Source organism: Tachyglossus aculeatus, chromosome 6 (assembly GCF_015852505.1).
Source record: "Tachyglossus aculeatus isolate mTacAcu1 chromosome 6, mTacAcu1.pri, whole genome shotgun sequence".
Lineage (NCBI taxonomy): Eukaryota > Metazoa > Chordata > Mammalia > Monotremata > Tachyglossidae > Tachyglossus > Tachyglossus aculeatus.
In genome coordinates this window covers 61,390,591-61,461,630 of record NC_052071.1, presented here as the reverse complement: position 1 = coordinate 61,461,630, position 71,040 = coordinate 61,390,591, and the positions used below count along the sequence as shown (strand labels likewise).

Here is a 71,040-nt window from a genome sequence, read left to right as displayed (position 1 = left end):
GGGGCCGCCCAGCAGGCCCAGCAGGCTGAACTCGGCCACTGGCTCCGTGCCGTTCATGGGGCCAGGGTGCGCAGCTGCGGGAGGAAGGGCCGTGGCTGATGGTCGCCCCCTCCCTCCATCGAGCTACGTGATCAGGTATAGGATCGCCCCCGGCACCCTTCTCCTCTTCTGCAGTCTCTCATCCCCTCCCGCCTACACAACAGCTCTACCTGGAGGCCCCGCCGGCACCTCAAGCTCAACATGTCCGAAACCGGTCTCCTCATCTTCCCTCCCAAACCTCCTCCTCCTCCTCCCCCATCACAGGTGAACACACCACCTTCTTGTCTAACCCAGAAGCTGCCCACCTTGGCCACCTTGGAGTTATCCTCATTGTCTTTCAACTCTCGCCCTGAGACCATCACCAAATCCTGTCCATTCTTCCAGTCCCGCGGGTCTGGAATCCGCCCCTTCCCCTCGAGCCAAAGGGTCCCTTAGCAGGCCCAGGCACTCTTCACATGCAACTCGCCTCCCGTACTTCACTCTGCCCCTGGATCGTTGTCTCAAAGTGTCGCTCTGTGCCCATTCTCCACTCCCTAATACCTCCATTGGCTGCCCTTTCCTCTTTTGATCATGCAGAAACTCCTGACCACTGGTCGTAAGGTACTCCATCTCTCCTTGAGCTAACTATCCTCACTCACTATACCCCAGCTCAAACTTTTCACTCTGGACTGTAAGCTGGTTAATGGGAAGGAAACATGCCTGCTAATTCTGTGGCACTGTATTCTCCCAAGCACGTAGTACAGTGCTCTGCACATAGTAAGTGCTCAATAAATGTGATTGATTCATTGATTGCTCCCAAGCCAGTCTTCTCACAGTGCCTGTTTCTCATCTCTCCCTCATCCACCCCCTCATCCCTGCTAGTCTGCCAGCTTGGAACTCCCTCCCCTGCCAAGCCTCAGCTCTCCCAAAACCTTGCATTTTCAAGTCCAGTTTTTCTTTTTTTAAAGGCATTTATCAATCAATCAATCAATCAATCAATCACATTTATTGAGCGCTTACTGTGTGCAGAGCACTGTACTAAGCGCTTGGGAAGTACAAGTTGGCAACATATAGAGACAGTACCTACCTAACAGTGGGCTCACAGTCTAGAGGGGGGAGACGGAGAACAAAACCAAACATATTAACAAAATCAAATAAATAGAATAGATATGTACAAGTAAAATAAATAAGTAGAGTAATAAATCCGTACAAACATATCAATCAATCGCATTTATTGAGCGCTTACTGTGTGCAGAGCACTGTACTAAGCGCTTGGGAAGTACAAGTTGGCAACATATAGAGACGGTCCCTACCCAACAGTGGGCTCACAGTCTAGAGGGGGGAGACAGAGAACAAAACCAAACATATTAACAAAATCAAATAAATAGAATAGATATGTACAAGTAAAATAAATAAGTAGAGTAATAAATACGTACAAACATATCAATCAATCGTATTTATTGAGCGCTTACTGTGTGCAGAGCACTGTACTAAGCGCTTGGGAAGTACAAGTTGGCAACATATAGAGACAGCCCCTACCCAACAGCAGGCTCACAGTCTAGAAGGGGGAGACAGACAACAAAACCAAACATATTAACAAAATCAAATAAATAGAATGCTTACTATGTGGAAAACACTGTTCTAAGTGCTGGGAAGGTTACAAGGTGATCAGGTTGCCCCACGGGGAGCTCACAGTCTTAATCCCCATTTTACAGATGAGGTAACAATCAATCCATCAATCAATCGTATTTATTGGGTGCTTACTGTGTGCAGAGCACTGTACTAAGTGCTTGGGAAGTACAAGTCCAAGTTGGCAACATATAGAGACAGTCCCTACCCAACAGTGGGCTCACAGTCTAAGTTAAGTGACTTGCCCAAAGTCACACAGCTGACAATTGGCAGAGTCAGGATTTGAACCCATGACCTCTGACTCCAAAGCCCGTGCTCGTTCCACCGGGCCCCAGCTGTGGCCCCAGCTCACATCTTTCCAGCTACCCCTTCAGTGCACAAAACCACATGAAGCACTTGAGAACAAAGTGACTTCTATTCTATGTAAACACTATTTCACAAATCCATCCTTCTTGTCTTCTCTCTCTCCTTTCTGGAACGTATTCTAATCTGTTTCTCCTTTAGAGTGTAAGCCCCTTTTCTCCTATTGTACTCTCCCAAACCCTGAGTCAGTACTCTGCACACAGTAAGCACTCAGTCACTGTCACCGATTGACCGGCTGACTGATTGGCTGGACTGTGAGCCCACTGTTGGGTAGGGACTGTCTCTATATGTTGCCAACTGGTACTTCCCAAGCGCTTAGTACAGTGCTCTGCACACAGTAAGCGCTCAATAAATATGATTGATTGATTGATGGAGGCCAGTGGGAACTCCCCGCTGAGCTCCTCTGGACGGTAGGCAGCAGGACACAGATGACTGGTGGCCAACCTCTGCTCCGCTCGGAAGTTGTGACCCCCTCGAGGCCTCCTCTAGTTCACTGACTCTCCTTCCCCCTCCCAGCCCCCCGGTTGATAGGAGCCATTTCGGGAAGCCCCTGGTACAGCCCCGTGGCTGCTGCTCCCAGCTCTGGCCCTGTGCCCAGGGCAGGGGGCATGAGTTAGGAGCTAGCCGTTCCCTGGATGAGTTGGCTGGATTAGTGGTCGGAGGGAAGGGGCGAGGGATGGCGGGGCCCGGGGCTAGGGGCGTGGAGGGCTGACCGTGTCTAACAGGGGGGAATTGGGCAGGGGTTCTCCATGCCTGGGGTTGGTCAGAGGAGGGTGGCATTCAGGGCAAAAGTGGGCAGCACCTGGGGTGGCAGGCATTAAGCCAGGGGCTGACTGTGTCCGAGATAGGGTAGATAGTCAAGGGTTAGCCATGCCCGGGCCAGGGGTGGTGGCCAGGGGATGGTCCTGTCCAGGGAGGGGCACTCACCTGAATTTCCTTGCCGGTGCCCCAAGCTGTGGGCTGGAGCCGTCAGCCCAGAGAAGGGCAGCCCATCCACCTCCATCTCAGGGCAGAGAGGTTTTTGGTGGAGGAGGAGGCTACAGGTATCTGGGGAGAAACTGCAAAGCTAGGGGAGTCACAGCACCCCCTACCCCTCTCTCCCCGAACCTGGGGTCTCTGGATCCCTGCTCCCCAGGAGGGGAACACTGCCCCAGATCTGACCTCCTCCTACAACACAAAACACTCTCCCCTTCCGTTTCTCCTTATCTGACTGCCATCTTCAACAGTTCACTCTCCAATGACTTCTTCCCCACTTCTTTTGAACATTCTCATGTCTCCCTTATCCTAAAAAAACCCCTCCCTTGACCCTGACAACTCCCTCCAGTTATCACCCCATCTCCTTCCTACCATCACTCCAAGCTCCTTGAGTGAGTTGTCTTCACCCACCGCCTCAACTTCCTCTCCTCCACTTCTCTCCTTGACCCCTACTAATCTGGCTTCTGCTCCTTTTCACTCCATGGAAACTACTCTCTCAAAGGTCACCAATGATCTCCTTCTTGCCAAATCCAATGGTCTCTACTCCATCCTAAACCTTCTCCACCTCTCAGCTGCCTCCGATACAGCTGACCACCTCCTTCTCCCATAAACATTATCCAACCTTGGGTTCACTGATGCTATCCTCTCCTGGTTCCCCTCCTATCTCTCTGGTTGCTCATTCTCAGTCTCTTTCGCGGGCTCCTCCTCTGCCTCCCACCCCGTAACTGTGGAAGTCCCTCAAAACTCAGTTCCGGATCTCCTTCTATTCTCCAACTACACTCAATCTATCAGAGAATTCATTTACTTGGGTGATACCCCAACTACCTCTCCAGCCCTGACCTTTCTCCTCTGAAGTTTCACATTTCCTCCTGCCTTCAGGACATCTTTATTTGGATAAGCTACTGACACCTCAAACTTATCTTGTCCAAAACAGAATTCCTCATCTTCCCACCCAAACTCTTCCCCCGTCATTCTCATCACCGTAGACAACACCTTATCACTCCTGTCTCATAAGACCTTAACCTTGGCATTATCCTTGATCCATCGCTTTCCAGCGTGGCTCAGTGGAAAGTGCCCAGGCTTGGGAGTCAGAGGTCATAGGTTCAAATCCCAGCTCTACCAACTGCCAGCTGTGTGACTTTGGGCAAGTCACTTCACTTCTCTGTGCCGCAGTGACCTCATCTGTAAAATGGGGATTAAAACTGTGAGCCCCTCGTGGGACAACCTGCTCACCTTGTAATCTCCCCAGCACTTAGAACAGTGCTTTGCACAGAGTTAAGCACTTAACAAATACCATTATTAGTATTATTATTATTATTCAGCCTTTTAGCTAAATCCATTAACAAAAACGGTCGGTTCTACCTTCACAGCATCTCAAAAATCCTCCAATTCCTCTTCATCCAAACTGCTACTAGGCTGACCAAAGCACCCTGCCTTGATTAATGCATCAGAATCCTCACTGATCTCCTTACCTTCTGTCTTTCCTCCCTTCAGTCAATCAATCGATGAATTGAGCATTTATGGTGCAGAACAATGTACTGAGCACTTAGGAGAATACAATATAATAGAGTTGGTAGACACATTCCCTGCCCACAAGCTTACTGTCTATAGTGGAACAGTGAAGTCCTTCCTTCACTCTGCTGCCCGGAACATTTCTCTAAAGAATCCATTCAGTCTACATCTCCCTACTCTCTAAATTCTCAGTGAGTACCACTGACTGATTGTTCCAGGATCGGCAGGCTGGCCAAAGGAGCCAGAAGCCTTGATGCCTGGAGTTTGATCAGAAACTAACTCCACTGCTGCACATGCTGTGCCTCAGTTACCTCATCTATTAAATGGGGATTAAGACGGTGAGCCCCATGCGGAACAGGGACTGTGTCTAACGCAATTTACTTGCATCCACCCCAGTGCTTAGTACAGTGCCTGGCACATATTAAGTGCTTAACGAATACCACAATTATTATTATTATTACCCCTGACTTTCCCCTCTCCATTCCTGACTCACCCCCAGTGACCTAGCACGGACTATCCCTCACCGCTGGCTTTCCCTTCACCATCACTGACTCTTCCCCCGTGACCCAGCATGGACCATCCATCACCCCAACTTTCCCCTAGTGACCCAGAGAATAGAGCACAGACCTGGGAGTCGGAAGGACCTGGCTTCTGGTCCCAGCTCCACCACTTGTCTGCTGTGTGATCTTGGGAGTGTCACCTAGCTTCTCCGTGCCTCAGTTACCTCATCTGTAAAATGAGGATTAAGACTGTGAGCCCCATGTGGGACAGGGGCTGTGTCGAACCTGATTCACTCATCTCTCTCTACCCCATCGTTTAGAATAGTTCCTGGCACATAGTAAGTGCTTAACAAATATCATAAGAAAGGTTCAGCATGGACCATACATTACTCCTGACTCTCCCCTTCTCAACCCTGACTCTCCCCCAATGATCCAGAGCAGAACATCCAACACCATTGACTCGCCCCTTTCCATCCCTGATTCTCTCCCAATGACTTATTCCGATCTACCTGTTACCTCTGATTCTTCCCTCGCTTTGCAGTGTGGGATTTGAGCAACAGCAATTCCATGTTGGTCCTGCCCACCCCTCCCCTGGTCTACAAACTCCAGCCCCGCTCCCTCTCAGCTTATGACCACTTAGACCACAGTCTTATGTCCCTCTCCTGGAAGCTGTTGCGCCCCTCCGACTGTGCCAGTGGCCCTGCTTTGAACCTGCCCGTGGGTCTGTTGGTCCCAGGCTGTGGACTCTGACCTGCTGCCGGGTCTTGGAGTAGGTTCCCTGGGAGCCAGCCTGGACCCTGGCTTAGGCCTGCTGGGCAGCCCAAGAGCCACCGCTCCAGTTCCTCGCTCACCTCAAAACTCTGAAAGATTGTGTTGTCTCCCCGCCATCCCCAGAACACTGCTCGCTCATGGCTACTGGACTTTCTCCTCCTCCCGTTCCCCTTGCCCTGCCCACCCTGCCCTGGGTTTGCGGCTCCTTTATGGCTCAGAGCCTTGGGGTGAGGCCCAGCTCCCAGGGGACCCATTGCTTTCCTCTTCCCCACTCCTCCAGGGTCCCTCCCCCTGCGGGCCACAGACACACCAAGTTCCTGACAAACACCAGACCCTGGGGATGCAAGCAATGCTGCGTCGTGTCCACGGCGGCCGGAGGGGAGACATGGGGGGGTGGAGGGCAGGGAGTAGCCTGGTTCAGGAGGGATGGGGAAGTGGGCAGCCGGCTCAATGGGGAAAGGGGAAGTTGCAGAGCCAGAGGGGCCTGCCTGACCACTGACCTGAGCAAAATCCTTGAATGAGTTGTTCATACCTGCTGTCTCCCCTGGCTCTCCTCTGGCTTTCTCCTCAACCCCAGCAATCTGGCTTCTGCCTCACTGAAACTGCTCTCGCCAAAGACACCAATGACATCGTCCTCACCAAATGCAATGCTCTCTACTCCATCCTAATCCTCCTCGACCTCTCAGCTGCCTTTGACACTGTCAACCACCCCCTTCACTTGGAAACATCATCCAACCTCGGCCTCACTGGCACTGTCCTTCCATGGTTCTTTTCCTTTCTCAATCTCTTTCATGGGCTCCTCCTCTGCCTCCCACCATCTAAGTGTAGGAAGTTCCTCAAAGCTCAGTTCTGGGTCCCCTTCGATTCTCCATCTTCGCTCACCCTCCTGGAGAACTCAGCCACAAACGTGTCTTCGACAACAACTCTACATTCATTCATTCCATCGTATTTATTGAGCGCTTACTGTGTGCAGAGCACTGTACTAAGCGCTTGGGAAGTACAAGTTGGCAACATATAGAGATGGTCCCTACCCAACAGTGGGCTCACAGGCTAGAAGACTCTATATGGTATGGAGGTAGTCCTGCCTTTTGCCAGCACTCATGTTATTATTGTTCTTCCTGGTGCTTGGGTCACGAAGACCCAAACGGCAAGACTCAAATCTGGGGTTCATGACATGAAGCCATTCCCCCCGTTTTGCCGGCACCCCTATTTTTATTGTTGTCCCCCGTGCCTGGGCCATGAAGACCCAAAGGGGAAGACTCAAATCTGAGGTTTGTGGCATGAAGGCAGTCCCGTCTTTATTGTTGCCCCCCGTGCTTGGGCCATCAAGACCCAAAAGGGAAGACTCAAATCTGGGGTTTGTGGCATAAAGCCAGTATTCCCTTTCGCCAGCATCCCTATCTTTACTGTAGTTCCAAGTGCCTGGGCCATGGAGACCCAAATGGGAAGATTAAAATCTGGGGCTCGTGGCATGAAGCCCCTACCCCATTCATGAGTTCTGCAAGAGATTTGGTGAAGATGGAAAATGAAGATGGAGATGAAGATGAACCCTGCTAGATTGTAAACTCCTTGAGGGTAGGGATCATGTGTACCTACACTATTGTTTACTTGTCCAAGTACTCAGTATCGTGATCTACATGCAGGAAATACTCAATGAATATCACTTATTTTTTAATGTATTCGTGTGTGAGCCCCTTGAGGGCCAAGGAATGTGTCTAATACTCACCCACGGATTCTTTCCCAGGGATTAGTACAACAGTTTGCGTTCATTCAGTAACAACTACATAAATACTATCACGCCTCTACAGGGTTGACTTCCAAATCTCTCTTGTTGACTACAGTGATGATCAAGTCGTGGGGAGGAGAGGGCAGGAGACGAAGGCAGGAGAGGGTTCATGAGGGAAGATGAGGAGTTTGGACATACTGAGCTTGAGGTGATGGCAGGTCATCCAGCCCCGACCTCTCTCCTCCTCTGCAATCTCACATTTTTTCCTGCCTTCAGGACAACTCTACTTGCCATCATCTCAAACTCACACGTCCAAACTCATCTTCCCTCATGAACCCTCTCCTGCCTTCGTCTTAATCATCACTGTAGACAATACACCACAATCCTCCCTGAATCACAAGCCTGTGACTTTAGCATCATCCTCTATTCATTTTTCTCCTTCAAGCCACATATTCAAGCAACAGATCCTGTCAATACTGTCTCCAGAATCTTCCCTTTCCTCTCTGTCTGAACTGCCACCCTGCTAGTCCAAGCACTTATCCTATCCCGTATCAATAACTGCATCAGCTTCCTCAATAACCTCCCTAATTTCAGCCTCTCCCCTCTAGAGGCCATTCTTCATTGTGGTGTCCAGACAGTTTTTTCTAAAAAATTATTTTTTCTAAAAAAAGAGGAAAGGAGGGCTTATTGGGGGAAGCCTCTTGGAGGAGATGTGCCTTCAATAAGGTTTTCAAATGGGGAAAAGACTAATTGTCAGTCAGATATGAAGAGGGAGGACGTTCCAGGCCAGAGACAGGATGTGGGTGAGATATTGGTAGCAGGATAGATGAGATCGAGGCACAGAGAGGTTGGCAGTAGAGGAGTGAAGTGTGTGGGCTGGGGTTGTAGCAGAAGAGCAGCAAGGTGAGGTAGCAGGAGATAAGGTAATTGAGTGCTTTAAAGCCGATGGTAGGTAAGGAGTTTCTTTTGATGACAAGTAGATGGCCAACCACTGGAGGACTGGGAAAACATGGCTTAAACGTTTTTGTAGAAAAATGATCTGGGCACCAGAGTGAAGTGTGGCCCCGAGAGGGGAGAGACCGGAGGCAGAGAGGTCAGCAAGGAGGCTGATAGGATACAGTACTCAAGGCAGGAAAGGGTAAGTGCTTGGATTAACGTGGTAGCAGTTCGGTTGGAGAGAAAAGGGTGGATTTCAGCGATGTTGTGAAGGTTGAACCAACGGGATTTAGAAATGGATTGAATTTCATTCATTCATTCATTCAATCGTATTTATTGAGCGCTTACTGTGCGCAGAGCAATGTACTAAGTGCTTGGGAAGTACAAGTTGGCAACATATAGAGACGGTCCCTATCCAACAGTGGGCTCACAGTCTAGAAGGGGGAGACAGACAACAAAACAAAACATATTAACAAAACAAAATAAATAGAATAAACATGTACAAATAGAGCAATAATGAAATAGAGTAATAACAAATAAATAGAGTAATAATAAATAAATAGAGTAATAAATAAATAGATTGAATGAAAGACAGGAGTCAAGGATAATGCCAAGGATATGGGCTTGTGAGACAGGAAGGATGGTGGTGTCATCTACAGCGATGGGAAGGCAACTGGCACTTGAGCACTTCAGCATTACCTAAGCACTCATCATCAATCATCAATCGTATTTATTGAGCGCTTACTGTGTGCAGAGCACTGTACTAAGTGCTTGGGAAGTACAAATTGGCAACATATAGAGACAGTCCCTACCCAACAGTGGGCTCACAGTCTAAAAGGGGGAGACAAAACCAAACATACTACAAAATAAAATAGAGTAGATATGTACAAGTAAAATGAATAGAGTAATAAATATGTACAAACATATATACAGGTGCTGTGGGGAAGGGAAGGAGGTAAGATGGGGAGGATGGAGAGGGGGACAAGGGGGAGAGGAAGGAAGGGGCTCAGTCTGGGAAGGCCTCCTGGAGGAGGTGAGCTCTCAGCAGGACCTTGAAGGGAGGAAGAGAGCTAGCTTGGCGGGTGGGCAGAGGGAGGGCACTCCAGGCCAGGGGGATGACGTGGGCCGGGGGGGTCGATGGCGGGACAGGCGAGAACGAGGTACGGGGAGGAGATTAGCGGCGGCAGAGGAGCGGAGGGTGCGGGCTGGGCTGGAGAAGGAGAGAAGGGAGGTGAGGTAGGAGGGGGCGAGGGGATGGATGGACAGCCTTGAAGCCCAGGGTGAGGAGTTTCTGCCTGATGCGCAGATTGATTGGTAGCCACTGGAGATTTTTGAGGAGGGGAGTAATATGCCCAGAGCATTTCTGGACAAAGACAATCCGGGCAGCAGCATGAAGTATGGATTGAAGTGGGGAGAGACACGAGGATGGGAGATCAGAGAGAAGGCTGATGCAGTAGTCCAGACGGGATAGGATGAGAGCTTGAACGAGCAGGATAGCGGTATGGATGGAGAGGAAAGGGAGGATCTTGGCAATGTTGCGGAGCTGAGACCGGCAGGTTTTGGTGACGGCTTGGATGTGAGGGGTGAATGAGAGAGCCGAGTCGAGGATGACACCAAGGTTGCGGGCTTGTTAGACGGGAAGGATGGTAGTGCCGTCAACAGAGATGGGAAAGTCAGGGAGAGGGCAGGGTTTGGGAGGGAAGACAAGGAGTTCAGTCTTCGACATGTTGAGCTTTAGGTGGTGGGCAGACATCCAGATGGAGATGTCCTGAAGGCAGGAGGAGATGCGAGCCTGGAGAGAGGGGGAGAGAGCAGGGGCAGAGATGTAGATCTGGGTGTCATCAGCGTAGAGATGATAGTTGAAGCCGTGGGAGCGAATGAGGTCACCAAGGGAGTGCGTGTAGATCGAGAACAGAAGGGGACCAAGCACTGAACCTTGGGGAACCCCCACAGTAAGGGGATGGGATGGGGAGGAGGAGCCTGAAAAAGACACTGAGAATGAAAAACCGGAGAGATAAGAAGAGAACCAGGAGAGGACGGAGTCTGTGAAGCCAAGGTCAGATAGCGTGTTGAGGAGAAGGGGGTGGTCCACAGTGTCAAAGGCAGCTGAGAAGTCGAGGGGCCTTGCAGTCTCCCTAACCACCGAAACACCAGTGTACAGATCCTTATACTCAGATGCTTCCTTCTCACTGAAAATGATTTTAATGCCTGTCTCCCCCAATTGTTTGTAAGCTCCTCGAGGGCAGGGATCATGTCTACTAACTCTACTGCCCTCTTCCCACTCTTGCTACAATGCCCTGCACAGAGTAAGAACTCAGTAAATACTACTGATGATTGATTCATGAACCCAGCAGGAATGTAAAGGATGTGGATTGATGCCCCTGGCGCAGCCCCACTGCCCGTCTGGCCCAGGACTGACCCGACAGTGGAGGAGTCATGCGCTGGTTGCCCACCTGGATGTCCACCATCATGGTTAGAGATGAACCATCCAACACCCTTAGCTCTCCTCCAGTGATGGAGCACGGACCATCTGACCCCCCGACTCTCCCCCGGTGACCCAACATGGACTACCTGAGCTCCCTGACTCTACTCTCTCCATCCCAAACTCTCCCTCCAGTGACCGAGCACAGACCAACCAGCACACCTGACTCTCTTTTCTATTTCTAGTTAAAACATAAGACTTGGGAGCTAGAAATCAGCTCAGCAACAACATCCCAACTTGATGACTGTAGTAGCCTCCTCACAGGCCTCTCTGCCTCCTGCCTCTCCCCTCTCCAGTCGAATCTTCACTCTGCTGCCTGGATTCTGCTCACATCTCCCCACTCTTCAAACTTGCCCCAAACTGAACTCATCTTCCTGTCGAAACCTCCTGTCTTCCCCTTGATTTTCCCATCCCCGTAGACAATACCACTATCTTCTCTCTCACAAGTCCATAACCTTGGCTTATCTTTGACTCACCTCTCTCATTCAACCCACATAGCCCATCTGCCACCAGATTCTGTTGGTTCAACCTTCAAACCATCGCTAAAAATCTCACTTAGCACTTACTGAATGCAGAGCACCCGTCCTAAGCGCTCGGGAGAGTATAACAGACTTGATAGACACATTCCTTGCCCACAACGAACTTACAGTCTAGAAGGGGAGAGGGATGTTAATATAAATACATTAAATTATGGATATGTACTCAAGTGCTGTGAGGCTGAGGGGGTTGGTGAATAAAGGTTGCAAATTCAAGTGCTAGCGTGACACAGAAGGGAGTGTGAGAAAAGGACATGAGAGCTTAGTCGAGGAAGATCCTCAAAACCCTCTTGGGCTTCCACAACTCCTTACTCTCTTTGTTCCTTCCAAACCAACTTTTTAACTGGACCTTGCTGTCCACTCCCATCGCTGGGTATGGAACTCCTTCCCCTCTCTCCAATCTGACAGACCCCCCGCCATCCCCAAAGTCCTCCAAAAATCCCTACCTCCTCCTATAGGCCTTCTCTGATCAACTCTCAGCATTTTTTAAAAATGGTATTTGTCAAAGCATTTACTGTGCCAGACACTGTACTAAGCACTAGGGTAGATACAAGTTAATTAGGTTGAACACAGTCTATGTCCCATATGGGGCCCACAGTCTTGATCCTCATTTTACTGATGAGCAAAGTGAGGCATATAGAAGTGAAGTGACTTACCCAAGGTCACACAGCAGACAAGTGGTGGAGCTGGGACTAGAACCCATGTCCTTCTTACTCCCAGGCCCGTGCTCTATCCACTAGACCACGCTGCTTCTCTGCTGCTGCTTCTAAGACACAGTAAACCCCAAAGCCATCTCTAGCATTTATGTCTTTGCTCACACTCATCTTCAGTCCTTGTGTGTATTAGACCTTTATTTAATTGTACATTCAATGATTTATTTGGCTCTCTTGGTACAAATTTTTCTGTAGCTCCCCATTAGATCATAGACTTCTTGAGGACAGGGAATGAGTTGCTTCTTTGTCTTGGCCTTCCCAGGTACTTAATACAGTGTGTGCTACAGCACCTGTATATATATTTGTACAGATTTATTACTCTATTTATTACTTGTACATATTTACTATTTATTGTTAGTGATGCGCATATAGCTTTAACTCTATTTGTTCTGACGATTCTGACACCTGTCCACATGTTTGGTTTTGTTGTCTGTCTCCCCCTTCTAGACTGTGAGCCCATTGTTGGGTAGGGACCGTCTCTATGTGTTGCCGACTTGTACTTCCCAAGCGCTTAGTACGGTGCTCTGCACACAGTAAGCGCTCAATAAATACCATTGAATGAATGAATGTGCTTAATAAAAGCCGTGGCTACCTCTACTCTGATTCCCATGCCCGTAGCGGGGGCCCAGTAGAGTCCCTACTGATGATCGATGGGGCGGTGGCAGCCAGTTTAGACTGGGCCCGCTGGAGGCTGTCCTGGGCATGGGGACAGTAACCCGTGAGGACCCAGGGTGGGCCCCACACCCACAGGACATGCTAGGGACGGCACAGGAGGCTGCAGCCTGGGGGCTTTGGGTCTACACAGGCAGCATGGCCTGGGGGAGCCATCTAGCACAGATTGAAAGCCCAGAGGCTCCGGGGACACCTCGTTTGGCTCAGCGACCCCCTCCCATAGATGACTCCCTGCGGCCCCACCCCAGACAGGCCCACTCCCACCCCTGGCTCACTGCCATACTGCCCCTGTACCTGCTGCGTGTTCCCATCGTACCCTGGCCCCACACGGCCCAGAAGCCCAACTCCCGGCTCATGTGTTGCCTTTTGGCTGACCCAGGTCGGTGGGCATTTAGTGTGGTGGCTCCAACCAGGTCCCTCTCAGGGCTGCTTGCACTGGGGACACTGCGCCCCAGCAACTTGCATCCAGTTGGGCCCCACCAGCCATCCCCCTTTTAGACTGTAGCCCACTGTTGGGTAGGGACCGTCTCTATATGTTGCCAATTTGTACTTCCCAAGCACTTAGTACAGTGCTCTGCACATAGTAAGCGCTCAAGAAATACGATTGATGATGATGATCCCAGGCTCCCGGCTCTGAGCGCTGGGCAAATGTTCCCAACAAAACCATGGAGGAAAGATGGACAGAATAACAGTCAGAGGACAGAAAGGCAGTCCCAGGTGCTGCCTACAGACCATTTCTTCAGGTCAGCCCCGGAATCTGGCCCCTCTCCGCGGGGCAAAGCTCAACATCAAACCTACTGCCTCTCCTCGCCTGTGGCTGAGGTCAGGGGCCTCCAGTGGTTTTCCAGGCCCGGGCTGTCATGGAAAGGGTCGGCTCGGCTGCCTCCGCGTATCCTCTGCTTGTCGCTTCTGGGACCGGAGCTGGGTGAACCGCAGGCTGGTGGCCTGGAACCGCACTCCGCCGCGACCCCCGGGGATTTGGCAAGGAGGAGACCGTCGGTGACCCTTGAGAGGGTAGTTTCTGTGGACTGTACACTGCAAGCTCCTGGTAAGGCAAGGGACGGTGCCTACCAACTCTGTTGTATTGTACTTTTCCAAGCGCTTAGTACAGTGCTGTGAACAAAGTAAGTGCTCGATAAATACCATTGATTGAGTGAAGGGGGTGAAAGTCGGATTGGAAGAGGTCAAGGAGGGAATTGAAGGAGAGGAAGTGAAGGCAGCAGGTGTAGACAACTTGCTCAAGGAGTTTGGAGAAGAATGGCAGGAGGAAGTGATAACTAGAGCTGTGGGGTCAAGGGAGGGATAGTTTTGGATAGGGAAGACGTGATTGCGTTTGAAAGTAGCGGGGAAGAGGCCATTGGTTGAAGATGGCTGTCAGGGAAGGGAAGAAGATAGGGAGCACGCACTTTGATAAGGTGTGGAGGGATGGGGTCAGAGGCACAAGTGAAAGAAGTGGACTCTGAAGGGATCTTGAGATACTGCTGGGAAGGATGGGAGAATCTTAAGAAGGGCAGAAGGGAGGGAAGGACCTGAAGTAGGGGAAGATTTAGGGAGGTCACGCTTGATAGTTTCGATTTTCTCAAAGTATACGACCAGGTCATTAGGGGAAAGAGATGGGAGGGAGGGGGTGTGACGAGGGAGTTAAATGTCTGAAACAGCTGGGATGGGCAACAGGCACGCTGATCAATAAAGGGTAGAGAAATAAAGTTGCCGAGTGGGGAAGGCACAATTAAAGCCCACACCAACCCACGTCACTGCCCCTCTTGCCTTCAGTGTATCATCCCATGTAGAAACAGCGGACTGGCACAGGCCCAAAACTGCTTCCCCGCTGCCACCCCCTTCACCTCTACACCCTCCCTCCCACCACCGAAAGTCCCCGCCGCCCTCTCCCACCGTGGCCATCCTGCCCCTCCATCCCCTGCTATGCTCCCGGCCACTCGGCTCCCTCTCCTCCCAGTAGCCACTTGTCCCAGGAGGCCCAAGGAGACGGCCGGCCACCGGAACGGGCTGACGGGGCTCGGTGCTGACCGGCCTGCTGGGTCTTGGGCGGCGGCCGGAAGGGAAGGAAGAGAAAGAAGACTATTCGGCACAATGTCTGGTAAGGACACATTGTTATTTTCCGAAACGTTTCCCAACCGTCGGTAGCAGCCTGTGGGTGGGCGGGCGGGCCGGCCCAGGCGTGACGTCATTGGTACAGGAGGTCAGTATTTACAGACACGGTCAAATTCAACAGCTCACACCAGAACAGCTACACTGGTTTTCAACTACGCCTTAAAAAAAATATGTAAACAGTTCTTTGTACATTGTTGTAGAAAATAAGAATCATTGCTAATGCAGCGTAGGGTCTGAGGGGGAGCTGAGCCTGAGCCCGCGGACAAGGAATGAAAGAGAATTCTTCACTTAAGAGACACTGTGCTCCAATAGACAAACAAAACTCTGTGTGCGTGAGCGCGCACCCAGGCCCACACGAACCCCCGTCAGCCTCCCCCTGCCCTTGCCACACATACACAGAAAAGAATCTAAAATCCACAACAACTGGGACGAAAAATCATCTCTGTCCGCAAATCGCTCAATGGATAAAAACGTTCCTCCGTGGCTAACGACAGGCTTCCACCAAAGAAAAACCAAACCCATCCAAGGCTTGCCGATGAGCTTCGAGGCAACAGAAGTTGGAGCTCGGTGAGCAGGGAAGCAGAAACCCGCAGCCCCAGGCCAGTGCCCGGTTGTGGTTTCCCAACCCGCCCGTGGGACGGCACTGGGGCCGGGGGGCGTGTGGAATCAGGGGGCACAGGAGTGGTTAATAGAGAAACATCTCTGCGTGCAGGTTCACAATGGTGAGCGTGAACAGACAGACAGTCGGACGGACAGACGTACAACACAAACCCAGCGTGGGACGGCGGGGCCCTGGGTCACGGCACCAGGACACATCCCGACCAGCCGGGGGTCCCCGGTCCCGTGACCTCCCTCCCGTGACCTCCCTCCGGCCCCCCGAAGGGCCAGCCCAGCGGGCCCGCGCCGCCAGCAACGCTCCCGCACCCTTGGGTCAGCCTGTGCCCGTGGCAGCGTCGGGCCCCGGGGTGGCGGGCGAGGCCGCGGTTCACTCTCAAGACACGGTTTTCTTGCGATTGACGAAGACCTTGATGGCCCCGGTGAAGTCAGCTGAAAGGAGGACTTCCGTGTGGTCCGTCTTCAGGGCACCTGGGGGAAAACCAGGGGTCATAGGGAAGCCTGGAACCGGCTACGGTGGGCCAGCCGTCGCCCCCAGCGCCCCTCCACAGACTCTCCCCCTGGATCCCCGCCGGCCAGGAGCTCTGGGGGAGTTGGGAGAGGCCGAGCCCTCTCTCCGCTCCTCTGGACCTCTTGTACCCTCACTGGGCAGCACCTACAGCCCACCACTGGGTCCTTCCTGGCTGGGGGCTGGACGCAGCAGGCCTGGGGTGGGAGAGGGGCAATGCGCATCCTGCAGTCGGGTCATCAGCTCCAGGGTCCGGTCCCCTCCCCTCCTGTGGAGGAGCCGGCCGGCACGGGGGAACCGGGGTCGGAGACGGCCCAGCACCCCCCGAACCACCCTCCTGGCCCCACCACAGTGGCTGAGTCCCGTCCATCAGGTACTTCTGTCCGTCTCCCAAACTTCAGCCTGAGCTGCACACAAGGTGGCCTCCCTGCAGGACACCACAACTGGCTTCCAGAAAATGCTGTCTATCACTCTGGCCAAAGGAGACACTGAAGACTCTTTTCCCAAGTCGGCAAGAGGGAATGTTCTCCCTTGTACGGCCTAGTGAACAGAGCACGGGCTGGGAGTCGGAAGCATCTGGGTTCTGATACCGGCTCTGCCGCTTGTCTGCTGTGTGACCATGGGCAAGCCACTACGCTTCCCTGTCCTTCATTACCTCATCTGAAAAACAGGGACTGTGCCCAACCAGATTAGCTTTTATCTACCACACTGGCACATAGTATGTGCTTAATAGCATTTTTTTTTTTAAATGACTTGCTCAAGGTCACACAGTTGTCACCCCCCCAGCTGATCCCGGCATTTACCAGAAGGTATTGGCTCTGGTTCTGCCAAATCCTCCCCTTGCTCGTCAGGATCCTGCTTCTCGGGGTGCATTTCCAAGGTTACCATCAAGCTTGGGTTTGGAGCGAAGATGGCTGAAGTCACCACGGCATTGTGTGCTGGAGGCGGTGGAGATGGAAACAAAGAGAGAAGAAGCAGCGTGGCTCAGTGAAAAGGGCACAGGCTTTGGAGTCAGAAGTCACGGGTTCGAATTCCGGCTCTGCCAATTGTCAGCTGTGACTTTGGGCAAGTCACTTAACTTCTCTGGGCCTCAGTTACCTCATCTGTAAAATGGGGATTAAGACTGTGAGCCCCAGGTGGGACAACCTGATCACCTTGTAACCTCCCCAGCACTTAGAATAGTGCTTTGCACATAGTAAGTACTTAATAAATGCCATTATTATTATTATTAAACGAAGTCCATTTCTGAAGAGCTGCCTCACTTGCACCCATCAGTTGATCGCTATGCCAGCACCAGGACGAGTTTTGCTATATCAATCAATCAATCAATCGTATTTATTGAGCGCTTACTATGTGCAGAGCACTGTACTAAGCGCTTGGGAAGTACAAACTGGCATCATTGCTATAACCTCCAACCCATGAGGCTCACCCGGGAGACAACAGGGATGTTGGGGAGAGTGCACCCGTGGGGAGCATGGATCCACAGAAATCACGAATCCGCAGGATCAGGCCTGCTCTCCCAAACTACCTCAAGGAGCCCTGGACTGCCAGGTGAGCGCCGACTCGAGGCAGAGTCCACATGTCAACTCCGTCAGCCTCCAGGGCCAGCTGCCCGCTCTCCCGTCCATCCCGTGGGCTGCTCCCGTTTCCCAAGCCGCAACCCGGAGTCATCGATCAAGATCGCTGCGACCGATTGCTGGCTCTCTCCAGCCTGACGGCACGCCTTACCTTTGATCCCTTCCCAGAAGTCGTTCCGGTCTCTCCGCACCGAAGTAAACTTGCTCAGGTCGTGGTACGTGCTCCAAATGTAAACATATTTATCCTCCGAGCCGCTGACCAGGAACGTGAAATCATGGCTGGAATATACCCGACCAACCCGGATCAGAGCCCGAGGCTGCGGGTGACCTGGATCAGAGCCCTGGAGGCTGGGCCATGGACGGGGAGTTTCTACGGCCACGAAACGCTCAAAAAGAGCACTGTGCTAAGCGCCTAGGGGACCCCCAGACCAGGTGGAGGCCCGATCCCTGCCCTCCATTAACTTCCAGTAGGGTGGGCTGGGGAGATGTGGCTGAGGACACCTACCACCCCGTGACTCCGGCGGGCACGAGGTGTGGGGGGGCTTGGCCCAGATCAAATTCTTTCGGGGAGAGATGACAATCAAATCAGCAAATGTTTGATGCTTCTTCGGTCCCTCCGGGATTGAGCTCGGTGACGCCAGCCTTCCCACGCGCTCTTCTCGCCCCGCGCTCTTTCCAGACTCAAAACCAACAAGGCTCGTCTCCCTGCATGCCGATCTTGCTCCAGGCTCGTGCCTCCAAGCAACCCTTGGCTCAGCTGTTTCCCCATGTGCTCTTCTCGCGCCACCCTCAGCCCGGCCCCCCCCGCACTCAAGAGGTGTGCTCTGCAACCACCACTGACTGAACAAATGGTGGACAGCAGCAAAGCAGGCCCTCTGACAGGCCACAGCCACTGGCTACTTGTTGCCCGTAGGCTTGGCCCTGCTAGAGTCACCTCCCCAGCCTCAACCGGCTTGGACCTGAGCTGTTGGGGTGGGGGAGAGTGGTCTTGAAGGGAACACTTCCTCTTCCTGGCCTAAGTCTCCAGGCATGGGGGTGGGGGGAGGCAGCAGAGGGAGAGGGAGGAGGAGGGAGCCAAATGTTGCAAGAGGAGTAGGAGGTGGTAGAGGAACAGGGAGAAGCAGGAGGAGGAGGAGGAGGAGGAGGAGGAGGCAGGTTAAGCCCTGCTGGGACCTGGCGGGGAGCTCCCCCCGAGCCCCACCTGAAGCTGGCTTTGATCTGGCTGCTGCTGTTGACGTAGCCTTTGTATTTCATGGACAGCGACAGGTCTCTCAGGTCGTACAGTCGGATGCGGGAGTCGTTGGACGTCACCAGGATCTACAAGCCAAAGGACATTTTTAGCGGACTCAGACATCTTTCAAGTCATGACAAAAGTCACCGGAAAAACTCTCCACCTTGAGGCACAGGCCCGGGCAGGGGAGGAGACCGCCCTCTCCTTTTGCCATCGAGAACGTGCCAGACCCCACTCCACCCGAAGTGGACACCAAGGACCACCCGTCCGTTTGGACTCCAAGCAACCCTTGGCTCAGCTGTTTCCCCAGCTGCTTCTGCAGATGTTCCCCGCTGCCCGGGGACATCTGGACCCCAAGCCTCCATGACCCACCCGCATCACCCGCCTTTGCATCGCTATGATGCTCAAAATCCCCAGAGCCAGCCCTGAGGGGGCCACTCACTTTTATTTTTATTTTTTTAATGGTAATTTGTTATGCACTTACTATGTGGTCAGGTACTGTACTAAGCACTGGAGGAGATGCAAACTAAACACGTTGGACACAGTCCATGTCTCACATGGGGCTCACAAGTCTTATCCCGATTTTACAGATGAGGGAACAGAGACCCAAAGAAGTTCATTCATTCAATCGTACTTATTGAGTGCTTGCTGTGTGCTGAGCACTATACTAAGCACTTTGGGAGAGTGCTATACAAAAATAAACAGACACATTCCCTGCCAACCACAAGCCTTCAGTCTAGAGGGTGTAGGAGACAGTGACTTGCCCAAACTCATACAGCAGCAAGTGGTAAAGCTGGGATCAGAGCCCAGGTCCTTCAGACTCTCAGGCCCATGCTCTATCCATTAGGCCACATATACAGAGAGATATCTGTAAGCAGATATACATATTTCTCTATATATCCATATTGATATATCTTTACATATATATATATATATATATATATATATATATATATCTATCTAATCTATATGAGTATACATAAACAATCTGTGGACATCCAGTGTATGCTTGGGTTTAACTCTTGAACAAAAAGTCCCAGCAAAGGTTGGAAACTGTAATCACTTGCACAGCCACATTCTTTATTCATAAGGAGAGAAAGAAAACACACTAATCAATATTTTTATTATTATGAGTTAAGGCCTTACTATGTGTCCAAAACTGTTCTGAGCCCTGGGGTTGATACTTGTTAATATCCCTGTCCCACATGAGGGGTCTCAAACTAAGTAGGAGGGAGAGAGCATTTATTGAGCACTTATCATCATCATCATCAATCGTATTTATTGAGCGCTTACTATGTGCAGAGCACTGTACTAAGCGCTTGGGAAGTACAAATTGGCAACATATAGAGACAGTCCCTACCCAACAGTGGGCTCACAGTCTAAAAGTCTTACAGCATGTAAGGCACTGAACTCAATGGTCGAGAGAGTACAATAGTGAGTACACATGGTCCCTGCCCTCAAAGAGCTTATCCAAATCTAATTTTACCTTTGCCCCAATCAACTTTTGCTAGGATCATCTTTTAAACTAAGACAGCTGACATCACTAGTTAGGTTGCCACCTGCCAAAAGTACAGAACTCCTCCTCCTCTTCCCCACTACAAACCAGTTATTCCTCCTCCTCCTCCTCCTCCTCCTCCTCCTCCGTTTCCTCCCCCTCCTATCCCTCGAGGTAACACCACCAGCTTCCCTGTCCCAGAAGCTCATAACCTCAGTGTCATCGATCAAGCACTTACTGAGCACTTACTGTGTGCAGAGCACTATACTAAGAGCTTGGGAGAATACAACAGCAGCGTGGCCTAGCGGAAAGAGTCCAGGCTTGGGAGTCAGAGGCCATGGGTTCTAATCCCAGCTCCACCACTTATCAGCTGGGTGACTCCGGGCAAGTCACAACTTCTCTGTGCCACAGTTACCTCATCTGTAATACGGGGATAAAGTCTGTGAGCCCCACGTGGGATAATTTGATTACACCCTATATATAACCTAGCGCTTAGAACAGCGCTTGGCACATAGTAAGCACTTAAATACCATTATTATTATTATTATTACAACATAACACGTTCCCTGCCCACAAGGAGCTTACAGCCTAGAGGGGGAGACAGGCATTAACATAAATAAAGATATAAAATTACGGATATGTACACAGGTGCTGTCGGTGTCATCCTCAGCTTCCCGCTGTCCTTCCTCTCTCATTTTCAGTTTCCTGCCAAATCCTGCCGGTTCTTCCCACACACCACCTCCCAGACCCAACTATTCCTCTCCACCTCAACAATCAATCAATCGTATTTATTGAGCGCTTACTGTGTGCAGAGCACTGTACTAAGCGATTGGGAAGTACAAGTCGGCAACACATAGAGACAGTCCCTACCCAACAGGGGGCTCACAGTCAACACCCACCATCCTGGATCCATCCTGATGCGAGCTCTCAGAATTTTACGCTGTTTCAGCGAATTGGCCGGGCTTCATCGGCTGATGAGAAATCTAAAGACAGTCGTGGTGCTGTGTGAGCCTGCGCCGGGGGAAGTCATACGCACGACCAGACCGAAATGCCGTCGCAGAATTCTGTTCCCAAGGCGCTCCACTGACCAATGTGGCAACAGCTGACACGAAGCAGACAACCAAATCATGAAGGCCGGCACGTCCTCTGGGAGATAGCATGCAGGGTGGTGTCGGGATGCAAAATTAACGGAAGGTCTACAGAGACGGACTGTTTGTCCAAACTTCCCTCGGGCCATGGGGCCTGGACCACACCCAGCTCTTTAAGCAGTCCCACGGATGTCACTCACGGGCCCAACTCAGCATCAGATAGCTAGGTAAGATCACGAACAATGAAATTCGGGAAGATTGTCAGTGCCCTAGCAATGCAGCTCTGCTCTCCTCATCTCAGGTAGGCTGTGGGGGACATGGCAGGAGAAGGAGCAACTGCAGGAGGAGGAGGAGAGACGGATCCCAACAGCTGCTGTGTGGAGAGCTGGAATTGGGAATCTAAAGCAAGTAGGGCAGAGGAAGTGTTTGAAAGACATGGTGAAATCAAGCCCCAGGTAACGCTGCATCCGTTCAGCACTTGATAAGTCATCTTGCACTCAATCAATCGTATTTATTGAGCGCTTACTGTGTGCAGAGCACTGTACTAAGCGCTTGGGAAGTACAAGTTGGCCACATACAGAGACAGTCCCTACCCAACAGTGGGCTCACAGTCTAAAAGGGGCAGACAGAGAACAAAACCAAACATACTAACAAAATAAAATAGACTAGATATGTCTAGTCTATATATATATATATATATATATATATATATATATATATATGTATATGTATGTATATATGTATGTATATAGACTAGACTCGGCCCCACAGCACTTATAGTAGATTCATCATTTATTCATTTCTATTCATGTTGGTCTCCCCCGCTAGACAGCATGCTCCTTTTGGACAGGGAATGTGTCTACCAACCCTGTTGCATGGTACTCTCCTGAGCACTTAGTAGAGTGCTCTGCACACGGGAAGTGATCAATAAATACCACTGACTGATCCCAGCTGAAAGCTGGGAGTCAATTGCTGAGAACAGTGCCCTGCTACCAAGACAGGGGCAACTCTATTCAAGCAAAAGCTTCACAAGGAATGGGAGACCAGGAGGTAAAGGAGGAAACACCCCCTGGCCTCCAGGCTCTCCTCCTCCCAATCTAGATGCCGAGCTGCTGCACACATCATCTTCCCGAAGGCACTGCTCTGCTCATATCTGCTCTCAAAACGGGCTCCCTGAGTATTTCTGCAACATGTGAAAAAAACCCCACTATGGGCTCCAAGGCTGACATAAGCTGTCACCCCATCGTACTTCAAGGCCCTACTGAGAGCTCACCTCCTCCAGGAGGCCTTCCCAGACTGAGCCCCTTCCTTCCTCTCCCCCTCGTCCGCCTCCCCATCCTCCCCATCTTACCTCCTTCCCCTCCCCACAGCACCTATATATATGTATATATGTTTGTACATATTTATTACTCTATTTCACTTGTACATATCTATTGTATTTATTTTATTTTGTTAGTATGTTTGGTTTTGTTCTCTGTCTCCCCCTTTTAGACTGTGAGCCCGCTGTTGGGTAGGGACCGTCTCTGTATGTTGCCAGCTTGGACTTCCCAAGCGCTTAGTACAGTGCTCTGCACACAGTAAGCGCTCAATAAATATGATTGATTGATTGATTGATTGATTCTCTGCACCGGCTCCTTCCCAGCCAACCTTCCAGAGGAACCTCACCACCTATATGCCCCCACCTCCAGCCCTTCGCTCACGCCGCTCCCCTGGCTTGGAGTGCCCTCCTCCATCACGACATCTGACTACACCAGAAGGCCTCCTCAAACCCACCTCCACCAACAAGTCTTCCCCAATCAAACTTTGAGGCCACATCCTAACCCTTCAGCCATCTCTGCACCGAAGGCCTTATCCAAACCCATCCTCGGCCCTCCTGGAAACCGTACACTCAGGTCATTTATTTGGACTACTCTAGCTGCCCGTCTCGCTCGTTAAAGAATAAGCTCTTTGGGGGCTGGAACTGTGTCACTTTGTTGGTCTGTACTTCCCAAGCTCCCCCCACCCCTGGGAAGTGTAGGCACAGCACCAAGTGGGAATTCAACACGTGAATACTGCTACTGCCCATGAATATTAAGACACACTGACTGGGGAAGAATATTGGCAGTAAAATGTTTTCAAAACCTACAATGCTGGGTCTTAATCAGCAGCCTGAACAAATATCGGACATTTTAGGTGATGTGGAAATGATTAACTACTGATCCAACGATCACTCAATGGTATTTGAGTGCTTACTGATTGCAGAGTATTATACTATATGCTTGGGTTCAAATCCTGGCTTCGCCAATTGTCAGCTGTGTGACTTTGGGCAAGTCACTTCACTTCTCTGAGCCTCAGTTACCTCATCTAAGACTGTGAGCCCATGTGGGACAACCTGATCACCTTGTAGCCTCCCCAGCGCTTAGAACAGTGCTTTGCACATAGTAAGCGCTCGACAAATGCCATCATTATTATTATAATTGGGAGAGTACACTACAATGGAGTTGGTCGACATATTCTGTGCCCACAGCGAGCTTACAATCTACAGTCCAACGGGGAGACAGACACTGAAATAAATTGTCGACTGGAAGAAGGAAAGAAGGGGGATATGAACGTTACTAAGTCCTTGAGTAGTCGGGTGGGTAATATATGTTCCAAAGTGTGGGAGGAGGTGGACAGCCTAAGTACTTAGCACGGCCCAGGGGGTGGGCTGTCCCGACCTCATGTCCACCCGACCTCACGCCCACCTGGTGTTCTTCTTCCTGAGGAGACCCAGGACCTTCTCCTTCTGGTAATGCCTTGGGCGGCCTAGGTGATGGACGAAGGGATGGCTTCCAGTGGTGAGGGAGCAAGTTGGGCAGGTGATGGGGAAGCAGGCAGCGGACAGTGGGCCTGGGGACAGGAGATGCCCGCTGACTCAGAGCCGGAGGTAGAACTGGAAGTAACGGTGGAAGCAGCCGCCCAGCGAGGAGCAGGTTTGGCTATAGGTAGGGTCCCCGGGTACTGGGGGCTGCAGGCGCAACTGTGAAAAGCCCCTAGGGGTCTGTACCGTAAGGCCAAGGGCTTAAAGGACCAGCAACAAGAAAACAAGAAGGGGGGTAAAAACGGGAAGCTTAGGGGAAGACATGTCAAGAATCGGGCCGGACAGTTCCAACTGGGGCAACTGGTGGTGTCTCAGCCCTTCCTGCCACACAAACACTTTTATCCCTCTTCAAAAGTGAGAACCGATGGCACTCACTGCGACTTCCAATAAGACTGGCAGCATGCCTTGGTGGCAAGAGCCCAGGCCTAGGAGTCAGAAGACCTGAGTTTTAACCCCAATTCCGCCTGCTGTGTGACCTCAGGCAAGTCGCTTCAGTTTTCGGTGTCTCTGTTTCCTCAGCTGTAAAATGGGGGCGTAAATACTTCTCTCTCCTATCTAGACTGTGAACTCCATGTAGGATAGGGCCTTTGTCCAACTTGATGATTTTTCATCTAAGCAGCGTGCTTCATCATCATCATCAATCGTATTTATTGAGCGCTTACTGTGTGCAGAGCACTGTACTAAGCGCTTGGGAAGTACAAGTTGGCAACATATAGAGACAGTCCCTACCCAAAGTGGGCTCACAGTCTAGAAGGGGGAGACAGAGAACAAAACCAAACATACTAACAAAACAAAATAAATAGAATAGATAGGTACAAGTAAAATAAATAAATAAATAAATAGAGTAATGAATATGTACAAGCATATATACATATATACAGGTGATATACATATATACAGGTTCAGTGGAAACAGCACAGGCTTTGGCAGTCAGAGGTCAGGGGTTCAAATTCCAGCTCTGCCAACTGTCAGCTGTGTGACTTTGGGCAAGTCACTTCACTTCTCTGTGCCTCAGTTACCTCGTCTGTAAAATGGGGATTAAGACTGTGAGCCCCCCGTGGGACAACCTGACCACCCTGTAACCTCCCCAGCGCTTAGAACAGTGCTTTGCACATAGTAAGTGCTTAATAAATGCCATCATTATTATTATTATCTACCTCACCGCTTAGTTCAGTGCTTGGTACAGAGTAAGCACCAAACCAAAACCCCACGTATTATTTTGTTACACCAACTGCCGCAATTGTCCATAGCACTTTTTTATGGTATTTGTTATGTGCTATGTGTCCAATCCTGTTCTAAGTGCTGGGGTGAGTAAAAGTTAATTAGGTTGGACACAGTCCCCGTCCCACATGGGTCTGACAGTCTAAGTAGCGTGCCAGTTGCCGCCCCCGCAAACCTACTGTGTGCAGAGCTGTGATCCAGGCCCCTCCTTGGGCAGAGCACTGTGCTGGGCCCAGGGGAACAAACAAGGACCTAAGAGACCCAGTCCTCCCCTTGGGGAGCTGAGGTTCCAACCAAGAGCTGACAACCTCCAACAGGTACAGGTCCCGGGCCCGGGAGCAGCACGGTACCTTGTTTTCTCCAGGCAGTGGCTCGATGCCGGTAATTTTCCTCCCGACCCTGTTCCGTCCCCTAGTAGAGCGCACGTGGATCTGCGTGTGGTACTTCAGGTGCTGAAGCCAGAAACAGAGGGAAGGGAGGTGTCAGCCTCTCAGCCGGGAAGAACACGGGGCCACCGCAAAGGATCGGGGCCAGGGGCCCAAGCATCCGGGAAACCGTACCTCGGTGTCGTAGAAGATGCACCTGCCGTCGTAGGTGCCGATGACGGCGTACTTGCCGTTCTGGCAGAAGTTGGCCGCTGTGATCAGCTTGGTCTGCCCGTCCACTTCGTTCCACAGGGCCACCTTCTTGTCGGGGATGTTCCAGAGTCGGAGCTTCCCATCCAGCGAGCCGCTCAGGAAGTACCTGTCATCCTAGGGGGAAGGGTGGGGAAAGCAAAAACTCCTCACGATTGACTTCAAAGCTCTCCATCACCTCGCCCCTCCTACCTCACCTCCCTTCTCTCCTTCTACAGCCCAGCAAGCACACTCTGCCCCTCTGGTGCCGCTAGCCTTCCCACTGGACCTTGTTCTCGCCCGTCCCACTGTCGAACCCTGGTCCACGTCCTACCTCTGGCTGGGAATGCCCTCCCTCCTCTAATCTGCCAAAAAATCACACTTCACCCTTTCAAAGCTCTACTGAAGGCTCACCTCCTCCAAGAGGCCTTCCCAGACTAAGCCTCCCTTTTCCTCAGCTCCCGTTCCCCTCCCCATCACCCCGATTCGCTCCCTTTGCTCTACCCCCCTTCCCGCCCCATAGCACTTGTGTATATAAGTGTGTATCTATAATTCTATTTGTTCATATTAATGCCCGTTTACTTATTTTGATGTGTGTATATCTATAATTCTATTTATTTATATTGATGCTTGTTTACTTATTTTGATGTCTGTCTCCCCCCTTCTAGACTGTAGGCCCATTGTGGGCAGGGATCGTCTCTATTGCTGAATTGTACTTTCCAAGGGGTTAGTACAGTGCTTTGCACACAGTAAGCACTCAATAAGTATGACTGAATGAATGAAAAAGGGGGGCGGGGGAGAGAGACAGACAGACAGAGAAAATGAGAAAAGACTAACCATGCTTGCCACATGGTTTCTCCCACTGGAAGCTCCCAGTCAGTCGATCAACGCTTGTGTTAATGGCTGAGCACTTACTGTGTGCAGAGCACTATACTAAGTGCTTCTCTCCCAAAGAGATGTGAGAGGCATACAAAGAGGGACAGAGGTAGGGAAGGAGGAATGGAAGGAGGGAAGGAGTTGTGGTGGGGGGGGCGTCACGGAGGAGGCAGGGATGGAGGGACAGAACTTGGCACCAGAACTTTTTCTATGAGCTCAAGTCCAGGCTCAGGAAGGGTTATCAATCAATCAATCGATCGTATTTATTGAGCGCTTACTGTGTGCAGAGCACTGTACTAAGCGCTTGGGAAGTACAAGTTGGCAACACATAGAGACGTAAGTTCCCTTTACATTGTAAGCTCACTGTGGGCAGAGAACACATCTATTATTCTGTTGAACTGTACCCTTCCCAAGCACTTAGTACAATGTTCTGCCTCCAGTAAGTGCTCCAATAAATACTACTGATTGATTTACTGATTAAGTAGTGCACTGAAGAACAGAGAAGAACGGCCAAAGAGAAACTCACTCGTGGATGAAAAGCAATGGCGGTGACAAAGTCTATGTGCTGGAAACAGCAGAGGCACTCTCTTCTGGAAATGTGCCAGAGCCTGACCGTTTTGTCCATGGAAGAAGAAAGCAAGAAGTAGTTCTGGGGAGAAAAATGACAACGCTACAGAAAACGTTTCCCCTCCACAGCATGGGGAAGTGCCGAACCTTTGGCAGACTTTAATATTTTAAGCTTTCGGTGCGTAGGAGGACACTAAGACCAAAAACAAACAAAAAAGGGTCTGAGCTTCAGGTATCAGACATCTCTGGGACATCAGCCTTTTAGTTTTTTGGGCCGGTTCCTTGTCGGAAGAATCTCCCGTCTTTTCTCCAACCCTAAGAGCTCAGGGTTGGGGCAAGGTCCCCTTACCCGATAAGCCATTTGGCTCCCGGAGTGCCACTGTCATGCTGCAATGACAGGGCTTAGTTAGATAAGGCCACAGAACCCAGAGTGTTCTTCCACCCCGAGAAGCTGGCACCGCCGGGGCAGGCAACCCTTACTTTGGACCACGAAAGATCGAGGAGATCTGCCGTATGCCCTTTGTATTTGCAAAACGGCCTCTGACGAAATGGTGCGTTTTTATCATCAGGGTCTTCATCGGCTCCACTGCAGACCTGGACATGGGGGTGAACCGACAGAACACTAAATCAGAAAAGGGGGTGGGAGGGCCAGCGGCCGATCCAACTCCGCTCACCTGGAAGCGGCATACAAGAAACACATGGCTTTTCTTCTAGACTTTAAGCTTGTTATGGGCACGGAACTTGTCTGCTAACTCTGTTGTATTTTACTTTCCCAAGTGTTTAGTACAGTGCTCTGCGATCAATCAATCAATCAATCGTATTTATTGAGCGCTTACTGTGTGCACAGCACTGTACTAAGCGCTTGGGAAGTACAAGTTGGCAACATATAGAGACAGTCCCTACCCAACAGTGGGCTCACAGTTTAAAAGGGGGGAGACAGAGAACAAAACCAAACATACTAACAAAATAAAATAAATAGAATAGACATGTACAAGTAAAATAAATAAATAAGTAAATAAATAGAGTAATAGATATGTACAAACATATATACATGCTTCTACACCGTAGAAGCAGCGTGGCTTAGCGGAAAGAGCATGGGCTTGGGAGTCAGAGCTTGTGGGTTCTAATCCCGGCTACGCCACTTGTCAGCTGTGTGACTTCGGGCAAGTCACTTAACTTCTCTGTGCCTCAGTTATCTCATCTGTAAAATGGGGATTAAGACTGTGAGCCCTTGTGTGGGACAACTTGAATACCTTCTATCTACCCCAGCGTTTAGAACAGTGCTTGGCACACAGTAAGTGCTTAACAAATACCATTATTATTATTATTACTGTTATTATTATTACACATAAGTTAGTGCTCAATAAATACGACTGATTGATTTTCCAACGGACTGGATGAACCTGAAGGCCATCACATGGCACTCAGGGATACGTGAAGAAATTCACATCAGCATCTTATCATCTACCTTCGAGTTGGCCGACGGAGAGAGGTTTTTCTGAGGAATGTATTCAAGGCTGAGCCTCTCCTCCAGCCAGAAGAATGTGTGTTCAGGTTCGCCTTGGGAGGACAAAACGCTAACCCTGTTTTTCAACCATTTCAGAACCTGGGACTCTCGCTTCTCCCCAGGAACGCAGCAAGTGCGGGGCTGGCAGCTTCCACCACACTACTGCCCGGTCCCTCCGGCCCCCGCTTTCAGAGCCCTGCCCTTCCTGGCATGCAGCCCGATCCCCAGCCCCCCTAACCCTCCCCCTACCCTCCCTCCAGGGTAGGCCCGGGGCCCATCTTTGCCTGAGAGCAGCACGGATAGGTCTGTCTTTCTGGGAAGGGAAACCTTGGGGGCAGAAGTGATTGCCGCCACACTACCGTTGACGGGAAGCCTTTTTTCTTTCCTGGTCTCCATCCCCACAGGAAGCAGGGCAGCCAGATAATCCAACAGGACCCCGAAGGGCCTGGACAGGTCCTCTGGCTCCCCTGACAAAGCACGTGACTGGGCCGGAGATGGGATGCAAGTTTCATTTCAGAAAACGCAAATGGCCTGGGGCTTAGGGTCTGTGGGAACTGGGGGGAGTCCACTGGTCCCTTGCTAGAGAAGTCAATGGCAGGTTGGGGTGACGGGCCGGACCCCACCTTCCCATCGAGTGTCCCTTCCTCCCCACAGGCGGTCCAGGACTCCAGTCCGCTCTCCACGTGGATGGCGAGGGCATTCCAGGGAGGGATGAGGTAGTTGGCGGGAGAGGGGAAGGTCGCCCCGCCAGGGAGTGACTGGCTCGACCAGACATCCCCATGGAGCCGTCCCAGGGCTGCATTTTTGGCCTGTTCTACTTGAATGGACAATGGACATACCGGCCTACGTTTCTGCCCCCGCCACTCTCAAGACCCAGGGGCTGGGGCCGAGCTGAGATTCATGGATGCAGCCCTACACTCTGGCCGTCACATCCAAGCCGTCACCAAAACCTGCCGGTCTCAGCTCCGCAACATTGCCAAGATCCGCCCTTTCCTCTCCATCCAAACCGCTACCCTGCTAATTCAAGCTCTCATCCTATCCCGTCTGGACTACTGCACTAGCCTTCTCTCTGATCTCCCATCCTCGTGTCTCTCTCCACTTCAATCCATACTTCATGCTGCTGCCCGGATTATCTTTGTCCAGAAACGCTCTGGATATATCACTCCCCTCCTCAAAAACCTCCAATGGCTACCGATCAATCTGCGCATCAGGCAGAAACTCCTCACCCTGGGCTTCAAGGCTGTCCATCACCTCGCCCCCTCCTACCTCACCTCCCTTCTCTCCTTCTACTGCCCAGCCCGCACCCTCCGCTCCTCCACCACTAATCTCCTCACTGTACCTCGCTCTCGCCTGTCCCGCCATCGACCCCTGGCCCACATCATCCCCCCGGCCTGGAATGCCCTCCCTCTGCCCATCCGCCAAGCTAGCTCTCTTCCTCCCTTCAAGGCCCTGCTGAGAGCTCACCTCCTCCAGGAGGCCTTCCCAGACTGCGCCCCTTCTTTCCTCTCCCCCTCGTCCCCCTCTCCATCCCCGTCTTACCTCCTTCCCTTCCCCACAGCACCTGTATATATGTATATATGGTTGTACATATTTATTACTCTGTTTATTTATTTATTTATTTATTTTACTTGTACATTTCTATCCTACTTATTTTATTTTGTTGGTATGTTTGGTTCTGTTCTCTGTCTCTCCCTTTTAGACTGTGAGCCCACTATCGGGTAGGGACTGTCTCTATGTGATGCCAATTTGTACTTCCCAAGCGCTTAGTACAGTGCTCTGCACATAGTAAGCGCTCAATAAATACGATTGATTGATTGATTGATTGGCCCAGGTTTTGCACACTGAAAAGGCTTCCTAGCAATCAACCACCATAAAACTCTTGTCTTCATTGCAAGGTGGCCTCACAACTGCTAATCTTTCAGGAATGGTCATGTTTCAGCTACCTTCAAGTGGCAAATTAGACTCTCTGAGTCGTTTTGACTGTAGTTCACAAATGACTAATAGCATTTGCCTTGCTTGCCTTTCCTCATTTGGCTTGGGAAGCGCAGGCTGGGACCGGGACCATGTCGGGCTTCACATCCTGGTCTTTACCTCAGCTCAGGTCACATAGTGAGCGTTTAACAGATACTATAAATGATCTATCGATGGTATTTACTGAGCACTTACAGTGTGCAGAGCACTGAACTGAATGCTTAGGAGAGTACAATGTAAGAGTCGGTAGACACGTTCCCTGCCCTTAAAGAGCCCGCGGTCTGCAGGGTGAGGAAGTCTTACAGTCTACCAATTTCTGAACCTAAAGAAACATGGCCAAAGGCACCAACGTTAGCTGTGAGCTCAATGATGTAAACTTGTGATGAGTGAAAGGTATAGCGCGGGGGGGTACGGACGACCAACTGGGAAGTCTCCAGAGTGTCACGTCCTCCCTCGATTCCATATCCGTTTCCTTCCTGCACTTTACAACTTCTACCCGGGGGTGCTGGCGCTACTGTTCCTGACATCGGGGCCCTGCTAACTGCATTTCATAACAACTGAGATTGAGCTCAGAGGCCCCATTGCCTGGGAGGCCAAGCCTGCCCTGCCCAGCACTAGTCTACTCAAAAGGACAGCGAAACGCCAAACAACCTACCCCTGCGTCTGTGTCCGATTTGGAAGAATTCAGACTTTCCTGAGAAGGTGAAGGGGACACACGTCCTAAAAGGAGGAGAAGAGAGGAGAGGGCCACCATCAAGAAGGTGCTTTGCACTCAAGGGAGTGAACCCATTTGGGGAGAAAATGGGCAAGCTGCTCACTCCTTCGCCTTCCGATGAAAAGCAGGAAAACTCACCTTCCGTGTTGTACTTCAGGCGCATGTTGTTGAAATAGTCGAAAGCGTTTTTTAAAACCCAGATCCTCACTACGTTGTCTTGCCCAGCTGAAGCAAGCAATCGGCCACAGTGAGAAAACTTCATGGTCCACACGGCTCCCTGTCAAAACCCAAGAAGCTCAAACTCTCGAGGGAAGAGTCCTTGTCCACCCGCCCGGCCCCCTCCTGAAGAACCAGATCTTCCCAAGGGGAAAGTTTCCGAGAAAGGGAGGAGGTTCATTTCCCAGGCCAAGGACGGGCCCCTAAGGAATGGGTGCCTAATGGAGACGCTGGCCCTGGGCTTGGCCAGAGTCAGAGGACAGAGACGACTAGCAGCCTCCCGTCATGGGGTCTGGGGCCACCCAAGGGCACAACGATGGACCTGTGCTCAAATCCCAAGGTCTCTGCCACAGCCAATCCCCACCGGGGCCAACCCTCCCCTCCCACGTACATGGACACGGACACGTCTCCGGGCCAAAGGGGAGGTCTGGCCAAACTGTGTCCCACAGTGGACTGGAGGGCCTGAGGTCTGGCACTGGCCCTCTCCTGTCTTAACCCCACTGGTGAGGTGAGCCTTCTCCAGCACAGTGCAAACCCACACTAGGGATACTCGCTTTTACTACCTCTACAGTGTGTTTTCAAGATCTACTCCCTGGGAGATTGCCCAAACTTGGCACAAAGGGTCTGGCGTCATCCCTAGACAATACGTCCTGACGAGTAGCCCGAGGAAAAAGTTAGAGAAGGTAGAAAGCTGGGTATAGACTTAAACCGCGTCACGAAGGATTGGACGTAAGAGGATAAGTCAGAGATGCTGGCTGTCAGGGCAAGGGAACTGTCCTTTTCTCTGCATCCCCAGGTGGGGCCCGGGCCCCTTGAGGCCGACGCCAGAGTCGGAAATCTGGGCCGGAAAGGTCACGGCTAGAGCCGGTTCAGAATTTCTCATGCTTTTAGAGGGGAGAGGGAGGCTGCTTCTACCCGCCTAGGCAATGTAATGCAAGCTTCGACTGCCTCCGCACAACTGGACAACTGTGCTTACCATGTGCTCCCCGCTGAGATCTTGGACCACTTTGACCTGTTCGAAGTCATACGGCCCCTTAAAGCCATGGGCCGCTTTGAATTTAACCGGTCTGGTGTAGGGCATCCCTTCGTCATCGCTCGAGGAAGGGTCGTCCTGGTCGGTATGGAACACTGGGGGCAGAAGACAGACCATGATGGACCCTGCTCCTCCCCCACTGCGGGATGCAGCAACCCCTCTGGGCTCGGGGTAAAACAAACAACAAAAAACAAAAAAAATCTTCGGCACAACAGAAAGCCACAGGAAGACAGAGAGGATAAAAATAATGGAAATAGTCCGGGAGCAGAAACCGTTTTACCACCAAGGCCTGGAACTGGAATTGGGAAAATTCAATTCTAGTTTGAAATCATTACGAAAATTTCACCTCAAACAAATCGGCCAAACCATTTTATCTTAAAACCCAGGTCATTCAAACACCTGCAGCTCTAGCTTAGGGGTGAGCCGCAGCCCCCACTTCTTGGAGGCTATGAGCCACCGAGGTGAGATTCAGGGGCAAGGGGAAGGGGTTTGCTTGCTTTACTTTGGTTTATGGAGGGAGGCTGGGCGGGGCTGGGCCCATGGCTCCACCTCCCTCCCTCCCTCCCCACTGCCCCTGGCCACTTCTCACCTCTCCTCCCTCTCCCCACTGTCCACTCAGGGAGATATCTTCCAGAAGGAAGAGAAAAACAGGGCTGGAAACCAGTGGCCTATTTCTTCTTCCACCGAAAATTAACCAATTCTCATATTGATGACCTAAGATCAGTTTCTAATAATAATAATAATAATCATGATGGCATTTATTAAGCGCTTACTATGTGCAAAGCACTGTTCTAAGCACTGGGGAGGTTACAAGGTGATCAGGTTGTCCCAACGGGGGGCTCACAGCCTTAATCCCCATTTTACAGATGAGGTAACTGAGGCCCAGAGAAGTGAAGTGACTTGCCCAAAGTCACACAGCTGAGTTTATCCTCTGGAAAACCGACAAAATGGTCCAATGGTGAAGCATTTCCCTTACCTTCATCTCTCACACTCTTAACTTTATTTACAGCCCGCTCCCCGTATTCCTCGGCAAGATGCTTTGCTCTCTTCACCGATTTTCCCAGGAACTTCTTCAACTGAGTCCTTAAAAAATAAAATTTGAGTCATTTCTGCTCTCTCCTGGGGGTCGTGTTCCCGAAGGCCCTCATGCGGTGGGGCAATTCCCATTGCAAGATTCACTGAGATTCCATGGGAACCAGGGGATTTCAGGGACCGACGGTTTGAAGACGCCTTCACGATGGACACTTGGAGGCAGAAATTCCTCTATCATTCTTCCGGCTGTCACTAGCAGAATGATTTCCAATCTGGCCACCCATACCTCATTGAACTCCATAAAGTTAGTCTGCTGAGTCCTCAGCGGCTGGGATTGTGTCTGCCAACCTCGTCCTCTCCCTATCGCTCAGCACAGTGCTCTGTACATGGTAGACCATCCCAGGTGGAACAGGGAATGCGCCCAACCTGATCAACACTATTGACTGCTCCATCGATCATTATTATTATTATTATTATTATTATTATTATTATTATTATTGTTATTATTATCGATAATGGGGCAGAGATCAGGCCGGGGCAGGGACAGGGAGCATAGCTGCATCTTCCCACTAAGTAACGCCACAAGGGTGTGTATGACCGTCTCCTCCCATGCCGCCTTTGACGTGGGGACCGTGTCCTTCCAGTCGATCAATCAATGTTATTTATTGAGTGCTTACAGTGTGAAGAGAACTGTACTAAGCATTTGGGAAAGAACATCATCATCATCATCATCATCAATCGTATTTATTGAGCGCTTACTGTGTGCAGAGCACTGTACTAAGCGCTTGGGAAGTACAAATTGGCAACATATAGAGACAGTCCCTACCCAACAGTGGGCTCACAGTCTAAAAGGGGGAGACAGAGAACAAAACCAAACATACTAACAAAATAAAATAAATAGAATAGATATGTACAAGTAAAATAAATAAATGAATAAATAGAGTAATAAATATGTACAAACATATACATATATACAGGTGCTGTGGGGAAGGGAAGGAGGTAAGATGGGGGGATGGAGAGGGGGACGAGGGGGAGAGGAAGGAAGGGGAACAACAACAACAACATTGATAGGCACATTCCCGGCCCACAAGGATCTTACAGTCAAGAGGGGGATATGGACTGTAATATATTGGATATGTACAATAAATAAAACGCATGTATACATATACATGTATACGTACATAAGTGCTCTGGTGCTGAGAGAGGGGTGAATAAAGGATGAAAATCCTAAATGCAAGGGTGATGCAGAAGGAAGTGGGAGAAGAGGAAATGAGGGCTTAGTCAGGGAAGGCCTCTTAGAGGAGCTGTGTTTTTCCAGAGCAGACTGGCTCCCCGATTCACCCCGCGGTCTCCCCTATTAGCCCACGAGTCTAGCAGGAAGGCACGCATGAGCCGACAAGCTTCCCTTGGCCTTAACATGCAACCACTTCAGGACAGGCCCGTATATACGATGGCTGCTTCGAGGGCCGGCTCTGAGATGGGAAAGAAAATCATCACATTTCGACCACCGGGGCATCTCCCCACCCCGCCCAGGGAAAGTCTGGGCTTGAGGACTCCCCTGAGAAGCAGCGTGGCTTAGTGGAAAGAGCACGGGCTTGGGTGTCAGAGGACGTGGGTCCTAATCCCGCCTCTGCCACCTGTTTGCTGTGTGACCTTGGGCAAGTCACTTAACTTCTCTGCGTCTCAGTTGCCTCATCTGTAAATGGGGGAAAAAGTGCGAGCCCCACGTGGGACAACCTGATTACTCTGTATCTACCCCAGCGCTCAGAACAGTGCTTAGCACATAGTAAGTGCTTAACAAATACCATAGCAATGCAAAGCAGGACAGTGGCTGCAGATTTTCTTGCCTCCCTGCCTCTCTCCAACCCAAAATGATTCACACCTGCAGAAGCACCAACCCAGAAGGGGCTACTAGGCTGTCAATCCAGATCCTGTCTTCACTCAAAACCTACATTATTATTATCCTTGTTAAGTGCTTACTACATACCAAGCACTGTTCTAAGTGCTGAGGTAGATACAATCAATCAATCAATCAATCAATCGTATTTATTGAGCGCTTACTATGTGCAGAGCACTGTACTAAGCGCTTGGGAAGTACAAATTGGCATCACATAGAGACAGTCCCTACCCAACAGTGGGCTCACAGTCTAAAAGGGGGAGACAGAGAACAGAACCAAACATACCAACAAAATAAAATAAGTAGGATAGAAATGTACAAGTAAAATAAATAAATAAATAGATAAATAGAGTGATAAATATGTACAACCATATATACATATATACAGGTGCTGTGGGGAAGGGAAGGAGGTAAGACGGGGGGATGGAGAGGGGGACGAGGGGGAGAGGAAAGAAGGGGCTCAGTCTGGGAAGGCCTCCTGGAGGAGGTGAGCTCTCAGCAGGGCCTTGAAGGGAGGAAGAGAGCTAGCTTGGCGGATGGGCAGAGGGAGGGCATTCCAGGCCCGGGGGATGACGTGGGCCGGGGGTCGATGGCGGGACAGGCGAGAGCGAGGTACAGTGAGGAGATTAGTGGTGGAGGAGCGGAGGGTGCGGGCTGGGCAGTAGAAGGAGAGAAGGGAGGTGAGGTAGGAGGGGGCGAGGTGATGGAGAGCCTTGAAGCCCAGGGTGAGGAGTTTCTGCTTGATGCGCAGATTGATCGGTAGCCATTGGAGGTTTTTGAGGAGGGGAGTAATATGTCCAGAGCGTTTCTGGACAAAGATAATCCGGGCAGCAGCATGAAGTATGGATTGAAGTGGAGAGAGACACGAGGATGGGAGATCAGAGAGAAGGCTAGTGCAGTAGTCCAGACGGGATAGGATGAGAGCTTGAATTAGCAGGGTAGCGGTTTGGATGGAGAGGAAAGGGCGGATCTTGGCAATGTTGCGGAGCTGAGACCGGCAGGTTTTGGTGACGGCTTGGATGTGAGGGGTGAATGAGAGAGCGGAGTCGAGGATGACACCAAGGTTGCGGGCTTGTGAGACGGGAAGGATGGTAGTGCCGTCAACAGAGATGGGAAAGTCAGGGAGAGGACAAGGTTTGGGAGGGAAGACAAGGAGCTCAGTCTTCGACATGTTGAGCTTTAGGTGGCGGGCGGACATCCAGATGGAGATGTCCTGAAGGCAGGAGGAGATGCGAGCCTGGAGGGAGGGGGAGAGAGCAGGGGCAGAGATGTAGATCTGGGTGTCATCAGCGTAGAGATGATAGTTGAAGCCGTGGGAGCGAATGAGGTCACCAAGGGAGTGAGTGTATATTGAGAACAGAAGGGGACCAAGCACTGAACCTTGGGGAACCCCCACAGTAAGAGGATGGGAGGGGGAGGAGGAGCCTGCAAAAGAGACTGAGAAGGAACGACCGGAGAGATAAGAGGAGAACCAGGAGAGGACGGAGTCTGTGAAGCCAAGGTCAGATAACGTGTTGAGGAGAAGGGGGTGGTCCACAGTGTCAAAGGCAGCTGAGAGGTCGAGGAGGATTAGGACAGAGTATGAGCCGTTGGATTTGGCAAGCAGGAGGTCATTGGTGACCTTTGAGAGGGCAGTTTCCGTGGAATGAAGGGGACGGAAGCCAGACTGGAGGGGGTCGAGGAGAGAGTTGTTGTTGAGGAATTCTAGGCAGCGCGTGTAGACAACTCGTTCAAGGAGTTTGGAAAGGAATGGTAGGAGGGATATGGGACGATAACTAGAAGGTGAGGTGGGGTCAAGAGAGGGTTTTTTTAGGATGGGAGAGACATGGGCATGTTTGAAGGCAGAGGGGAAGGAACCAGTGGAGAGTGAGCGGTTGAAGATGGAAGTTAAGGAGGGGAGAAGGGATGGAGCGAGAGATTTCATAAGATGAGAGGGAATGGGGTCAGAAGCACAGGTGGCCGGAGTAGCACTTGAGAGGAGGGAGGAGAGTTCCTCTGAGGATACCGCTGGGAAGGATGGGAGAGTAGCAGAGAGTGTTGAGAGCCGGGGGGTTGTAGAAAGGGGGGAAGAGACTTTGGGGAGGTCGGACCTGATGGATTTAATTTTGTTAATGAAGTAGGAGGCCAGATCGTTGGGGGTGAGGGAAGGAGGAGGGGGAGGAACCGGGGGCCTGAGAAGGGAGTTGAATGTACGGAAGAGCTGGCGGGGGTGATGGGCATGGGTGTCAATAAGGGAGGAGAAATAGTTTTGTCTGGCAGAAGAGAGGGCTGAGTTAAGGCAGGAAAGGATAAACTTGAAGTGAACGAGGTTCACAGACATGCAGGTGGGTCACAGTCCCTGTCCCACAAGGGGCTCACAAACTAGAAGCAGAGTGGCCCAGTGGAAACAGCCCGGGCTTTGGAGTCAGAGGTCATGGGTTCAAATCCCAGCTCTGCCAAGTGTCAGCTGTGTGACTTTGGACAAATCACTTCACTTCTCTGGGCCTCAGTTCCCTCATCTGTAAAATGGGGATGAAGACTGTGAGCCCCCCGTGGGACAACCTGATCACCCTGTAACCTCCCCAGAGCTTAGAACAGTGCTTTGCACATAGTAAGCACTTAATAATTGACACACACAAAAAAGTAGCAGGCGTATGACTTAACTCCCATTTTAGAGATGAGGAAATTGAGGCCCAGAAAATTGGAGTGACTTACCCAAAGTTACACAGCGGGCAAGTGGTGGAGTTGGCTTAGAACCAGACCTGTGCTTTCTCCCCTAGGCCACACTGCTTCCATCACGCAAGCAAAGAACTGAGGGAGTTGGGGGGTGGGGGGAAACTTGTGACTAGTACTTCCACAGCAGGTCCCCAAGCAACGAGAACTCACGTTTTCTGTTTCAACCTTCCACCGTCGGTGTCTGTCTGCTGCGACTGGAGTTTTTCTTCATCGTCTGACTGAGCTGCGTCATTACTGCAGGGGAAGAAAGGACGGTCTCAGGTCCAGCCCAGAAACAGAGCTCCAGCCCCTCTCTTAAACCCCTGCCCCGATCTGCGCTGGCCACCAAAAGCCCCACCACCGGAACCCAAGAGAGCTGGCAGCCGGCCCCCACTGGATCCGAGGAGGGCCGGCGGCCGGCCTCCTCTGGAATCACGGACAGCCAGCCGCCGGCCTCCAACGGAATCACAGAGAACCAGCCGCCGGGCTCCACTGGCATCACCGAGGGCCAGACCTGAAAAGTCACGTCCCCCTGCACTGGCTCTCCACCACCTCCAAGGAAACAAACCTTCCAGATCACGGAAGGCCGAAGAAGTTTGAGGCAGGCCAATTCCCTACACTAACTATGGCCTCAACTGTCTTATGCCTTTTAGGAGAATGCACTCTGTGGACAAGAGGTCTACTGATAGATTAATCCTAATTAATCTACTACTACTACTAATAAGAATAGATTGATAGAGCCTACTGATTCATTTTTTTTAATGGTACTTGTTAAGCACTTACTATGTGCCAAACACTGTACTAAGCACTGGGATAGGTACAAGATAATCGGGTTGGACACAGTCCCTGTCGCACGGAGGGCTGGGGAACCTCAACGGACCCCTTCCCGAGCTCCCCATCTCATGCCTTTCCCCTCTTGAGCCAATCCTACAAAGAGCAGCACGTGTGCTCCTAAAATATGCGCTGGGATGCATCACTGCAACCCCTTCTCAAAAGTCTTGCTGTCACTGCTCCTCCTGCAGAACCAAGACTCCTGCCCACTGCCTGCGACTGATCTGAGGATCGCCAATCTTTCGCGGCACAGTGGTTGGCCCAGGGGAAGCGCTTCAGAAATCTTCTTCTTCATCACAGCTTCCGGGCCCCGCCCCGGCTGGCTGCCAGGCCCCGGCTCTCTCAAAGTGAAAGCCACCGCTCTCGTCACCCTGCCTGTCAAGTACAGCTTCCCCTATCAACTCTGCCAAACCACATCCCTTCCCTCATTGCATGCTCCCCTCCAAAGAGATGACTTTCCTGATTTATCTCTTTCTCCACCCTGGGGGCTCCCCTACATAAACATCCCAGCTGGGTCATCAATCAATCATCATCAATCGTATTTATTGAGCGCTTACTGTGTGCAGAGCCCTGTACTAAGCGCTTGGGAAGTACAAGTTGGCAACATATAGAGACAGTCCCTACCCAACAGTGGGCTCACATCATCATCCCCTCACCCCACTGTGGGCTCTTGGTTACTGACTCCATCATCTACTCATATCTGTGTATATCCATCTTCACACGCAGCTGCCTACGGTCTCCTCCCTTAGCCTGTAATCCCGTTGAGGCAGGTAGGGGAAACCCTTAAATTCCAAGAAATACCTTTTACTTCGACTGTATATCCCCACAGGACCTAGTTTAGTGTGCCACGGATGCCCCTGGGTGGGAAATGTGCCAATGCCGCTTTTCTGTGGTGAGAAACTCTGGGGTGGCGGGCGAGTGCAGGGCAGGGCAGGGTTGGGAGGCGTACCTGATGTACTCCTTGGTCCTCCTCATGATATGCAGAGTCAAGGGGTTGATGCCTGTGGGCAGCTTCTCCTCAGCCAGGCTCAGGGGGATCTCCTCTCCTGTGTCCAGGTTCTTGATCATCACACTGGCCAAAATTTCCTAGAGGAACAAAAAACGGGCTGCCTTTCGCCATCAACATCCCCGGGGCCGGGCTGACCCTTCAGCGTGTCGACAACTGCTCCCTGCTCAACCCGGTATCCAGAATGACATACTTATAATTATTATGGAACTTGTTCATAGGTTACTACGTGCTGAGCCCTGGGGTAGACACAGGCTAATCGGGTAAGACACAGTCCCTGCCCACATGGAGTTCACAATCTAAACCGGAGGGAAAACAGGGACTGAATCCCTATTTTGCAGTTGAGGAAAGTGAGGTACAGCAAAGTCAAGTGACTTGCCTAAGGTCACCAAGCAGCCAAGCGGCAGAGCCGGAATGAGAATGCAGGTCCTCTCTGAGGCCCGCACTCTTTCCCGTAGGCCCTACTGCTCCCCGCCTGAACCCAATCCCCTCCGCTCCGGGAGGGCCACCTCGCCCTGCCCCACCTCTCTGCTCTGTTCACCTGCTAGTCCCCAACCCGCTAGCTCCACTTCTCCCAAGTCGACCTTCACGCTCGACTCTCTATCCCTTCCCTCATGCTGTTTCCCCTAGCCTGGAAAACTTGGAAAACTCCCTTCCTTCCCTCATCAGACCTGGTGGGAAGCAGCGTTGCTTAGTGGAAAGAGCCCGGGCTTGGGAGTCAGAGGACGTGAGTTCTAATCCCGGCTCCGCCACTTGTCTGCTGTGTGACCCTGGGCAAGTCACTTCACTTCTCTGTGCCTCAATTCCCTCATCTATAAAATGGGGATTAAAACTCTGAGCCCCACGTGGGACAACCCCATCACCTTGTATCTACCCCAGCACTTAAAACAGTGCTTGGCACATAGTAAACGCTTAACAAATACCATCATTATTATTATTACTATTACCACCACAACTCTCCCCAGGCTCAGACTCCTCCCTCTCTCCCTCTCCAGAAGTCCAACTTCCCCAGCAAGCTTTCCCCAAGGCCATATCACACACATTGGGCCAACTCAAGCACTTACAAAGTTCACACCCCTCTTGGCGCTCACACGTAACTGTCCGCTCAAGCATTTATTTTGAACAACCCAGCTCTAAATATTTTTAAGTTTGGTTTCCCGGTGACAGCCAAAGCTCCTTGTGGGCCAAGGACGTGTTGCTTTGATGATCTGTACTCTCTGGTGCACCGCACTGATGGGCCACTCAGTAAATAAAGGCTACCACCACTACTGTGGCTTCTAGTGAGCCCACACCCAGTCCACGCCAGTCTCCAGGAGGCCATGCCAGCCCCCCAAACTCTTCGTGGCTCCAGATCTAGGCTCCCAGGGGCAGCATCCCCATGGCAGTCTCCTCTCCCACAGAGGAGCCGGGTCAGCTGCCACCCAACACTACCCGCATACAGCTTGGCACCAGTGCTTCCACCCACTCAGCAGCTCCAGCACAGTCCTGAGACCCGTCCTTCCCTGGCCCGCTTCGCTCCCCAATTCCCTAGTCCGCCTGCCCCCACTGCCCATCTCTCAGTGGTATTTATTGAGAGCACAACAGAGTTGGTAGACACGCTTCCTGTTCATGAGGAGCTTACAGTCTGGACAGGCCGACATTGATATCAGTAAGTTACAGATATGCACATTGAGTGCTGTGCAGCTGAGGGTAGGGTGAATATCAGGTGCACAGAGGGTAGATCCACGTCCTTGGACAGTGCCATCTCCCTCCGCCCCATCTGTCCTCTTCTCTAGAGGTGGATTCGTCCCTTTACAAGCACTGACTGGAGGGGTCTCTTGGCACATGCAGCCAGGGTGGGTTGGGGGAGGGAGGAGAGGGGAAGGAAGACCCTTGTTTAGAAGAGGAGAGCAACAGTTTCTAATCTGAATGAGAAAACGGCATAACCCATTTTTAGCCAGCATAACCCATTTTTTACTTCGGTGTTGGCATTTCCCTGGCAGGAGCCCTGGGAATGGCTGTACCTCATCGGTGAGTTCTCGTCCAGAGTTGGACCTGGGTCTCTGAGGGCCGAGCAGATCACTTGCTAACATCTGGGCATCGGGCACTCGTCCATTTTCCTGCAACGAGAGTTCCTCGGCAAATCTGGTTCCTCCCCCTTCTTCCAATTAACTGCTGCCACCTCGTGCCTCCTTCCACCCTGCCCACCTCCGTCCCCCGAGTCCCGCTCAAGGGCCCCCTGAGCGGCTCGGTGGTTTCACGGCTTCTCCCTTACTGGTCCTGGAGCTCTCCCAGGTAACCAATACTCCACTCGGTGCATGAGATTCGGTTGGGCTTCACGACAAAGAACCTGGGCCTAGTTGCCGCTCCTGTTCCCATCTGGCCACACACGGGCAGGACATGGGCAGGGCCAGGTCGACCAGGAAACCCAGCTGTGCTGCTTCCTCCAGCCCGGAGGATGCAGGGAGGCCATCGGCTCTCAGCCCCCTTCCCTCCATAGTATCCAAAGGTGTTGAGAGCAACTGCTGGGGAAGATGGGTGGCAGCAGAAGTCCCTTGCTGGGCCACTGCCTGTGCCACTAGAGGCCAGGATCCCAAGGGCCATATGGGCCATTTATCTCCCTTCTGGGAGCCTCAACCTCCCCAATCCCATCCTATGGGACCAATCATAGATTGCCGCCTTCTTCCCCCTTCCCCTATTCCCCTCTGGCATCCTAAAGTCACTGTGGAACTGAGCAGGAAAGGAAGAACTGGGACGAGGGTCACACCAGACCCCATCAATCAATCAACAGTATTTACTGAGTGCTCACTGCGTGCAGGGCACTGTACTAAGCACTTGACAGAATACAACCTAATAGAATCGGAAGAATCATTCCCTGCCCACAGACAGCTTACAGTCTAGAAGACGGCCAGTCACTGCAACTAAACTGGTCAAACCGGAGCTGGGGCTCCCCAGGCCTGGGCCAGATGGGGTCGGAACCAGAGAACTCAAGGTGAAGGGCCCTGCTTTAAGAGAATCGGATTTCTTTTCAAAGCTGAAAGAAGAAAGAAATGAAAACCGAACTCTCCTTTCCTTCTGGGTTTGGATTTTCCAGGTTCCTAACCCAGAGCTGAACTCACCAACTCAAATGCCTTCCTACCGGCAACATTTCTCACAGACGTCCTCGACCCTCCCGCCCCTGCTAAACACCCCAGGGGTGAGGCCGGACTGCCGACTTGGGCGGGACCCCCGCTACGGAAGATGCCTTGACACCCCCGATGGGACAGAGGCTCTCAGCACTGTTAGCCCCGTCCCTCCCACCGCCCCTCTGCGGGCAACCTACCTGGGCTGTCACTACTTTGTCTCCACTCGTTGCGCTGGCCAAGTCCAGAGACGGGGCCGAGTCTCTGGGGCCACCTTCTGAAGCCACGGCTGACGGCAAGAGACCTCCGGGCAGAAATGCTTCTTTAGGAACTGTCGGATCGGCAGAGGGGAGCAAAACACAGACCATCACTGCTTCCAGCGCTGCCACCTTCACCGGACCCCCACACTGAGACCTCTTGGAGAGGGCGAGCGGCCCCCACCCCGGCCCCCGACCTCTCACCGTTCTCCCTCCCGGGGACAGAAATGGGGCCCGGCACCCCAGGACATTCCGAACTGGGAACTTGCCTTCCAGACCGGGCGCTTTAAGGCCTTCGAAATCCAACTCGCTTTTCTTTTTCCGAGGGGGTGGAGCCGGCCGTGCGGGCGGGGGGGGCCGGGGAGGTGGGGCGTTGGTGGGAGGGGGTGGTCGAGCCGGAACGGGCTTCTTGGTGCTGGCCACTATGTCCGGTTCCACGGACTGGTGACGGCGGGGTTTGGCGGGACCCAGCTCTTCAGAGGGCGAGATCCCCTCTCCGGGAGCCGGGCAGCTTGGGGGGGCCTGCTCTGAGAGGTCCGTCCGCCCGAGCCCATCGGCCCCGTCACCCTTGCCCACTCCTGCGACTGCCACGGGCTCCGATGCTCGAGCGTCATCCTGCAGACTGGTGACTTGTGGGGCTCGATCGCTGTCTCCTACTTGCTTCTCGGCGGGGTCTTCGGAGGGTAGAGTTCTTCCAGATTTGATTTCAGTTTCCTCTTGTGGGTTCTGACCCAGCGGTGGCTCTTCGACGGGACCTCGGTCTACCGGCTCCACGGCGAAGAGCCCGGGAATGTCGTTCAAGAGGTCTGTGGTGGCCGGCAAGGTGCTTGGCGCTGCCAGCCCCTCAGAGAGCCCGCTCACCTTCAGGTCCAACGGCTGTTCATCCAGCCCCCGCCTGCCCTTCTGGCTTTCCTCGATAATACTGGCGATGATCTGGATGGGGGAGAGGAGGAGTCGAGAGACAGAGAGAATGCAAAAATCAGCCCCTCTCCCTAGCCACTTCCCAGGACTAAGAGCAGGCTCCCACAGAATCCTAGCCATGGCTCGCTGCGGCCTGCAGCCACGAGGGCATAACCAGCTATCGGGGGATTCGGCAGCCCGGCCTTCCACCCTCCCCGTCACCTGGATCCAGTTATTCTCGTCTGGTCAGGGTGGGGACGGGGGACGCGTGTCACGCCGAGGCCAGGAACGGGTCCGTTTGGAGAAGCATATTTCACAGATGAACGTTCAGACCCTCTCCTCCCTGCTTCCCTTCCATCTTTCCCCTTTGCTTCCCCCGCGCTCCGCCTTTGCCCCGAATCCGTCAGTGGGGACCCCCCCAAGCTCCTCCCAGTCCAGGACCAGGTGACCGACCGGGCAGTCAAGCGTGAGGCCAGGAGTTCGGGTGGATTGAGGCTGCTGACGGTAGGGCAGCCTACTCCTCTGTCCGGAGTCTCCCGGCCACTCCCGCTCCCACCCCACACCTGTGCCAAGGCCAGCTCCCAGCTAGCCAGGTTTCCCCTACGGTCAGCCCTGAAGTGGGCCCAGACCACCACCGCTAACCGTGCCAAGATGCCCCTAAGCCCACCGGGGGGGCCCAACCCGGGCTGGGACAGACTCAGCTCCCAAGGCTCAGCTGGGAGGGGGAAGAGGAAGGCCAGTCCTTCCCACTGTAGGTCCCCGTAGATGCCCACCCACCGATCACAGGACCTGGAGAGACCTGTAGACAGGCTGGCACCAACCTTGGTAGAATCATCTGGCTTCAGCTCCGCAATCAGGACGTCACTTCCGACACAAGGGAGCCCCTCGGGTTCCTGGAAAACAAAGGTGATGCGTCAATTTTTTGTTCTGAAGAGGAATCTGTCTCTGACAGGAACGGTTCCAGAAGGCCCCTCGTGAAGCTGGCGCGGTAACCGGGCACTTCTTTGGCTCGGGGGGACGGGGAACCACCAGTGACCGAGGAACGGGCGGGATGGTAAAAGAGCCACCACCACCTGCCAGGGGGCACCCCGAGAAAGACGCGTCCCCCACGGTTGTACTTTTCTGACAGGTCTGCTCGAGTTCCAAAGTTCTATCTGGAAAAAAATAACACTTGGAAACAAAGACAAAACAAACTACTTTACTTAGACTGTGAACCCCATGTGGGTCAGGGACTGCGTCCCACCTGATTCTCTTGGATCTACCTAGCGCACAGTAAGCGCTTAAATACCACAATGATGACGATGATACCGACATTTGTTAAGCGCTTACTATGTGCCAGGCACATAGTAACTAAGGGCTGAGGTGGATACAAGCAGACTGAGTTAGACGCAGTCTCTGTCCCATGTGGGGCTGACCGTCTCAATCTGCACTTTACAGATGAGGTAACAGGCACAGAGCGGGAGATAGACATTATTATAAACAAATTACAGATACGCACAAAAATGCCGTGGGGCTGGGAAGGGTGATGAATAAAAAGAGCAAGTCAGGGCAACACAGAAGGGAGTGGGAGAAGAGGAAAGGAGGGCTTAGTCAGGGAAAGCCTCTTGGAGAAGATGTACCTTCAGTAACTCTGTGTGACTTAACACTTAATTCTGGGTGATTCAGTTTTGTCATCTGTACAATAAATATGTCTGATGGATAGCTGTTGAAGAGAATAAAGAGGTAAAGAGGTGGAGGCGAGTAGGCAGACAACCTTGAAGTCGATGGTGAGGAGTTTTTGTTTGAGGCAGAGGGACATGAGGACCGAGCGGTGCTTCGGGAAGATGATCCAAGTGGCAGTGGCACTGTGCTGTGGAGGCTGGACAGGGAGAGGCTGGAGACGGGGATGCAGGGACAGGGAATACGGTCAGTAGGGCCTGGAGCTGACTGGGGGCTATTTGGGTAGAGAGGGGTAAGATGTTGCTGAGGGAGGGAGAATCAAAAGGATTGATTTGGCAGCAGTAGGATGAACGTTTCTATAGGCTCGTTTCTCTAGACTGGAAGCTCACTGTGGGCAGGGAACACGTCTGCCAACTCCACTGCATTGTACTCTCCCTAGCACCTTGTACAGTGGACACTGTAAGCTCTCGATAAATAACAATGATGATGGTGAAAGACTAGGAGAAGATCGGGTTGCAGATTTCTGGGACAGGGAAGATGGTGGAGGTTAGCGACGGAGACAGATGGAGAGTTAGAAGTGGGAGTGACTTTATGTGAGGAGAGGAGGAATCTGAGTTCGAGGTTGCAGGAAAACGATGACTGCAGGAAGCAAGGAGGAGAGAAGGGACTCAATTCTGAGCAGACAAAGGATCGGACCCAGTTACTGGACTCAGAGGGGGCAATGTAGGAAGCACAGATAGAAACCCAGTCACTTACCTTCAGTGAGCATACCTCGACCTCGGCTGGAGACCTGAGGGGAAGAAAAATAAAATAATTATTGGTAGTTGTTAAGCGCTTACTAAGTGCAAAGCACTGTTCTAAATACCGGAGTAGATAAAGCTCATCAGGTCGGACACATTCCCTGTCCCATACAGGGCTCACAATCTTAATCCCCATTTTACAGATGAGGTAACTGAGGCACAGAGAAGGTCAGGGGCACACAGAATAAGATCCACGGTGAGGTGGGAAAGGAAATGCCTAAACACACAGCATAAATCCTGGTGGCAGGCCCTCCCCACCCCACCCTGGGGACGCCGAGAAATGCAGTTCCTGTTCTGAGACTGCAGTCATCTCCTGGCCCCTCCATCATCATCATCATCAATCATATTTATTGAGCGCTTACTGTGTGCAGAGCACTGTACTAAGCGCTTGGGAAGTACAAGTTGGCAAGATGCCCACCAGGCTGGGCTGGGCAGCCTCAGGCCCCAGCTGTGAGGCCAGGAGGGTCTGCCCCTTTCCACCACCCCAAACTATGCTATCTGGCCCTGGGGAGTTGAGCCAGGGCCCTAGCCAACATTAAGAAATGCCATCCTCTGCCCACAAGGAGCATATACTCTAAAAGGGGAGAGAGGCACAACAATATTTACAACTAGAGCGGTTAAAAGAAATAAATTTGTTTATTTATTGTAATGATCAAGTTGAATGATGTTGTTACCAACTTGTACTTCCCAAGCGCTTAGTACAGTGCTCTGCACACAGTAAGGGCTCAATAAATACGATTGACTGATTGATTGATAGATAAAGCTCATGAAGGCTAAAAGGGATGCAAATAAATTCCAAGATGCTAGACTGGACTGAAGAGATGACACAGTTCAGCATTCCAGAAAATGAATTGGGGAAAGCTTGTGGGAGGAGGGGGAACTTGATAGGGATTTGAACCTGTATATATGTTTGTACATATTTATTACTCTATTTATTTATTTTACTTGTACATATCTATTCTATTTATTTTATTTTGTTAGTATGTTTGGTTTTGTTCTCTGTCTCCCCCTTTTAGACTGTGAGCCCACTGTTGGGTAGGGACTGTCTCTATATGTTGCCAAATTGTACTTCCCAAGCGCTTAGTACAGTGCTCTGCACACAGTAAGTGCTCACTAAATACGATTGATTGATTGACTGACAGATAAATAAAGCTCATGAAGGCTAAAAAGGATGTAAATAAATTCCAAGATGCTAGACTTGACTGAAGTGATGATACAGTTCAGCATTCCAGAAAATGAACTGGGGAAAGCCTGTGGGAGGAGGGGGAACTTGATAGGGATTTGAACCTGTATATATGTTTATATGTTTGTACATATTTATTACTCTATTTATTTATTTATTTATTTTACTTGTGCATATCTATTGTATTTATTTTATTTTGTTAGTATGTTTGGTTTTGTTCCCTGTCTCCCCCTTTTGGACTGTGAGCCCACTGTTGGGTAGGGACTGTCTCTATATGTTCCCAACTTGTACTTCCCAAGCGCTTAGTACAGTGCCCTGCACACAGTAAGCGCTCAATAAATACGATTGATTGATTGATTGACTGAACGTGGGGAGAGCTGGGGTCTGTCAGATATTGGGGGGGGGGGGGGGAGAGGGAGGGAGTGCCAGTCCAGGGGGCAGTGTGAGCGAGGGACAGCTAGCCGGTTGCCTTAGAAAGAACGTAAGCTCTCTGTGGGCAGGGAATGGGTTAGTTATATTGTTCTGCTGTCATCATCATCAATCGTATTTATTGAGCGTTTACTGTGAGCAGAGCACTGTACTAGGCGCTTGGGAAGTACAAGTTGGCAACATATTGAGACAGTCCCTACTGTCCTCTCCCAAGTGCTCAGTACAGGGCTCTGCATACGGCCAACACTCAATAAATATGATTGACTGATTCACTGAATGCAGATAAGTAAGGTGGGGCGATTCGGTGGAGAACCTGGAAGTCTAAAGTGCAGAGGTTTTGCCTGTGGCGGAGGGACCCGGGGGGGAACCGGTGGAGGGTTTGGAGGAGAGGGCAGACATGGGCCGGGCCAGGGCTGGGCCGAGCCAAGCGATGCTTCAGAAAAATCAATCTGATCAGAAAATGATCTGAGCAGCAGCAGGGGGTAGGATAGCTTGAAGGACAGACACCGGGGAGGGGAGGCTAAGGTCTAGCCGTGGCCAACCCAGAGCTTGGACTAGGGTGCAAAAGCCTTGGGGGGAGAGGAAGGGGCAGATCCAGTAGAGGGTGTGCAGGAAGAACCAGTGGCATCTGGCTGGTGACTGAGTGATGAATATGCCATCTGCAGCGTGGCTTAGTGGAAAGAGCCCAGGCTTGGCAGACAGAGGTTCGTGGATTCTAATCCCGGCTCCGCCACTTATCATCTGTGTGACTTTAGGCAAGTCACTGACCTTCTCTGTGCCTCATTTACCTCATCTGTAAAATGGGGATTAAGACTGTGAGTCCCACCTGGGATAACATGGTAATCTTGTATCTTCCCCAGCGCTTGGTACAGTGTTCGGCACATAGTAAGGACTTCCCCCCCTTCCTCTCCCCCTGCTCCCCCTCCCCATCCCTCTGCCTTACCTCCTTCCCCTGCCCACGGCACCTGTATATATGTATATGTGTTTGTACATATTTATTACTCTATTTTACTTGTACATATTTATTCTATTTATTTTATTTGGTTTATATGTTTTGTTGTCTGTCTCCCCCTTCTAGACTGTGAGCCCGCTGTTGGGTAGGGACCGTCTCTATATGTTGTAAACTTGTACTTCCCAAGTGCTTAGTACAGTGCTCTGCACACAGTAAGCGCTCAATAAATATGATGGAATGAAAGAATGAACAAATACCACCATTATTATTATTATGTATCAAGCACTGCTCCCAGCTCCGCCAATGGTCAGCTGTGTGACCTTGGGCAAGTCACTTCACTTCTCTGGGCCTCAGTTCCCTCATCTGTAAAATGGGGATTGACTGTGAGCCCCCGGTGGGACAACCTGATCACCTTGTAACTTCCCCAGCACTTAGAACAGTGCTTTGCACATAGTAAGCGCTTAATACATGCCGTTATTATTATTATTTATTATAAGCACCGTTCTAAGCACTGGTGTAGAAACAGATTAACTGGAAGGAATGTGAAAGTTGAATGATGGCAAAGTCTGGGGCGATGTCGGGGTTCCAGACTTCTGGGATGGGATGATGGCATTTTCAACAGACAGAAAAATTGGGCAGAGGGGGTGGCAGGAGGAAATGGCTCAGGAGGAAAGATGATGAAGACACTCTTCCAGCGCCTTCTGGTCTGTCTGATGTCCCTTTTTCAGACGTCCCCGGCCCCCCGCAGAACAGGAATTTCCATTCCACTGAAGCCCTCCCCAACCACTTTTGGTCGGTCACCCGTTTCTTGGGCTCCGGGGTGCACGCTGAACCTGGGCCTCAAGCAGCGTGCTCATTAACAGCGTAGCTTAGTGGAAAGAGCACGGGCTTGGGAGCCAGAGGTCATGAGTTCTAATCCCGGCTCCGCCATCATTATCATCATCAATCGCATTTATTGAGCGCTTACTGTGTGCAGAGCACGGTACTAAGCGCTTGGGAAGTACAAGTTGGCAACATATAGAGACAGTCCCTACCCAATAGTGGGCTCACAGTCTAAAAGAGTGGGCTCACAGTCTATAAGCTGCCACTTATTAGCTGTATGACCTTGGGCAAGTCACTTCACTTCTCTGTGCCTCAGTTCTCTCATCTGTAAAATGGGGATGAAGACTGTGAGCCCCACATGGGATAACCTCACTAGCTACCCCAGTGCTTACAACAGAGCTTGGCACGTGGTAAGCCTTTAACAAATACCATTATTATTAACAATCACCTACAAGTTTCCAGTCTGACTTTTACTTAGGTTTTTTTCCCCTCAAGTCTGCAGCCTAGCAGAGTTCCCTCCTTGGGCCTTCCCAGCTATGAAGCTACAATTCCTTCAGTCGACTGGCTGCTATGAGCCTGGACGCTTGTTGCCGATGGGGATGGGAGCCACACTGTTGTTTTGAAGTTTTCCCTCACTTTTGAGTTCTGCTCTCGGCAGACAGCGCTCGGCAAACACCTCTGATGAGGAAAAGGAAGAGAAAGAGGAGCAGGGGGCACCATGGCCGGGTGGCTCTCCCGCTCCAACCACGGCAGCAGCTCCTGCCTGCCTTAATCCGGGACGATGGCTTGCCTGGGTGGTCCTAGAACGAGGTGTTCTGGAAAATCATCATTTATCCCATTCATTAGCAATTTCCTTACAATCGCCAAAGTAATTAGCGTGGGTGATGAAAATGTCAAATTTTCACAACTGCACACACACGCAACTACAGAAATCCTTGCAGTCACTCTTCTTGGGAGAGAACTGCCAGGGCTGATAGCTACCCTGGAGATGGAGCCCCAGATGCCGAAGGGGCTGATGGTGTGAAGGATGGCTCTGAATATACACCCGAAGGGCTGCCTCCCTCTCCGGGCGGTGGGATCCCTGAGTGGAAGGACAGCTCTGATTACACGCACCACGTGGGAAATGATCTCAATGTTTAGCATCAAGAGAGAGTCTGGCTTCACCCATTTTGCGGCCTGGACCTAAGGTAGCTGTGTTCTTAGAAAGCAAGAAACAGTGTGGCCTAGTGGACAGAGCCCAGGCCTGGTCACAAGGACCTGACTCTGCCACTTATCTGCTGGGTGACCTTGGGCAAGTTTCTTGATGTCTCTGTGCCTGTTACCTCAACTGTAAAATGGGGATTAAGACTGTGAACCCCCATGTGGGACATGGACCATGTCCAATCTGATTAGCTTGTATCTACCCCAGCGCTTAGTACAGTGTCTGGCACATAAGTGCTTCACCAATACCATAAACAAAAATAAAAAAGCACTAGGCCTTCTGAAACTAGATCCCCCAGATTCCGAGGTTTCAGATGGATGAATTTTCCAAGACCTGCCGGAGAGAAGGTGCTGGTCTCCGCCCTTCTGCACCCCATGACCTCCCGCCCTCCCCTGCCTCTGATGCAGACCAGGGGGTGCTCAGTGTGGGATCGCCCGAATAAGGCTGACTCAACTGCTTGGGTATTTGGCAGCCACGTGCCCGACTGGGAGCCAGGTGCGGGAGAGTCCAGGCAGAGAAACCTGTCCCCTCCGCCGCTTCTGGTTACCCCAGGAGTCCCAGAAGCCTCAGCAGCAGGCAGCTGCATGGGGACAGGGGTGGAAGACAGCAGGGCCAACCCAAAGTCTGCCAATGTCTGCCTGCCTCGGACATCCACTGAACCCTCTGGCTCCCTGTCCCCATCGCTTGGGCCACGGCCAATTTGCCTGGTCCAGGCTCAACAAGGGGTGGTATGCTGGAGTTGGTCGGCTCTCTCCCCCTGACCAATGGTTGGTTATGTCTCCTGTGAGTGCCCCTCTCCCCAACAGAGCTTGGGAGAGCGAGGCTCCAACCTGTCCGCTCCAGCCTGGATTTGCAGCGCCCGCCTCTGGATCCTACAGCATTGACTGGGAGAACGGCCAAATCCCTGCTGCCAATAAAGAACCAGGAATCCACCACCCCGGCTGAGTCGCAATTGCAGGGGTCATCTAAGGGACCCTCTTCTCCTCTAAAAAGTCACGGGATAGAAATACCTGAAGCAGATGCCCGATACCTCACGCGTGCTTAATGCTCCCTTCTCCTCAACATGCTATCCAACCTTGGCTTCACAGGCTCCGTCCTCTCCTGGTCCTCCTCTTATCTCTCTGGCCGATCATTCTCAGTTTCCTTTGCGGGCTCCTCCTCCCCCTCCCAACCCCTTACTGTAGGGGTTCCTCAAGGGTCAGTTCTTGGTCCCCTTCTGTTCTCGATCTACACTCACTCCTTTGGTGAACTCGTTCGCTCCCACGGCTTCAACTATCATCTCTACGTTGATGACACCCAAATCTACATCTCTGCCCCTGCTCTCCCTCCCTTCAGGCTTGGGTCTCCTCCTGCCTTGAGGACATCTCCATCTGGATGTCTGCCCACCATCTAAAACTCAATATGTCCAAGACTGAACTCCTTATCTTCCCTCCCAAACCCTGCCCTCTCCCTGGACTTTCTCATCACTGTAGATGGCACTACCATCCTTCCCATCTCACAAGCCCACAAACTGGGCGTCATCCTCAACTCTGCTCTCTCATTCACCCCTCACATCCAATCCGTCACCAAAAACTGCCGCTCTCACCTCTGCAACATCGCCAAGATCCGCCCTTTCCTCTCCATCCCAACCGCTACCCTGCTGGTTCAATCTCTCATCCTATCCCGACTGGATTACAGCATCAGCCTCCTCTCTGATCTCCCATCCTCCTGTCTCCCCACACTTCAGTCTATACTTCATGCTGCTGCCCGGATCATCTTTGTGCAGAAACGCTCTGGGCATGCTACTCCCCTCCTCAAAAATCTCCAGTGGCTGCCAGTCAACCTATGCATCAGGCAAAAACTCCTCACTCTCGGTTTCAAGGCTATCACCTCACCTCCCTTCTCTCCTTCTACAGCTCAGCCCTCACCCTCCACTCCTCTGCCGCTAACCTCCTCACTGTACCTCGTTCTCGCCTGTCCCGTCGTCGACCCCCGGCCCACGTCCTCCCCCTGGCCTGGAATGCCCTCCCTCCCCATACCCACCAAGCTAGCTCTCTTCCTCCCTTCAAAGCCCTACTGAGAACTCACCTCCTCCAGGAGGCCTTCCCACACTGAGCCCCCTTTTTCCTCTCCTCCTCCCCACCCCCCCCGCCCTACCTCCTTCCCCTCCCCACAGCACGTGTATATATGTTTGCACAGATTTATTACTCTATTTATTTTACTTGTACATATTTACTATTCTATTTATTTTGTTAATGATGTGCATCTAGCTTTATTTCTATTTATTGTGATGACTTGACACCTGTCCACATATTTTCTTTTACTGTCTGTCTGCCCCTTCTAGACTGTGAGCCCACTGTTGGGTAAGGACCGTCTCTATAAGTTGCCAACTTATACTTCTCAAGCCCTTAGTACAGTGCTCTGCACACAAATACGATTCAAATACGATTGAATCGATGAATGAATGAATGAACGCCACGGAACTATCTCGCAACCCACCCTTCACCAGGTTTTCTCTCATTCGACGATTTCAGCAAAACACTCAGCGGGGTCACTTATACCATGGAAAACCTCACTCTCCACCTAGACTTCTCACTTTTTCTTTAGAAATCCACTCTGGTTCCTACCGAGGGATAACGGAGATGCCATTTTTCCTAGTGACAGGGCTGCAATGGAAGCATGCCCACTTGGAAGTCAGGAATGTGTCTGTTTCTCGGGGAAGACAAAGCTGACTTCAGTCTTTGGAGAAATGTTCCCAACGAAGCACCCCACGTGCCCAGTCACAGTCGAATGAAGCAGGCCTGAAGAGGAAAACAGAGTGTGTGTGTGTGTTTGTGTGTGTGTGTGTGTGTGCGCGCGCCCAGAGTGCAGTCCAAGGCCAAGGCCGTGAGTCAGGTGCCGGCGACATCACTGGACGCTGAGCGAGCAGCCGGCGGGGCGGCCACAGTCTGAGCCCATAAGAGAAGACAGGCTGGTGACCCTGAGGGGCACGTGGGGGCCAGAGGCGTCCAGCCTCCTGTCTGGTCTATTGCTGAATTGTACTTTCCAGACACTTAGTTCAGTGCTCTGCACACACTAAGCGCTCAATAACTAGGATCGAATGAATGAATGTGGGGGGGAGGGCTGAGGAGGGACGTGGCCGTTACCTTCCACTGGGTCCTGAAACCCTCCAGTTCCTCCCTTCCAGGACAGACAGGACTTCATCATCATCATCATCATCATCAATCGTACTTATTGAGCGCTTACTGTGTGCAGAGCAGTGCACTAAGCGCTTGGGAAGTCCAAGTTGGCAACATATAGAGACAGTCCCTACCCAGCACTGGGCTCACAGTCTAAAAGGGGGAGACAGAGAACAAAACCAAACATACTAACAAAATAAATAGAATAGATATGTACAAGTAAAATAAATAAATAAATAGAGTAATAAATATGTATAAAACATATACACATATATACAGGTGCTGTGGGGAAGGGAAGGAGGTAAGATGCGGGGGATGGAGGGGGGACGAGGGGGAGAGGACGGAAGGGGCTCAGTCTGGGAAGGCCTCCTGGAGGAGGTGAGCTCTCAGTAGGGCCTTGGGGTCAGTAGGATTTGGGGTCAACCTATGAAGCCCCTGTGCTGTGCTGTATGCCTTTCTTTTGACCATTCCTGAACTAGTGGCCTTCTTCATCGGGTACTCTACGCTCCCCAAAAGGGAACCTGCTCAGTGTTGCTTGTTCCTGTCTCATCAATCAATCAATCACATTTATCAAGCGCTTACCCTGTATAGAATGTGAGCCTGGGAGTCATAATAATAATAATACTAATAATGATGGCATTTATTAAATGCTTACTATGTGCAAAGCACTGTTCTAAGTGCTGGGGAGGTTACAAGGTGATCAGGGTTGTCCCCAGGGGGGCTCACAGTCTTCATCCCCATTTTACAGATGAGGGAACTGAGGCCCAGAGAAGTGAAGTGACTTGCCCAAAGTCACACAGCTGACAACTGGCGGAGCCGGGATTTGAACTCATGACCTCTGACTCCAAAGCCCGGGCTCTTTCCACTGAGCCACGCTGTTTCTCCCAAGGTCATGGTCATGGGTTCTATTCCCAGCTCCACCACTTGCCTGCTCTGTGACCTTGGAAAAGTCACTTCACTTTTCTGTGCCTCAGTTACCTCCTCTGTAAAATGAGGAATGAGACTGTGAGCCCCCCGCCGTGGGACAGGGACTGGATCCAACCTGATTTACTTGTATTCACCCCAGCATTTAGTACAGGGCCTGACACACGAGTAAGCGCTTAACAAATACCATTATTATTTTTATTACTAAGCACTTCGGGGAATATGACACTCACAATCCCTGCCCACAACAAGCTTGCAGTCTAGAGGGGGGCACAGACATTCATTTAAATAAATAAAATACGGCCACGTACGTAAGTGCCATGGGAGGAGGGAAGTGGTGAATAAAGGGAGCAAGTCAGGGCGATGCAGAAGAGACTGGGAAAAAGGAAATGAGGGCTCATCCCTCTCCCACCTGTTGCTCACAGATTCCCGCCTGCCTGGAATTCCCTCCCAACTTGAAATCCTCCAGGGACACACAGCTCTCCCCAGCCTCAAAGCCTCCTGCACTCCCACCACCTCCAGGAGGCCTTCCCTGCCTAAGCCCCATCTCCCCGGGGCCAGGTCGCCTATCCCAGAGGCCCTCCTCGACTCTGGGTGTGTCCTTCCTCTTCCTCCTAACTGCCAATCCTTCTAGACTGTGAGCCCGTAGTTGGGTAGGGACCGTCTCTACATGTTGCCGACTTGTACTTCTCAGGCGCTTAGTACAGTGCTCTGCACACAGTAAGCACCCAATAAATATGATTGAATGAATGAATCACCTGCTATCAGTCTTCTACCGGGCTAGAGCACCACCTTGTCAAAGGCCGAGAATGTATCCTTTGCTTTCCTTTGCTCTCAGCAGCTCTGCAATCAATCAATCGCATTTATTGAGCACTTACTGTGTGCAGAGCACTGTACTAAGTGTACTAACAGCAGGTGCTCAGTAAATGCCACTGATGAACTGACCGATCCACCAGGCGTTCACTGGAGGAAGTCTTGAGGACAACATCATCATCAATCGTATTTATTTACGTTTTATCATCAATCGTACAACACAGTCTTGGGACACCAGGCCCGTATTCAGGGGTGGCGTTCTTGAACCTGACCGCGGTCACAGGCTGTGGCACACCTGGGGCCACGTGCTCCCCACCTGCAGGGCACACGGCCGTGGGACCCAGCAGTAGTGACAGAGATATTTACTCAGCGCCCACTCGGTAAATGCCGCTCTGCAAACGGTGAGTGCTCAATAAATATGACTGACTGACTGATTGGCTGGAGGTGCGATGTACTGGGCACTTGGGAAGCTCAGAATAACCAAGTGACCCCAATCCCTGCCCATGGAACTTCCACTCTGATGGGGAGACAAACATAAAGATACTTAGAACTAGAACCTATATACATGAGTGCCAAGGAGGGTGTGAAGAGGCTCACCAGTCCTACGGAGCAGAGAACCGGTGTACCAATAAACCACTTCATCATTAGTACACTGACCGACCGCAGAGCAATAATATGATCTTTTCATCTCTCAATGGACCACCATTTGTCCTCCCGTGCTTTACTGTGATAATACTAGAAAAGCAGTGTGGCCTCGTGGAAAGAGCCTGGGCTTGGGAAGATAGGGGTTTTAATCCTGGCTCTGCCATATGGCTGCTGTTAGACTTTGGTCAAGTCACTTAACTTCTCTGGGCCTCAGCTACCTCATCTGTCAAATGGCAATTAAATCCTACTCCCTCCCATTTAGAGTGTGAGTCCCATGTGGGACAGGGACGGTCTCCAACCTGATTAACTTGTATCTACCCCAGCACTCATGTAGAACAGTGCTCGGCAAATAAAGCACTGTACTAAGCATTTGGGAGGGTACAACAATAAACAGGCAGATTCCCAGTCTAGACCGGGAGAGCCAGACATTAACATAAATAAATAAATTACAGATATGTACATAAGGGCTGAGAGGGGTGAAGAACTAAGGGAGCAAGTCAGGGAAATGCAGAAGGGAATGAGAAAAGAGGAACAGAGGGCTTAGTCAGAGAAGGCCCCTTGGAGGAGGTTTGCTTTTAAATAAGGCTTTGAAGGAGGGGAGAGTAATGATCGCCTTTTGGAAATGAAGAGGGAGGGCATTCCAGGCCAGAGGCAGGACATGGGTCAGGGGCAAGGCAGGTGAGAAGGAGGCACACTGAGAAGGTTAGCACTAGAGGAGTGAAGTGTGGGGGCTGAATTGTGGAAGGAGAGTATGAGGCGAAGTAGGAGGGGACAAGGTGATGAAGTGCTTTAAAGCCAATGGTGAGGAGCTTTAGTTTGATGTGGAGGTGGATGGACAACCACTGGAGTGTTTTGAGGAGTGGGGTGGCATGTCCGGCACATTTCTGTAGAAAAAGATCTGTTAAGCAGACTGAAGTATGGACTGGAGTGGGGAGAGACAGGAGGCTGGGAGGTCAGCAAAGAGGCCGATATAGTAATCTAGGAGGGATAGAATCAGTGACTGTATTAACGTGGTAGCAGTTTGGATGGAGAGAAAAGGGATGATTTTAGTGAAGTTCTGAAGGTGGGAATGGTAGGATTTAGAGATGAATACGTGGGTGGAATGAGAAGGAGGAGTCAAGGGTAATGCCAAGGTTACGGGCTAGCGAGATGGATGGTGGCGCCATCTAAGATGATGGGAAAGTCAGGGAGGTCAAGGTTTGGGTGGGAAGATAAGGAGTTCTGTTTTGGACATGTTAAGCTTGGCTGACGGGAAGACATCCAAATAGATATATCTTCAGGGCAAGGAGAAATGCAAGACTGCAGAGAGGGAGAGACTGGGGATGGAGATGGAGATTTGGGTATCATCTGCATAGAGGTGGTAGTTAAAGTCATGGGAGTGAATGAGTCCTCCAAAGGAGTGAGTGCAACTGGAGAATAGAAGGGGACTCAGAACTGAACCTTGAAGGACCCCCACAATTAGGGGGTGGGAGGCAGAGGAGGAGCCCGTGAAGGAAACTGAGACTGAATGGCCAGAGAGATAAGAGGAGAACCAGGAGAGGATAGTGTCAGTAAGGCCAACATGGGATAACGTTTCCAGGGATGGTCCACAGTGTTGAAGGCAGCTGACAGGTCGAGGAGGATTATACCGTAATCTACTCCACGCTTAACATCATGCTGGCATTTAAATACCACAATTATTATTGTGGGCTCACCATCCCACAAGCTCCTTGAGGGCCGGGATGGTTTCTTCCAAAGCTGTTGTACCGTACTCTCCCAAGCCCTTAACACTGCGCTCCGCACACAGAAGGCACTCGAGCATCGCTATCTGATCGATCCCAAATCTGATGACACCCAAATCTACATCTCTGCCCCTGCTCTCTCTCCCGCCCTTCAGGCTCATGTCTCCTCCTGCCTTCAAGACATCTCCATCTGGATGTCTGCCCGCCATCTGAAACTCAATTATGTCCAAGACTGAACTCCTTATCTTCCCTCCCAAACCCTGCCCTCTCCCTGACTTTCCCATCACTGTTTACGGCACTACCATTCTTCCCGTCTCACAAGCCCGCAACCTTGGTGTCATCCTCGACTCCGCTCTCTCGGTCACCCCTCACATCCAATCCATCACCAAAAACTGCCGGTCTCACCTCAGCAATATCTCCAAGATCTGCCCTTTCCTCTCCATCCAAACCGCTACTCTACGGGCTCAATCTCTCATCCTACCCCGACTGGATTACTGCATCAGCCTCCTCTCTGATCTCCCATCCTCCTGTCTCTCCCCACTTCAATCTATACTTCAGGCTGCTGCCTGGATCATCTTTGTGCAGAAATGTTCTGGGCATGTTACTCCCCACCTCAAAAATATCCAATGGTTACCAATCAACCTACGCATCAGGCAAAAACTCCTCACTCTCGGCTTCAAGGCTGTCCATCCCCTCGCCCCCTCCTACCTCTCCTCCCTTCTCTCCTTCTCCAGCCCAGCCCGCACCCTCCGCTCCTCCGCCGCTCACCTCCTCACCGTTAGGCCTCGTTCTCGCCTGTCCCGCCGTCGACCCCCGGCCCACGTCCTCCCCCGGGCCTGGAATGCCCTCCCTCCGCACATCCGCCAAGCTAGCTCTCTTCCTCCCTTCAAAGCCCTACTGAGAGCTCACCTCCTCCAGGAAGCCTTCCCAGACTGAGCCCCCCCATTCCTCTCCCCCTCACCATCCCCCCGCCCTACCTCCTTCCCCTCACCACAGCCCCTGTATATATATTTGTACAGATTTATTACTCTATTTATTTTACTTGTACATATTTACTATTCTATTTATTTTATTTTGTTAATATGTTTTGTTTTGTTGTCTGTCTCCCCCTTCTAGACTGTGAGCCCGCTGTTGGGTAGGGACCGTCTCCATATGCTGCCAACTTGTACTTCCCTAGCGCTTAGTACAGTGCTCTGCACACAGTAAGTGCTCAATAAATACGATTGAATGAATGAATGAATGATCCATCGGTCAGTCGGTTGAAGGGCACGGGGAGTAGAAGAGCCGAGTGAGTGACAGCAGGAAAGGCCGGGGGATGTGGCCGCTTTCAAACCCAGGTAAGAGTCGCGGCCCCAAGCCTAATGGCCATCCCACCCATCTTCTCTGGGGCTCCACCCCAAAGGACTCCACCCTCAACAGCCCACTGACATTGCAGCCATCCCATAAATGCGAGGTTTGAATTAAGATGCAGCCGTCACCACGGTAATAGGGGGTTTGACTTTGGAGGTTAGTGGGCACACGCTATATTTAGTGCTCCTATTACCATCAAGCGGTATGTCAAAATTTTAAAAATACCTTCACTCTTACAGAGGTGAAGTGCTCCGTGACTGCATCAGAGCAATCCTTTGCAACTCTTACGCATTGGTCTTTCCTGTCGCCTTTTTCTGGACACCTTTGCCTTCTCCCACAGTTGTTCCCTTAACCCAACTGTGCCCCATTTCCCACCCCAATCCCAGGTGGCAGCTACCACCTGTCCCATGGCCTCGGCATCAGGCAAGGGGTTTCCATTTCCTAATCGCGGCTCTGGCATTTACCTGCTGCTTGACCTTGGGCAAGTCACTTAACTTCTCTGTGTCTCAGCTTCCTCCTCTACAAAATTCCCTATCAAAATTCCCCTTACTTAGACTTTGAGGCCCATGTGGGACCTGATTATCTTGTACCTATCCTAGCGCTTAGTACGGGGCTTGGCACATTATAAGCACTTAACAAATACTGCAATTTTTATCCAGCGCTTAGAACAGTGCTTTGCACATAGTAAGCGCTTAATAAACGCCACCATTATTATTATTATTATTACTCCCACCCACCCAAAGCACTTCTATTAATATCAATGTTGAGTGCTTACTGTATGTAGAGCACTGGAATATCATCATTATCATCGATCGTATTTATTGAGCGCTTACTGTGTGCAGAGCACTGTACTAAGTGCTTGGGAAGTACAAGTTGGCAACATATAAACAGTCCTAATGAATAATGAATAGGCATTCATTCAATCATATTTCTTGAGCACTTACTGTGAGCAAAGCACTGCACTAAGTGCTTGGGAGAGTATGATATAACAATAAACAGACACAGTCCCTGCTCACAACAAGTCCTCTGGAAAGTACAACACAAGAGTCAGCAGACAGTAGCCCTGCTCACAAGGAGCTTACGGTTTACAGGGAAAGATAGACATTAAAATAGACTGGGGATAGTGGGAACAGCGGAGCATAGGAGGATTTACATACATCTCATGGGGCTGGGGTGGGTATCAAAGTGCTTAAGGGGTACACCACCAAGTCCAGAGTCAATGCAGAGGCGACCTGGACCTTTGCATTGTTTGCTTAGTCACTTCTTGTCACCCAGGCTGTTCCCGGCCCCTCGCCCCCACACTCCACTGGCTCCTGGTCATTTTTCTTCTACAGTTCCTCTCAGGATCCCTTCAGTTAACTCTTCAAGATTAGAGAGTTCAAGCTTCCCCCAGGTGACCCCCCCCCCCCCCCCCCCACCACCATTTCAACACACAAGCTTCCCTCCCCCAGTCCCTCCTTCTCCTCGAAATCCGCTGGGCCGGCTTGTAACTGCTTTCGGAAAAGTCTTTCGGTTCTAGCACCTGCCGCTGTTCTGGCTACACCCCACATTAAGAAATGTTGGGGTGCTCAATTTTCATGTCTTGCCCAACTCTGACTCAACTTAATTATGGTCATTTCCTTTGGCATCTGTCCTCCTCTCCACCGTTAGACTGGTTGGGAAGCAGCGGGGCCTTATGGCAAGAGTCCGGGCCTTGAAGTCCGAGGACCCGAGTTCTAATCCCAGCCCCGCCCAACGACAATAATAATATATTTGCGAAATGCTTACTATACGCCAAGCACTGTAGTAAACGTTGCAATATCAAGATAATCAGGCCCCACACGGGGCTCACAGTCCAAGCAGGAGGGAGGACAGGCACTGAATCCCCATTCTGCACATCAGGGAACCGAGGCCCACGGAAGTTAAGTGACTTGCCCAAAGGCACTTAGCAGGTGAGTGGGTGAGCTCCCATTAGAACTGAAGATGGGGATTAGAACTCCGTAGCATGTCCAAGGCCTCGCTTGTCTTCTGTGAGGCCTTGAACAAGTCATTTAACTTCTCTGTGCTTCAGTTCCAACTGCAAAATGGGGGTGCAGTGCCTGTTTTTCCTCTTACTTCGACAGCAAACCCCGTGTGGGTCAGGGGCCGCGCACCCTATCTGGCCACCTGGTATCTCTCCCCCAATGCTTAATATAGCACTTGGCACATAGTGTGCCCTAGACGATCACCATTACAGGCTGTGAGAGGCCCCTCTGCCCAGGCGCTCTTCCTCGCACTCACTCCCCAATGAGCTTTGCAAGCGTCGAGCACTGAATGTGTGGTAGTGACTCCTGGTGCTGGCGTGCCCACCTCCTCCCAGTTCTAACAGGCTCCCCAGCTGCATCCGTGATGAAATGTCTTCCAAACCCGCATGTGTCACAACAACAGGACCGCCACCGATAATGGGATCTCGTCTAGCTCACCGCTGTCCTCTCGCCCACGTCCTATCTCTGGCAGGGAACACCCTTCCCTCTTCATATCCGGCAGACAGTTACTCTCCCTACCTTAAAAGCTTTATTGGAGGCACATCTCCAAGATGTTTTCTCCGACTGAGCCCTCATTTCCTTTTCTCCCACTCCCTTTTGCGTCGCCCTGATTTGCTCCCTTTATTCATCCCCTCAACCCCAGCCCCACGGCACTAATGAAAATGTCTGTAATTTATTGATTTATATTAACGTCTGCCTCCACCTCTAGACTGTAAGTCTACCAATTCTGTGATTTGTCCCCTCCCACGTACTTAGTACAGTGCTCTGCACACAGTAAGTGCTCAACAAATAGAATCGAATGATTGATAGGCGGGAGCTGCCGCCGGTCTTTTGGTCCTTGCTGGCGCTCTGACAGAGGCACTGGCTGCAGCAGAAGTAGCAGAAGTAAATATACCTAACAAGATGTCTGCTTGTTTTGTTGTCTGTCTCCCCCTTCTAGACTGGGATCCCATTGTTGGGTAGGGGCCGTCTCTATTTGTTGCCGACTTGTACTTCCCAAGCGCTTAGTACAGTGCTCTGCACACAGAAAGCACTCAATAAATACGACTGAATGAATGAATGAATGAAGAGCAGCAGCATCATCAATGGTATTGATTCAGCACTTACTATGTGCAAGAGCATCGCAGCTGCTGGCCGACATCCTCTCTGACAACCGACCTCACGGCTCTAGGCCGATTCCCTACCTTCTCCCTCTGACCGGCGCCCGGAAAATAGGCCGATGGAGGATCCGTCATTCAAACCTTCCCCGATCTACCCGACATTCCTAGCTCTACCCTCCAATATCCGGCATGGGCCCCACACCCGTGATTCCACCGAGTCCCTCCTGAACCTGCCGACGCGACTTTCTGCGGGAAAAAATTCTACTTGCTCGCTGGATGAAGACACGCTGCCCTTGGCTGGTTTTGAACCTGCCGCCTTGGAACTCCACTGAATGCCCCTTGTCCCCTGCCCCTCTTTGCGATCAGATCAATTTCAATTCAATTCAATTCTCAGCCACGGCCTTCAGATCATCAGCTTCCGGAAGGGATGAGCCACACCTCTAATTTGCTCGGCGCCTAACACAGCGGTGAATCCGGTGAAGTGCTTAACGGGGCTGAGGGCCGTTTTCTCGGAAAAGGAAGGCAGGTGGGCAGCCCGGCCCGTTCTGGCTGGCACCACGGTCCCAGGGCCTCTTGCGTGTGCCCAACCTGCGGCCCCCGGCCGTGGGCAAATTTGTGGCAACCGTGACTGACACCCCCCGGCCCAAGGTCCAGCCTCACCCCAAGGCCTCCACCCTCAAGGGTTGGGATGGGCGTCTTCGCTTCGGCCACGGGCATCACCGCCGGGTCCGGCTACCTCAGGTAGACGGTACCGTCTGGCGGCACGGATCGCACGGCATCCGGGGCCTGCGTCATCCCCAGCCCGGGGAGGGACAGTCGGGCCGGTGCCCGGCTCTGGACCACCGATGTCACCCATCCCCACAGGTGTCCTCCCTGCAACTGCCTAGCCCAGAGAGTGGAAGGCTCAGATCCCTCGCTCCCACCTCCCATCCCTTCGGCCCTTCGTCCAGGTGAACAGGAAAGGCAGGTGGTGGTGGAGAGAGCTGAGAACGTGGGATGTCAGACCCTCAGCACCTTCCTCTTCCTCCTGCTCAACGAAACCTCAGGGTGGAGGACTCTGTGGGGAGGGGCTCCACACCCCCACCCAGACACACACGAGCCTTACGCACCCATCGACTCCCCAGGGGCGGAGTCGGCAGGACAAAGGGGAAACTCCGGGGCCTGGGTTCGGCGGGGCGGAGGACGAGGAGGCGGAGGATGAGAAGGACGAGAAGGCACACTTGGAAGAGGAAGGTGAGGAAGAGGAGAGGTTGACGGCGAGGAGAAAGAGGAGGTCGAGGAGGTGGTGGAAGAGGAGATCAAGGAGGAGGAAGAGGAGATAGAGGAGGACGACGAGGAGGAGGAAGAGGAATCGGAGAAGGCCGATTAGAAGAACGAGGAGGAGGAAGAGGAGAAGTTGAGGGCGGGGAGAAAGAGGAGGTCGAGGAGGAGGTGGAAGAGGAGATCGATCGAGGAGGAGGAAGAAGAGATCGAGGAGGATGATGAGGAAAACGAGGAGGAGGAAGAGGAGTTGGAGGAGGCTGATGAGAAGAACGAGGAGGAGGAAGAGGAGCTGGAGGAGGCTGATGAGGAGGTCATCATCATCATCATCAATCGTATTTATTGAGCGCTTACTGTGTGCAGAGCACTGTACTAAGCACTTGGGAAGTACAAGTTGGCAACATAGAGAGACAGTCCCTACCCAACAGTGGGCTCACAGCCAGGACAGCACTTGTATAAATTGTACAGATTTATTATTCATTCATTCATTCGTATTTATTGAGTGCTTACTGTGTGCAGATCACTGTACTAAGCGCTTGGGAAGTACAATTTGGCAACAGAGACGGTCCCTACCCAACAGTGGGCTCACAGTCTATTACTCTATTTTACTTGTACCTATTTACTATTCAATTTATTTCGTTAATGACATGCATCTAGCTACAATTCTGTTTGTTCCGACGGTTCTGACACCTGTCTCCATGTTTTGTTTTGTTGTCTGTCTCCCCCTTTTAGGCTGTGAGCCCGCTGTTGGGTAGGGACCGGCTCTAACTGTTGCCGACTTGTCCTTCCCAAGCGCTTAGTCCAGCGCTCTGCACACAGTAAGCGCTCAATAAATACGATTGCAGGAATGAACGGAAGAGGAGGCTGTGAGGAGGGGGGAGGGTATGAGGGAGGAGGGGAAGGGAGAGGGCAAGCGGGATGGGTCGGGGTGTCGGCGGGAGAGCAGAGTCCGGGGGTCGGGAGCGCTCTGCACACACTAAGCGCTCAATCAATACGACTGAATCAATGAATGAATGAAAGGAAGAGGAGGCTGCGAGGCGGGGGGAAGAGGGTATGAATCAATCAATCAATCAATCGTATTTATTGAGCGCTTACTATGTGCAGAGCACTGTACTAAGCGCTTGGGAAGTACAAATTGGCAACACCCAGAGACGGTCCCTACCCAGCAGCGGGCTCACCGTCTAAAAGGGGGAGACGGAGAACAGAACCAAACATACCAACAAAATAAAATAAACAGGATAGAAATGTACAAGTAAAATAAATAAATAGAGTAATAAATATGTAGGAAGGAGGAGGGGAAGGGAGAAGGCAAGCGGGATTTATTTATTTACTTATTGTATTTGTACATATCTATTCTATTTATTTTATTTTGTTAGTATGTTCGGTTTTGTTCTCTGTCTCCCCCTTCTAGACTGTGAGCCCGCTGTTGGGTAGGGACCGTCTCTATATGTTACCAATTTGTACTTCCCAAGCGCTTAGTACAGTCAATCAATCGTATTTATTGAGCGCTTACTATGTGCAGAGCACTGTACTAAGCGCAGTCCAGTGCTCTGCACACGGTAAGCGCTCAGTAAATACGACTGAGTGAACGAATGGGTCGGGGGGGGTCGGCGGGAGAGCAGAGTCCGGGGGGTCGGGAGCGCTCTGCACACACTAAGCGCTCAATCGATACGATTGAATCAATGAATGAATGAAAGGAAGAGGAGGCTGCGGGGGGGGGGGCGGAGGGTATGAAGGAGGAGGGGAAGGGAGAGGGCATGTGGGATTTATTTATTTATTTTACTTGTACCTATCTATTCTATTAATTTTATTTTGTTAATATGTTTTCTTTTGTTGTCCGTCTCCCCCTTCTAGACTGTGAGCCCGCTGTTGGGTAGGGGCCGTCTCTAGATGTTGCCCACTTGTCCTTCCCAAGCGCTCAGTACAGTGCTCTGCACACAGTAAGCGCTCAATCAATACGACTGAATCAATGAATGAATGAAAGGAAGAGGAGGCTGCGGGGGGGGGGGGCGGAGGGTATGAAGGAGGAGGGGAAGGGAGAGGGCAAGCGGGATTTATTTATTTATTTTACTTGTACCTATCTATTCTATTTATTTTATTTTGTTAATATGTTTTGCTTTGTTGTCTGTCTCCCCCTTCTAGACTGTGAGCCCGCTGTTGGGTAGGGACCGTCTCTATAATGTTGCCAACTTGGACTTCCCAAGCGCTTAGTACAGTGCTCTGCACACAGTAAGCGCTCAGTAAATACGACTGAGTGAACGAATGGGTCGGGGGGGTCGGCGGGAGAGCAGAGTCCGGGGGGTCGGGAGCGCTCTGCACACACTAAGCGCTCAATCGATACGATTGAATCAATGAATGAATGAAAGGAAGAGGAGGCTGCGGGTGGGGGGGGGCGGAGGGTATGAAGGAGGAGGGGAAGGGAGAGGGCATGCGGGATTTATTTATTTATTTTACTTGTACCTATCTATTCTATTTATTTTATTTTGTTAATATGTTTTCTTTTGTTGTCTGCCTCCCCCCACTACACTGTGAGCCCGCTGTTGGGTAGGGGCCGTCTCTAGATGTCGCCAACTTGGACTTCCCAAGCGCTTAGTCCAGTGCTCTGCGCACAGTAAGCGCTCAGTAAATACGACTGAATGAATGAATGAATGAAAGGAAGAGGAGGCTGTGAGGGGGGAGGAGGGTATGAGGGAGGAGGGGAAGGGAGAGGGCAAGCGGGATGGGTCCGGGGGGTCTCTCACCCGGCCCGATGGCCGCCGCCGCCGCCGCCGGCGAGGTGCACGTCCTCCGGGGCGTCGTAGAACTCCTCCGTGTCGCTGTCCGACGCCATCGGGCCCCGGGAACGGCCGGGACGGGGCGGGCCGGGGCGAATCGGCCCCCGAAGCGCCTGAGGAGAACCGGGCGGCTCCCCTCAGCTCCCCTCAGCTCCGAGGGGAGGAACCGGCCCCGCACCAAACCTCGCGAGACTTTGCGGAAAGAGGTGGGGGGGGGGGGCGGCGGGCCGGGGGGAACAAGCCGACACGCCCCAAGCCTCGCGAGACTTTGCGGAAAGAGGCGGGGGGGGCCGGGGGGGATGGCCCCGCACCCTCTGACGCGCACCAAACCTCGCGAGACGTTGCGGAGCGCGGCAGGGGGGCGGGGCGGGAGGAATCGGCCCCCGCACCCTCTGACGCGGACCAAGCCTCGCGAGGCTTTGCGGAAAGAGGCGGGGAGGCGGGGGGGATCGGTCCCGCACCCTCGGACACGCGCCGAGCCTCGCGAGACATTGCGGAGGCGGGAGGAATCTGACACACACCAAGCCTCGCGAGGCTTTGCGGAAAGAGGCGGGGGGCGGCGGGCCGGGGGAAATCGGCCCCCCACCCTCGGACACGCACCAAACCTCGCGAGACTTTCCGGAAACAGGCGGGGTGGAGGGGGGAATCGGCCCCGCACCCTCGGACACGCACCAAGCCTCGCGAGACTTTGCGGAAAGAGGCGGGGGGAATGGGCCCCGCACCCTCTGACACGCACCAAGCCTCGCGACACGTTGCGGAAAGACGCGGGGGGGGGGGGGGGCGAATCGGCCCCGAACCCCCGGACACGCACCAAGCCTCGCGAGACTTTCCGGAAACAGGCGGGGTGGAGGGGGGAATCGGCCCCGCACCCTCGGACACGCACCAAGCCTCGCGAGACTTTGCGGAAAGAGGCGGGGGCTAAGAGCGGGGGCTCCGGGAGCCCAGCGACACTGAGGAGAGGGAAGGGCGGGGCGGGGGGCGCGCATGCGCCGTGCGCACACAGTGGAGGGGGAGGGGGGAAGGGGGCTCTCCTACCACTCATTCATTCACTCGCTCATTCATTCATTCACTCGCTCATTCATTCATTCACTCATTCATTCAATCGTATTTATTGAGCACTTGCTGTGTGCAGAGCACTGTACTAAGCGCTTGGGAAGTCCAAGTTGGCAACAGGTAGAGACGGTCCCTACCCCACAGTGGGCTCACAGTCGAGAAGGGGGAGACAGACAACAAAACAGAACATATAAACCAAATAAAATAAATAGAATAAATATGTACAAATAAAATAAGAGTAATAAATACATACGAACATATATACATTCATTCGTTCACTCATTCATTCATTCATTCAATCGTATTTATTGAGCGCTTGCTTTGTGCAGAGCACTGTACTAAGCGCTTGGGAAGCACAAGTTGGCAACATCTAGAGACGGTCCCTACCCAACAACGGGCTCACAGTCTAGAAGGGGGAGACAGACAACAAAACAAAACATATAAACCAAATAAAATAAATAGGATAAATATGTACAAATAAAATAGCGTAATAAATACATACAAACATATATACGTTCATTCATTCAATCGTATTTATTGAGCGCTTTCTGTGTGCAGAGCACTGTACTAAGCGCTTGGGAAGTACAAGTTGGCAACATTATAGAGACAGTCCCTACCCAACAGTGGGCTCACAGTCTAGAAGGGGGAGACAGAGAACACAACAAAACATATTAACCAAATAAAATAAATAGGATAAATATGTACAAATAAAATAGCGTAATAAATACGTACAAACATATATACATTCATTCATTCAATCGTATTTATTGAGTGCTTGCCGTGTGCAGAGCACTGTACTAAGCACTTGGGAAGTACAAGTTGGCAACATCTAGAGCCGGTCCCTACCCAACAGCAGGCTCACAGTCTTGAAGGGGGAGACAGACAACAAAACATATAAACCAAATAAAATAAATAGAATAAATATGTACAAATAAAATAAATAGAGTAATAAATACATACGAACATATATACATTCATTCATTCAATCGTATTTATTGAGCGCTTGCTCTGTGCAGAGCACTGTACTAAGCGCTTGGGAAGCACAAGTTGGCAACATCTAGAGACAGTCCCTACCCAACAGCAGGCTCACAGTCTTGAAGGGGTAGACACGACAAAACAAAACATATTAACAAAATAAAATAGAATAAATATGTACAAATAAAATAAATAAATAAATAAATAAATATGTACAAACATATATACAGGTTTTATATTTACTTCTCTTTACTTTTACTTGGTAGCTGCGTGACCTTGGGCAGGTCACTTAACTTCTCTGTGCCTCAGTTACCTCACCTGTAAAATGGGGATGAAGACTGAGCCCCACGTGGGACAGCTTGATTACCCCAGTGCTTGACACATAGTAAGCACTTGAAAAATACCAACATTATTATTATTATATATCTGTAATTTTACTTATTTGTATTGATAATAATGATGGCATTTATTAAGCACTTACTATGTGCAAAGCACTGTTCTAAGCGCTGGGGAGGTTATAAGGTGATCAGGTTGTCCCACGGGGGGACTCACAGTCTTAATCCCCATTTTCCAGATGAGGGAACTGAGGCACAGAGAAGTTAAGTGACCAGCCCAAAGTCACACAGCTGACAATTGGCGGAGCTGGGATTTGAACCCATGATCTCTGACTCCAAAGCCCGGGCTCTTTTCCACTGAGCCACGCTGCTTCTCTAATGTCTGATGTCTGTCCCTCATCCCCACCCACAGACCGTGAGCTCGTTGTGGGCAGAGAATATCACAGTTTATTGTTGCATTGTACTTTCCCAAGTGCTTAGTAGAGTGCTCTGCACACAGTAAGTGCTTAATAAATACGATTGAATGAATGAATGAATGAATGAATACTTGAAGCAGTGTGACTCAGCGGAAAGAGCCCGGGCTTTGGAGTCAGAGGTCAGGGGTTCAAATCCCAACTTCCCCAATTGTCAGCTGTGTGACTTTGGGCAAGTCACTTAACTTCTCTGTGCCTCAGTTAGCTCATCTGTAAAATGGGGATGAAGACTGTGAGCCCCGCCCCCGTGGGACATCCTGATCACCTTGTAACCTCCCCAGAGCTTAGAACTGTGCTTTGCACATAGTAAGCGCTTAATAAATGCCATCATCATTATTATTATTATTAATAAACTTTTAGTCTAGAGGGGGATACAGACATTACTGTAAATAACGAATATGGACATAAGTGAAGTGAACAGAGGGTGTAAATCAATGTGCAAGGGCATCGCAAAAGGGAGTGTGAGACTAGACTGTGAGCCCGCTGTTGGGTAGGGACCATCTCTATGTGTTGCCAACTTGTACTTCCCAAGCGCTTAGTACAGTGCTCTGCACACAGTAAGCTCTCAATAAATACGATTGACTGATTGATTGATTACGTGACTTCCCCAAAGTCACACAGCTGACAAGTGGCGGAGCTGGGATTTGAACCCATGACCTCTGACTCCAAAGCCC

General features: G+C 51.4%; 2 protein-coding genes across 2 annotated transcripts in view; both read right to left on the bottom strand.

Annotated features, from left to right (window-relative positions):
* LOC119929622 (olfactory receptor 1361-like) overlaps positions 1-562 on the bottom strand; it is a 1,462-nt gene extending 900 nt beyond the window's left edge. The window contains exons 1-4 of the mRNA XM_038747796.1: positions 515-562; positions 345-452; positions 197-209; positions 1-74 (exon numbers count right to left, since the gene is read on the bottom strand). The exon at positions 1-74 is cut by the window's left edge and continues 900 nt beyond it. Of these exons, the coding sequence (XP_038603724.1) occupies positions 1-74; positions 197-209; positions 345-452; positions 515-562 (243 nt within the window). The remainder of the gene's footprint in view (positions 75-196; positions 210-344; positions 453-514) is intronic.
* A 14,372-nt stretch (positions 563-14,934) lies between these two features.
* WDR44 (WD repeat domain 44) lies at positions 14,935-67,657 on the bottom strand. The gene is made up of 20 exons (XM_038748265.1): positions 67,498-67,657; positions 47,152-47,185; positions 45,558-45,629; positions 44,106-44,769; positions 43,780-43,910; positions 42,482-42,577; positions 40,422-40,558; positions 38,813-38,896; positions 33,995-34,101; positions 32,962-33,113; positions 31,908-32,046; positions 31,710-31,774; positions 28,057-28,170; positions 27,536-27,658; positions 26,080-26,271; positions 25,870-25,971; positions 18,847-18,962; positions 17,797-17,924; positions 16,872-17,006; positions 14,935-16,031 (listed from the first exon to the last, which is right to left on the bottom strand). The coding sequence occupies exons 1-20, from the start codon at positions 67,584-67,586 to the stop codon at positions 15,937-15,939; spliced, it is 2,775 nt and encodes a 924-aa protein (XP_038604193.1). The 5' UTR covers positions 67,587-67,657; the 3' UTR covers positions 14,935-15,936.
* Between the last annotated feature and the right edge of the window lie 3,383 nt (positions 67,658-71,040).

What these genes read in the sequence shown, in the direction of transcription:
- WDR44 (XM_038748265.1), bottom strand. Translation starts at nt 67,586, where the DNA reads ATGGCGTCGGACAGCGACACGGAGGAGTTCTACGACGCCCCGGAGGAC. An exon ending in AGCCAGATGATTCTACCAAG is followed by an intron (nt 44,770 to 45,557) that starts GTTGGTGCCAGC and finishes TCCCCCATCCAG; the next exon opens with ATCATCGCCAGTATTATCGA. An exon ending in GACGAGAACTCACCGATGAG is followed by an intron (nt 40,559 to 42,481) that starts GTACAGCCATTC and finishes TTGTTCCTCTAG; the next exon opens with GAAATTTTGGCCAGTGTGAT.